Source organism: Nicotiana tomentosiformis, chromosome 12 (assembly GCF_000390325.3).
Source record: "Nicotiana tomentosiformis chromosome 12, ASM39032v3, whole genome shotgun sequence".
Lineage (NCBI taxonomy): Eukaryota > Viridiplantae > Streptophyta > Magnoliopsida > Solanales > Solanaceae > Nicotiana > Nicotiana tomentosiformis.
Genome location: NC_090823.1, coordinates 37,416,391 through 37,488,479, shown reverse-complemented (window position 1 = coordinate 37,488,479; position 72,089 = coordinate 37,416,391). Strand labels below are relative to the sequence as shown.

The window sequence follows — 72,089 nt, the reverse complement described above, 5'->3', positions numbered from 1 at the left end:
ATAACATCAAAACATCAAGTTTAGGATCACATAAGTTTTCAAGTTGATTTCCATGTTATTAGGTTGGGTGATCTTTAGTGCCGATATTCCACAATTCACAATACCACCGTATTCTTACACGGAGTCCGATCACGACCCGATTGGCTAGGTCATCTCTCTTGAGACATCAATCATAACCACAATTTCAATTATCATTTTCAGCACAGTCACCACCATGTGTGCGACATGGCGTCCGATCACGGCCCGATAAGCTAGGCCGTCTCACCCAAGAGTTTACCTTTTTCAGTCAATCATCTCACATCATACTTCATTCGTATTCATTCGATTCATTGGCATTAGTGATCACGATTACAAAGTCATTCTTGGCACTTGGGCCGTATTTCATAGTTCCAATTCCCTTTTCCACATTCAAATATCATTATCATTATCAACAACAATAGAGCTTACCATTTAAGACATTAAATTCACATATGAGCAATTTGGAAAATCTTAGGCACATAGAGGATTTTCATACAATTTGGCATAACAACCTCTATTTCGATCTTGACATGAAATCTTAACATTTCTAACACATGTTCCACATTTTGAACAAATGGCAAGATGACATGATGAAGCATTTATAATAAATATTGAACATACATCCTTCAACACAACCACATTAGGAATAGCCAAATTAATAATGATCAAGGACTTACTCCAATTACATGAACACCGTGGGATTCGATTCTAAGAAGAAGGGGGTTTAGCCAACATACCTCAATTGAGCTTCCTTAAACTCTAAAATTTTCCAGAATTCTTAGCAACTTCAATCTATTTTAGAAATATAACAAATTGAACCAAAATTAGGAAGACGATCATGATTCTAGCTCACTTGAGTATTTTATAAAACACTATGTATGTATTAAGGTTCCATGGCCCTTTTATGAAAGAATTCACCATCCCATGCCCCATTCTTTTATATCTTTAACTCACAATCTCCCCACGTACCTTAAGAATACATGCATGCAAGGTAAGCACTCCCATCCCCATGAACTACCTAACTAATTGCCCATTCTAGTTATATTTGGAAATCAAGAGCTTGGTGATAGAATCTTACCTCTTAGGATGAAGACTTAGGGTTCTTCTCTTGATAATCTTCAAAGGTTTAAGCAAGAATTGAAGAGTAACTTGATGAAGATCACATTCTCCCTCTAGGACTCTCTCTCTCTCACTCTAAAGTATCAGATTTTGCTAAAAACTGGCCCCTTACATCTATTTTAACGAAGTAGGGTCGGGTTTTAAAAACCCAAAAATGAAGCCCCGAAATGGGATATGTGGTCGCATATGCAACCTCATAATGGTTATGTAGTCCGTATATTGGCCGCATAATTTGGGTGCCAAAAATTAGAAAGGAACTGACCGGGTCTGCGGTCACATTGCGGCCCGCAGACCTGTTCTGCGATCACATAATGCATCGCAGAACCTCCTTCCGAGAAATCCCAAAGTTGGGTATGCGATAAGAGTGTGGCCCGTGAAGTGGTTATGCGGTCGCATAATGGCCGCGAAATTGACATCAAAATAACCTAGAAAGCTGGCTCACTCTTCAACAATTCTGCGGTCCACAGAGTGGTTTTGCGGTCCGCATAGTGGTTCTGCGGTGCCTACTTCTGCCCAACATTTTACTTCAATTCCCTAGAACACTATTCAATCCAAAAATTTCGAACCATGGCTCGCAAGCTCGCCGCAAAAAATTTCTACTATTATTAACCTCTACGCCTGCCCCGGCATCACAGAACCCCGGTGTTTAGGAAACGTTTCACGGGGCCTTATAGATATACGACCACAACTCCATGAATGAAGAATAATATGTATGGCCAAGGGAGCCAATGAAATAATGATGTTGTAAGTAGCTTAAAGTAATCGTGAAGTGATATATAGTGTGAAAGGTTATGATATGAATGTATTTGTACTTATGTTTGCAATATGTTATAAGCTGATACACCCTCATGTGGAGAGACTATGGTGTTCCTAAATATTTTAAATATTCTTGATATCCTATGATCACCCATGGCAAGTACAAGTAAGTGATGGTCTGAACATGAAATGTAGTCGTATGCCAAAATGAGAATTATGAGGTGTTGTATGTCCCAATGGTTTCAACTATAGTTGTATGCTTTTGAACTAATGTATGTAAATGACTTCGATTGTTATGTCCCCAAGAGTCATGAACCTAGATAATAACCTCAAGATGTCAAGGGAGTGAATAACGAGATGGAAGGGAGATTCCTATGCTAAATGATGATGAAACTTAAGAAAAGAAATTGGGCTCATGTGCCATTGAAATCGACTTATTGATTTACCATGCATGTGCTAATATAATGAGTTGTGTTTCTCTATGATGAGTATGAACATTAAGTATTCCAATGATATAGTAAATTACGACCTTAAATGTAATGACAAACCATGTCGCTTGGAGTTATCTATGAGATTGTGGTATTGTGATACACCTCCACCCGCATATATTGGGGTGAGGCGGTAGGGCCGCTTTATGTAGAGATTGTGGTATTGTGATACACCTCCACCCGCAGATATTGGAGTGAGGCGGCAGTGCCACTTTGTGTAGATATTGTGTTATTGTGATACACCTCCACCCGCATATATTGGGGTGAGGCGGTAAGGCCGCTTTGTGTAGATACTGTGGTATTGTGATACACCTCCACCCGTATATATTGGGGTGAGGCGGCAGAGCCGCTTTGTGTAGAGATTGTGGTATTGTGATACATCTCCACCCGCATATATTGGGTGAGGCAGTAGGGCCGCTTTGTGTAGAGATTATGGTATTGTGATACACTTCCACCCACATATATTGGGGTGAGGCGGCAGGGCCTCTTTGTGTAGAGATTGTGGTATCGTGATACACCTCCACCCATATATGTTTGGGTGAGATGGCAGGGCCACTTTGTGTGAAAGTGGTTATAGAGGATCCCCGACTTAACATCTATAAATTTTAATGGAAGCTCTTAATAAATTTGCTTGACGTTAACTACTACCTAAGCCCTTTTATTGTTACCGTGATTTATCATATTCATGTTGTATTTCCAAGCCCTTGAATAGGTGTATTGTGTAAGTAAACACTGTGAATGATCTATGAAATGCACAGGTGTATTGTATAGGTGATACTGTGAACGGTCTAAATGTGTATTTTATAGGTGATACTGTGAACGGTCTATGAAACACACAGGTGTATTGTATAGGTGATACGGTGAACGGTCTATGAAACACGCTGGTGTATTGTATAGGTTATAGGTGATACTGTGAACGGTCAATGAAACACACATGTGTATTGTATAGGTGATATTGTGAACGGTCTATGAGATGCATAAGTGTATAATATGATATGTGAATACTAAGGACGGTCTATGAAATGTATATGTGTAAAATAAGAGAGGAAGGTGCCACTTTCATTGGCCTTGTTTGTACATGTTGTTACAATTATATTATATTATGTATTTCATGTATAGTTCATTTGGCTCAATTGATCCTAAAAGAAGTTTAGAATGATGCAAGTATAATAAGACTTGAAATGTGATTCTATGGGATGTTTCATAGTTTCTTGATGTAATTTATTTGCCTCTTATTTGAGTTATCGTGTTTTCATATATTGTTTTGACTGCCTTAAATACGAGTACTATTCCACATGTACTCACGCCCCTTTTTTTCGGGAGCGTTTGGTGAGCCCGCTACAGTTCTAGTGGGTGTTTGAGTCTAGTTCATTTTATGTATTTAGGTATTTATTGTCATAGAAACTCCATGTACACCGTGGGTCATGTAATTAAAGATTTGAGTTTTGTCATGTATTTATGTTCACAGTATTTACATCTATTTATAAAGCTGTGTAATCATCATGATAAAGAATTTATGGGCCATTGAGATAAATGTATTCAATATGAAAGTCAAGATCTAATTATGTTATGGTAAATCATGCATGAGTAATGATGAGAGGTTAATGTAAATTAGGCTTGCTCGACTAGGTTTACTCGGTTGAGTACCTGTCGCACTCCCTGAGTATGGGGCATGATGTGCATACCCTCAGAACCAAGTTTAGAAGTGTTACTTACCTCAAACCGTGCAAATATCTACTCTAATAAGCCCTTACCTCGTGAATCGGCCTCCAAACGCCTCGAATCTAGCAACAAACAACTCGATACAATCAACACAAGCTATAGGAATCGATTCCATTTGATAAAGCTATGTTCTGTAACAAAATTCAACCCTGGGCACATCTCGAATTCCCACCAAATTAATAAAATCCGAATACCCATTCAACCACGAGTCCAACCATACCAAAATTACTCAATTCTGATCACAACTCGACCTTCAGATCCTCAAATTAAAGCCTATGAAGTTTCTACAATGTTTCCCAATTTTTCCAACCTAAAACACTAATTAAATGATAGATTCATGAATATTAACCAAATATGAGTTAGAATCACTTACCCCAATCAATTCCTTGAAAATCTCTCCAAGAATTGCCTTAATCCAAGCTCCCAAAGTCCAATTACGAAATAATACTCTAACCCTAGTTTTGAGAACTTATATTCTGCCCAAATGTTCTTCTTCGCGATCGCGAATCACAAATTCAGAACCTGCCAAATTAACCCTACGCGAACACAAAACTCCATGCACAAATGCAATTCACAGACTCCTTAAACTACGCGATCGCGGTTCCCTTCACGCGATCACGAAGGACAAATCGTGTGGACTACCAGCCTTATCCTTTCTTCTTTGCAGACACGACCTAACACACGCGTTCGCGTAGCACTGCCTCCTCAAGCTTCGCGATTGCATAACTATTCTCGCGAATGCATAGCACAAACTCCCCTATATGCCAACAACACTCTTCGCGATCGTGTCTCCCTCTCTGCGATCGCGAAAGAGGAAACCAACAATAAAAAATCAGCAGTTCCTAAAAGTTTTAAAATGTGCCGAACATGATCCGAATCACACCCGAGGCCCCCGGGACCTCAACCAATCATACCAACAAGTCCTAAAACATCATACAAACTCACTCAAAGCGTCAAATCTCATCAAACAACACTAATACCACGAATCACGCATCAATTTAAGCCTAATGAACTAATGAACTTCTTACTTTCAAAATTACTGCCGAAATATGCCAAACCAACTTTGATTGACCTAAAATTTTGCACACAAGCCATAAATTACACAACGAACCTATTCCAACTCTTGGAAATAAAATCCGAGCCCGGTAACCACAAAGTCAACTCTTGGTCAAACCTCTCAACTCTCCAAACTTCAACCTTTTTAATTTTTGCCATTTCAAGCCAAAAATCATCTACGGACATTCAAATCAATTTTCGAAAAAACTCCTAAGTCCAAAATTATCCTACTAATCTATTGGAACTATCAAAACTCAGTTCCGGAGTCAATTACATATAAGTCAACATACGGTCAACTCTTTCCACTTAGGCTTCCAACCTTGGGACTAATTGTCCCAACTCCATCCGAAACATCCCCGGAACCAAACCAACCACCCCAGCAAGTCACCTAATAACAAATGAGCATGAAGTAAGCAATAAATGGGCTAACAAGGGTATAATACTAAAAACAACCTGCCAGATCGTTACATTAACTAAGATGACGACGCCACAATACAAACATGAATTCCACCAAGTTCGGAAATATCAAACCTCGATTCTCCATCAACCAAAACCCGAACATCCATAGTCCACTAGTCTCTCCTAAGATGGAATTAAATACCAAATCTTCCAATCATGAACTGAATAATTCCCCTCCTGAATCATTCACTGCTGCAACACATGAGTAAACATCCTACTTGAGTAAACATCCTACTGTTCATACCAGTTTTGTGCAATAACAATGCGAGAAATATCACAATGCATCGGGTATAATCCCGAAACCACGGGCAACACCAACACAAGCTGAAATGATTGAATACACCTGCACGAGGAAATAATAGTAGTCTGCCCACACATACAAGGGAAAGAAATCTTGCACGACATCTGTAGCATCTCCACAACTTATCGGTGCCCAACTGATATCAAATGCTTGATATCGTGTACGAATGAGTAGGAAGGAAATGAAGACATAGCCCTTAACCGAAATGAATTTGCACAAAAATGAATCAAGAAAGGGGAGTTCTCTTAAAAGCCCTGTAGCCTTTGGAAGATAAGTACTTACATCTTCCTACTTATCCGCCAGACTCTACGAGACTAGCTCATGATTCGTGAGACCTAAGTTAACCTAGTGCTATGATACCAAGTTGTCACAACCCAAATCCCATAATAAGTCATGATGGCATCCAACAATGCTCTTAGGCAAGCCAAAGGGTGAACCTCCAACTAAATTATCCTTTTTATCTTTTAAAATCACGAATTTCATTAAATAATTAGAATTGAATCCAGAACCCATGGAAAACAAGCATATTTCTCTATCAAAATACCGAGTACGAATAATACATACAACGGAATGATAATAATAATTGGTATAACTATGAACATCCACTAGAAACCCCAAAAATCCAGTGTCACAAGTGCATGAGCATCTACAAGAAACAATACAACACTACTATAAGAACTATTTAAAAATGAAATAGACAAAACATAGTAAATTAATAGGACGAGCATTCCGTGTGCTGCAGGTCGTAATATGGAATGCAGCTCACCACAAGGTCTCCTCAGCAACTACACCTATGCACCCAAATGACCACCAAATGTATTGTCTCAGTACCAACAAAATCGGGGCAAATGTATAGTATAAGTACATAAATCAACGCATACCCAATAATTATCTAGCCTAACCCCAAAGAATTAATGACGAGGGCTCGACATCGACACTTACTAGTGGTCCAATAAATCAAGTATAATAAAAGTAAACATGTATGGGGCATAACATGTAAAAATAACGAAACAAATATATGTGCATAACACGATCCTCAATAGAAGAATAAACACGAAGTCCTCATTCTCGAATGGGATACATAATGGTCAACACCAGATAGAATGTCACACCTCAAGTCGGGAAGACTCATAAGTACACTGACTCCTTGTAAAATATTTCGAAAAGTCAAAATATACTCAAAGACTTGTAATTAAATCAATTAGAAATAATCCCCAACTCTACACGAAAAGTCAACCCCCAGGCCCACATGACCGGATTCCAAAATATTTCAAAGATAAATACCCATAGCACCACGAACTAAAATAAACAATTTATTCCAAATTCCATGTCCAATTTCGTGGTAAAAATCCAAATATACCATTTCTAGGTCTTTGTACGAAATACCACAATTTCTGCCAACTAATATGTTCAAATCCATATATAATCAATGTATATAACTCGCAATGAGTGGGAATCATTTATCTTGTGATAGATGATGAAAATGCCTCTTCAAAATCGCCTCAAAATTGGCTACAAATGAGATGAAATGAGCCAAGACCCGATTTAAAATTGTTATACACTGCCCAATCGTCCTTCTTCGCGATCGCGTTGTTCACCTCGCGATTGCGAAAGCTTAACTAGCTTTGCCTCAAACTCATTCTTTGCGAATAGGAGGTCCTCTCGCGATCGTGTTACACAGTCTTCCAAGCCTACACGAACGCGAGCCCAGCGCTGCGAACGTGAAGGCAACTCTTCAGTTTCAGCAATTTCCTATTCCGCGATCGCGGCTCCCCATACGCGATCGCGTAAAACAATTCTCCCAACCAGGCCAGCCCCATAAACACATTACGTTCGTGAATGCTACCACACGAATGCGTGGAAGAACCTGACCACCCACCGCAATCACGACCCCCTTTACACAATCACGAAGCATAAAGTCTTCACTAGCTCCAAAAACCCTTCGGGATATTTCCTACGCGAATGCGAGGCGTACGCATGACACAAGAAACCAACAATAACCAAACAAAGAGAGTTGGTCTGAAACCACCATGAATCACACCTGAGGCCCCCGAGACCCCGTCCAATCATACCAACCAGCCTTAATAGCTTATCCAAACTTCTAAGAAGGCTCGAAACACCACAAATAACATCAACATCACGAATCACCGATCAGAATCCTTCTTTTAACTTTCAACCTTCAAATTTCGTCGAACTCGTCCGAAACACACTTGGACATTCTGGATAATGACCAAACTTCACATACAAGTTTCAATCCACTAATGAACCTATCCAAGGCCCTAGAACACCACACAGAGTCCGATAACACCAAGGTCCACTCTAAGTCAAACATAGTAAATTTCAAAACTTTCAAAATGCAAACTTCCGATATGAAGTGCTGTAATGCTCCCGGACAATCTGATACTCAACCCGAACATATGCCCATGTACGAAATCACATTTCAAACCTATAGGAACCTTCAAATCCCAATTTCGAGGTCGTTTACTCAAAAGTCAAACCTTGGTCACCACTTCCAACTTAAAGCTTCCGAATTTAGAATTAACCTTCCAAATCAACTCCGAACATCCCGGAATTCAAATCCGACTATACGTGCAAGTCATAATACATAAAGGGATGATACTAAAGGTCTTAAACCATCTAACTACATGCTAGAGATCAAAATAACTGATCGGGTCGTTACAAAAGCACAACAATATGACACCTCATATCATAATAACAATATCCACCCGTATTGCCTCACACCTAACACAATAACAATACACATTCATTTAGATCCACACCTGACACAACAACAATATCAATCCATATCATTCCGACCTGACACAATAACAATATCAATCCATATCCCTCAGCACTCGATAATAACAATAATATCAATCACAATCGCACGGCAGAAACCTTGTTAACACACCCACACAGCCCACACAACATGTCCATTTGTGCCACACTTATCTCAAAACAATAATGTCAAAATATCTTCAAAGTATAAGCTCACGATTTATCAACAAGGTGCACAAGCACATGACAATACTAAAAATACGGATAGGTGTTCAACATATAAAGCACGACCATGACTAAATCAATTGTAGTGCTCAAATTCATATAGTCACAAAGTGGTTTAGCAAGTTTCATATAAAGCAGATCCGCAAATCAAGGCATATTAATAGCATAAGGTCTAATCTGGTCATAAGCCACACATAGCACCCGTGTATACGCTCGTCACCTGGTGTACATATCTCTTTTCACATAAGACGAAAAAATAATTAAGGCCAAATCTTAAGGGTTATTCCCTGACATAAGGTTAGGCAAGATACTTACCTCAAACAGGCCAAATCAATACTATAAAAAGCCTTTGCCTCTTGAATCGGCTCCGAATGGGTCAAATCCATCCAAAAGAAACTCAATAACATCAAACATGGCTGTAGAAATTTATTGCAAATAATAAAGCTCCAATCTTTATCAAATATAAAAAAGTCATCCAAAAAGTCAACCCGAGCCCGCATCCCAGAGCCCGACAAAAGTCACAAATCTTAACTACTCATTTGAATAAGAGTCCAAATATATAAGTTTCATTCAAAATCGACTCCAAATTGGGATTCAAATCTTTATTTCTCACTTTAGAAATGTTTTGCCAAAACCCTTATTTTTCTATATGAGATCCACCAATCAAAAGCCAAAAATAAAGGCGGAATCATGAATAATAATCAAATCCGAGCCTAGAACATTTACCCAATCTAAGTGGTTGAAAATCGCCTCAAACATTGCCTTAATCCGATCTCCCAAACTCAAAATATGATAAAATGAGCTCAAAATCCCGAAAATAACAACTTAATGGTCTGCCCACCGATACCCTTCGCTAACGTGGCCCAAGCCTCGCGTTCGCGAAGAACAACCCAGCACTGGCCCAAAAGTACCCTTCGCGAATGCGGTCTGGCACCCACGAACACAATACACAACTTCCACTGGCATGTGCGAACACCGTGTCCCACCCCTAAACGCGAAGGCCAAATGCCTGACGACCCCATCCGCCCTTCCCTCTACATGAATACAATGCCCAGGTAGCGAACGCGAAGGCCACTGCCTGCCAATGTTTGCACATACGACATTCCATTGTTAACGCAAAGAGAAAAAAGACACTGCTCCAAAATAGCCTTTGAAAATGCGAGACCTGCTCCGCGATCGCGAAGCACACCAGACATCAGCCAATCAATCTCAAAACATAAAATGGACCTACTCGAGGTCTCAAATCATACAAAGTAACATCAAAACTACATATCAATTCAAGCCTAATGAACTAATCAACTTCCAACTTTCAAAATTCATGCCGAACCACATCTAATCAACTCGGAATACCCCCAAATATTTCACACAAGTCCCAAATGACATAATGAATCTATTCCAACTCCCAAAAAAAAATCCAAACCTAATAGCCTCAACGTCAACTCCGATCAATCCTATGAACTTCTAAACCTTCAAATTTCTAACTTTCGTCAAAGAAAAACTTAATCAACCTAGGAACCTTCTAATCCAAATCTGGACATACGCCTATGTCCAAAATTAGCATACGAACCAATTGGAACCATCAAAATACAATTCCAAGGTCGTTTACATAAAAGTCAAACCTCAATCAACTTTTATAACTTAAACTACCAACCTTGGAACTAAGTGTTCCAATTGACTCCAAAACCTTCCCAAACCCAAAGCAACAATCCTCGCAAATCACATAACAACAAATACACCTACGGGAAGCATCAAATGGGGGAAAAAGGGTCAAATACACAAAATGATCGACCAGGTCATTACACTAACAATGAAGTCTTGAATAAGACACTACTACTCTGCTTAAAATGTACCGCAATACCAGTCTTAGAACATGCACAAAAATATGCAAAAACGTAGTATGTGTACAACACAGTCGGTACCCAGTAAGTGTCAAGTCTAACATCAGTGGCGAGGCTAGATGCATCGGAATACTTACAGTACAAAAATAATAAAAATAATGGAGTTGGAACAGTAAATATCCTCATGATCAACATGTATCATGATGTAAAACAGTCAAAAACATAAATCATGGTTCTCCAATTCAACACTTAATCATAATGCTGCTCAAATATGAAACGTAAAGCTGGAATGCTTCAATCAACGAAGTCGGGGCTCCCAACTAGAATATATATGGCATGAAACTGTTAACATTTAAATGAAAGCCTCTAAATGAATCAAGAATATGAATGCATTCTCAAACAAGTGCAAGATCTATGGACCCTGATACAAGATCCATTTACCCCGATACAAAATTCATCTACCGACCACACACATAGGGCCCAAAGTAACATGGGTTATTGCCTGACTGTGGAGGGACAATACCAAATCCAAGTGAAAAGAGGGGCATAATAGCAATCCCTCATAATTCAATATCCGATCAACATGTCCAATGTGTCGTAATTGTATCTCAACCACACACTTACCCTTCATGCCAAAATCCTCAGTCCAAATCACGTATCCATTATTAAAAATGTATGCATAAGCTCATGAATTTCAGATAAAAGGTGCACAAGGACTTATTAAAAATCATACGAATATGTGCTCATGAAATCTGTGTGTGACTACGGTCAATTTAAGCAATTCAACTTATCAAGAATAAGCTCCCATGCCTTCAATATTTATCATAAATCTATGAATGTTTTGTAACATGAATAAGGGAGCAAATGTAGTCACATAAGTCAAATAAATTATGAATAAAATGATCACATAGTCAAAGCACGACATAAAATATTTCAATTCTACCCCGATCATGATATGAACTCGGTAAGTGCATATACACTTGCCACCACGTACCTTAAAACCATAGCAGTCAAGTCAAAATCGTGGAGGCTTCCTTCTTAAGAAGGTTAGCCAAGAGACTTACCTCTTCCCGGGCTAGCTTCAATCACAAGCTACGACAAAACCTTGCTCTAGCACTCTTATTATGCAAACCCAAGACAAACATCATCTAAATAAGTCAAACAATGCTATAGGAAGTGATCCCAATCCATAAAGCTTCGACCGTTGAGGAATTCCCAAAAAGTCAACATGAGCCTGCGTGCCTGAAATCTAAAACCAATACCAAAATCTGATGACCCATAACCTGCCGAGTCAAAATATATAATTAGTTCCCAAATCTGGGTCTAAATCGATGGTAAAACCCCAAAATATAATCTCTTAAAGTGTTGGCAAACCCCCCATATGTCTCCCTTGGATCCACCAATCAAATGCCAAAATCGAAGATAGAATCAAGAATAATAATAGCCAAATTCGAGTTAAGAAAACTCACCTAATCCATATGGGTGATAATCACCTAAAACATCGTCCCAATCCGAGCATCGAATCTAAAAATATGATAAGATGATGCAAAACCTCGAATATAATATGCTACCAGGCATTCTCGCTTCTACGGACACCAGCTCGCTTTTGCGACTCCTCTTCTCACTTATGCGGGTTCCATAACACAGGCGATCATTGCATATGCATCCCTAATTGTCGCATTTGGGATACCGGAAGTTCATCTCCTCAAGCGTAGAAGAACAAATCCTCAGTCCAGCCCAATTCTATAGGTGCACACAAATATTTTCACGCGCGACTCCACACCTGTGACCTTTCTTCAACAGAAGCGGCCAACCTCAGGCCTCACCAACTTCAGATCTGTGAACACCAAATACGCAGGTGTGACTTTCCATCTGCGACCAAGTCTTTACTGATGAGGCATAGCAGAACCATCAACTCATGCAACTCGATGTCGACCAGCAACTCAAATACATCACCCAAACCTATCCAAAAGTTAACTAACATCAAAACAAAAAAACACCGATCAAGATCAATCTCTTAAGTTCATAAACTTCCAACTTCAAACCAAGCGTCCGCTTCAACCGTAACCAATCTAGAATGAACCCGAACTTTGCACATAATGAAACAGGCCTAATCCAATTCTCAGAATAACAACCCGACCCCAATAGCAACAAAGTCAACTCCCGATCTAACTTATGAACACTCCAATTCTTTAAATTGCCAAGTTCGGACAAATAGAGCCAAAACCTTCAAGGAAAATTTTAATTCAAATCCGAACATATGCCCAAGTCCAAAATCACCATACAAACCTATTAAAACTATCAAATCCGGACTCTAAGATCATTTATTCAAAAGTAAAACCTTGGTTAACTCTTTCAACTAATGCTTCCAACTTGAGGATCATTTTATCAAATCAATCCCGAACTCTGCGAACATCAAAACCAACCGTATGCACATGTCATAATACATCACATGAAGATGGTCAAAGTCTAAAACTCTCGAACACCGTACCAAGGATCAAAATAATAAATTAGGTCATTACAATTGATCATTAAGAACTATAGAAATACTATAATTTGAACAAACATAGCTTATATTAATTTTGGGTCTATAATAATTTTGTAAAATAAATAATGGGGAAAATAGTGAAATGGGCTTGGGGGTTTTATTTACATGCATTATTGGATAGAAAACATGCTCGTAGTCTTAATTTCTTATATGCTACTTGTTATAACAAATCATTCCTATATGAACCGAAGTTCATATTATATGCTAGGTTTGTTCCTCAATTTCAATGCATACACGCATAGAGACCTTGTCTATAGGATTTAATTTGTGTTGATTACACTTGCCACTTAGACATCCTGTTCATAAAACTCAATAACCTTACTCAATCATATAGAAATAATGTATATAGGAGCAATGTCGCATTCTAAGCATTTGTTTGATTGTCATTGTGAATATAACCGTCGTAAGAAGCATGCCATAGAACTTATATGTGCTAAACTAAGCTATCCATGTCAATTTCATCTCTCAAATCTAGTACTATGATATCAACTTGTCACGACCCAAAATCACACCGAAGATTGTGATGGCACCTAGACCGCTCGCTAGGCAAACTGATAACACAGCTAAACTATCTGAGACAGGGTCTATATGACCACAACTGTCTATACAGCCCAAAACCTCGAAGTCACAACCAACACAAGCATCTAACAAGATTGAGTAGGGTCAACATAATTACACTGTCTATCCGATGGAAATAGATAGACATAATAGAGAACTTGGGAGGGGGACTCGATGTGCTACGAATTGGTCAAGTAGAGAAGATCACCACAAAGTCTCCACAAATTCTCATACTGTATTGAGTGAATCCCATAACACTAGCCTCAGAACTAGCACAAATATGTGCAGAACTATAATATTAGTACAAAACACGATTCTCAGTAAGTACTAAGTCTAGCCTCAAAAAAGTATTTGCGAAGGATCGACATCGACTCTAATGGTACATTAATCAGATGAAAATGTATATAAACTATTACATAAGGCATGGTATAATCAAATGAGTATAAAAGCCCAAACGTAATCCGTACCGAATTTAGATATGCTTTTACAATATCAACAACTCAATCCTTGAATAAGACATGATAGAACAAATGCATTGCATGAGCCAAATAGTAATATATATGCATGGTCAGGATCCCTTTCTCAATAAATCACAGTACAATCTCTGTGCCTGACACATGCCACGTGTCTAACAAGTACCAAAAGAATCACGAGTGCCTATGCTCATAGGACCAAAGGTTACATGGGTAATCACATGACTTTGGTGGGATGGATCCATATCCAAGTGCTGACTATTTCATAATAATGATCAATAACCAATAATCAATATCTACTCAATTGCCCGTAGTGCCAAAATCATCAATTTTCCTAAATAACAACTCTCCACGCATACATATGTGTATGAAACGATATAATAAAAGGGCACCAGACAATAATAAGATTGTGGATAAAAGCTCATACAGCTACAGGATGGCAATGGTTAACCATGTAATTCAATTTATCACAATGACTCACTAGCTATTTAAGTATGAGTAAGTTGAATCTTATATTAAACATATGTCATTTAAGCCAAAGAACCCATCAAATCAATGAGAAAATAAGAAGTTTATGACTACAGATTTATAATAAATCTCAACATAGCTAAAATAATCATTTAGGCCAAACCAACAAGTCATAACCCTAGGCATGCTCCTAAATCATGAATATAAATTATCATGTAGTCATGAAATCAAGTTGAACATGGATACTAGCCTCATATAAAACAACAAAGCATAATTCAAGTCAACAATACTAGGAATGGTCAAACCTAGCTACGCATATACGCTCGTCACCTTGCATATTCGTGGCTCCTAAATCATGAATCAAGTAGCAATTAAGTTACCTATGGGGAGAATTTCCTCTTACAAGGATAGACAACAGACTTAATTCCGCCTGGTAACCTCAAATAAAACAAAAATTGCCGAATCATCCAAATTTACTCCAAATGACTCGAATCTAGTAAAAAATAACTCAATAATATCGAATGGAGCCATAGGAAATAATCTCAAACAATAAAGTTTCAATTTTTAATTAAATCTCCAAGAGTCAAAAAAGTCAACTCATGCCCACACTATCAAAACCTGAGTCAAGGGGTAGATCCCGACTACACATAATCCCACGAGTCCAAATATGTGATTAGATTTTATAACTAATCCCAAATCGACCTTCAAATCTTAAAAATACACCCTCTTAAATTGTAGACAAAAATCCCATATTTTCCCTGAAAAGTCCAAGTTTTAGGTGTAGAAATCCCTGGGATTCAAGATATAGAGCCAAATCCAAGTAAAAATTACTTACCTCCAATGTAATAGTGAATTTCTCTTCAAAATCTCCCCCTCTCGAAGTCTAGGATTCAAAATATAAAAGAATAGATAAAATCATGAAATATAACACTTAAGTGTTCTTCCTCGTGATACCCTTCGCGAACGCGGCACCACCATAGCGATCGCTAAGGCCAAAATCACGCCCAACTGCTGCTCCACTTTGCGAATGCGAAGTCACACCCGCTAACACGACACCCAGCCTGCCAAGCCAACATGAACACGAGCCCTGCTCCACAAATGTGAATGCAATCTTCTGCCCGGTAGCATACCAATGCGAGCCTGGCTTTTGCACGCAAACGAGATGCTCGTGCTCCCATCCCTCTGCGAATGCGACACCAGCCACGAGAACGCGAAAAGAAAAATCTTGTCTGCTAGCTCCCCCTTATTTGTGATTGCTACACAACATCCGCAAGCGCAAAGCACTGCCTAGCACCAGAAAAGCAGCAACTAAAAAGCAAAGAGTAATGGTCAGAAACCACCTAGAATCACACCTGAGCAACTAGGACCCCTCTCAATAATGCCAACAAGTCCCAATACCTTATCCAAACTTGTCCAAATGCTCAAAACTCAATAACTAACATTATCACCAAGAGTCGACGATCAAAATCCATCTCTTAACTTTCAATTTTTGTAATTTCGCCAAACTCGTCCGAATCATGCCTAAATATTTCGGATTTTAACCAAACTTTGCACACAAGTTCAAATGACAAAATGAACCTATAAAATGTCTAAGAACACCAACTGGATCCTGATAACATAATAGTCAACTCCTTGTCAACCCTCTGAACTCTCCAAACCATCAAATTGCTAACTTTTGGCAAAGAGAGATAAAATCTCTTAGGAACCTCCAAATCAAAATCTGAACATAACCACAAGTCAAAAATCACAATACAAACCTATTTGAACTATCAAATCGTCATTTTGAGGTCATATATTCAAAAATCAAACATTGGTCGACTCTTACAACTTTAGCTTCCAACATTGGAAGTAAGTGTTCCAATTGACTACCAAATCATCCCGAAACCAAACCAACCATCCTTGCGAGTCACAAAACAATAAACAAGCATATGATAATTATCAAATAGGGAAATAGGGCTCAAACACACATAACGATCGGCCGGGTCATTACAACAACCAAATAAGATAAAACGCATATATGTAACAATAGCAAATAAGGAAAAGGCAAAGGTGTAACAAGAATAAAGCATAGTAGAAGGCATATATTATGTATGTGAGGAAAGGATGAACGTAATATAATGCATGTTTCTCGTCCTTGCCTACACGGAACCACCATTATTTTCATGATCTCTTATCCTTACTTGCAAGAAAATATCCTTCGTGCCATTATCATATCACTCATCTTCACTAAGCACGGAATCACCATTCGTCCAATAATAATAATGTCAAGAATCACGGAAAAACCCTTCGTCCATAAATCACTCTTCCTTACTAGCATGAAAACACCCTCATGCAATTCACTCTTCCTCACCAAGCATATACATAAAACTGTACCAAGCAAGGTATGAAGCATAAAGAACATAAAAAGAAGAGTGATATAACATAATACTCCACCTGAGATATAATTTTAACTCTTGAACCAATAGGCGAGTCAACATTTCAAGAACCATAATGTTCAAATATCTCAACAAAAATTAAACATGATCTTTAGCATGAATATGGATATACAAATATCACAAGAATAACAGATATAAATAGTTATTCATGATATAAAGTATGTCTTCAAGGAGTATATAAAGAATCTTAAGAATAGTCTATCACGTTCAATTAGGATATCATAACTAAAACACGACCTCTAACATAGATAATTATACTCATATATTCATAAAAGAAAATGAAACATAACCCAAGAAGTTCACAAAGTTCAACAAGGCATATAGAAGCATATAATCAACCCTGAGCATTGATAAATCCAGTACATGTATATACGCATGTCACCTCGTATATGCATCACCCCGCATGAAAAACAATATTATTTATAAGGAAATATCCACTCAAACCAAAGCTAGATAAGACACTTACCTAATTCGGCTAGTCTTCAACCTCAAATCACTACAAAACTTCGTTCTAACCCTCCAATCATGCAAATCCAAGACAAACATAATCAAAGGGACTAAATCAATGTTATAGGAAGCGATCCCAATCCATAAAACTTCGATCGTTGATAAATTCCCAAAAAATCAACAAAAGTAAACCCAGGTCCACGTGTCAGAAATCATAAACCAATACCAAATCCCGATGACCCATAACCTACTGAGTCTATATATATATATATAATTAATTTCTAAAACTTTATCCAAATTAGTACTCAAATCTCCAAAATATGATGTCTTAAGTTATAGACAAAAACCCCAAATTTCATCTCAAAATTTCATATTATGTGTAGAAATCCATGGGGAATCAAGCTATATAACCAAATCTAAGTGAAAATTACTTACGTCCAATATTATAGTGAAATCCCTCTTCAAAATATTCTCCTCTCAATGTCTAGGGCTAACAATATGGATGAATGGGAAAAATCCCGAAAATAAACACTTAATTACACTGCCCTGCGATACTCATTGCGTTCGCGATAGGACACTCGTCATCGTGAAGGCCAAATGCGACCCCCAACTCTAGCTACTCTTCGCGAACGTGATGCCCGCCACATGAACGTGAAGACCAACACTACCTAACCTGTGAGAATCCCTCCATGAATGCGAAGGCAAACATTATCCCTTCGCCAAACCTACAGGAACTCTCCAATTCTTCAAAATTTCAACCTTCGAAAAATAGAGCCAAAATCTTCTTGGAATATCCAAAACCAAAACCGAACTGTAACGACCCAAATCTCAATATGTCGTGATGGCGCCTAGCATAGTACTAGAAAAATCGACAATCATAAAATAACTACACATTATAAATTAGAAGCATGATGAAATAAGTTTACCAGTGAAAAATATCATAAATACCGATATGCACAACTATGACTTAACTACAAAATCTCCGTAAATTCCGGGTGTCACCAAAGTGTCAACACAGTCAAAACTTCCAATACAACTGTCTGGAAAGATAGAACAATGCTGAATAAACTTAAAAGAAGGAGAGTCGAGGTCTGCGGTCAGCATAGCAGCTACCTCAATAGTCTCCAAGCAGGTACTACTCCAAGTCTAGCAACCATCGGGTCCAGATGTACCTAGATATGCACACGAAGTGCAGAGTGTAGTACGAGCACAACCGACCCAATATACTCAATAAATAACAAGACTAACCTTGGGCTAAAAGTAGTAACGAACTCATAAAAGTACAGTCTAAATCCAGATAATAACAGTACAAGTATAACAGGGAAATAACAATAATAACTTAGAGAAGTGTCATAAATAGTTTGTACACAGTATAGAAATGTAGACATGCTTTCAGGTTCAACAGCTTGAGCTCAATACTGATAAAATGTGCCAAGTATAGCTAATATTAGGAATATTACATCTCTATATCTACATGTCAAATATGCATGTCACCTGTTGGAGTATTCAACCTCACTCAGCACGCTCAATCGCTCAGCACTCTTAATCACTCAGCACTGTCAATAACTCAACACTCAACGGTACCTGCGCTCACTGCTGGTATGTCAGACTCCGAAGGGGTGGATCATGCCCAAGCACTAATATAAGCTAACATGGCATGGTGCAGCATGCAACCTGATCCCAAAAATATCACTCACAATTAGGCCCTCTCCCTCAACTCAGTCATCAATATCTCCAGTCTCTCAGGCTCACAAATCTCATGCCAATCAGCCTGAACAAAGATACATGATGTAACAATAAATGATAACAAAGTATGAGATATGATATGCAATTGATGAATGTGACTGAGTACATAATTGCAACTTAAGCAAATAACTCAACAGCAGAAATGACCTCGGTGGGTCCCAACAGTACAAGCACATAGCCTAAACATGGTTTCTAACATGGATCACAACTCAATTACTCTAGCACATGGGGATTACATGTATAACAAAGAGATTTGATAACTATACGATACGACAGAATCAACCAAGTCACAATTACCACGGTGCATGCCCACACGCCCATCACCTAGTATGTGCATCACCTCAATACGAACCACATAACACGTATTTTAGAGATTCACACCGTCAGTACCAAGTTTAGAAGTGTTACTTACCTCTAACCGCGCAAATCACAACTCCAACAAGACCTTGCCTCGTGAATCGGCCTCCGAACGACTCAAATATAGCCACAAACAACTTAATACAATCAATACAAGCTATAGGAATCGATTCCATATGATTCTTTAACCAAAATAAAAAAGTCTACCCCAGTCCCATGACTTGGAATCTGTCAAAATTTACAAAATTCCGAACACCTATTTAACAACGAGTCCAACCATACTAAAATCAACCAATTCCGACCTTCAATCGCCTTTCAAATCCTCAAAACACAGCTTATGAAGTTTTGACAATTTCCCCAATTTCTCCAACCCAAAACTCTAATTAAATGGTAAAAACAATAATAGATTCATGTATATTAACCAAATCCGAGTTAGAATCACTTACCCCAATCAACTGCTGCTCAGATGCCCTTCTTCGCAAATGCAGAAAGTTCCTCGCATTCGTGAAGCACAAAACCTCAACTGCCAAAAGTTCCTCTTATGCGAACGCGAGACCTCCCTCACGATCACGATGACCAATGAACACATGCCTACTCGAATGCGAACTAACTCCCACAAACGTGAACCAACTCCCGCGAACGCGAAGGCTTACAGGCTCGGTGCCCCACCTACCTCATCCTTCTACGCGAGCGCGAGTCCCCACTCATGATCGCAATGCATAAACCCCATATAGCTTCGCGAACGCGTGGACTTATCCGCGAATGCGAATAACAAACTTCACCAGTCACCCAGAAACATTTTGCGAACGTGAGACCTGTCTCGCGAACGCGAATCGGGAAACAAGACACCAAAAGTTCTGCAGTTCAACAAGGCCAAACTCAATCCGAATCTTACCCGAGGTCCTCGGGACCCCATTCAAACACACCAACACATCCTAAAACATCATACTAACTTAGTCGAGGCCTCACATCACATCAAACAATATCAAAAATATGAATCGCACCCCAATTCAAGCCTAGTAAAACTAAGGCATTTTAAACTTCTACAATCAATGTCGAAACCTATCAAACCAACTCTGATTGACCTCAAATTTTGCACACAATTCATAAATGATACAATGCACCTATTCCAACTTCAAGAACAAAAATTTAAGCCTAGAAACCACAAAGTCAACTGTTAGTCAAACATCCAAACTCTCCAAACTTTAACTTTTTCAACGTTTGCCAATTCAAGCCAAAATCACCTACGAACCTCCAAATCAATATCCAGACACACTCCTAAGTCCAAAATCACAATACGAAGCTATCAGAACCATCAAAATTCCATTCCGTAGACATTTATACATAAGTCAACATTTGGTCAACTCTTTCAACTTATGCTTCCAACCTTGGGACTAAGTGTCCCAATTCATTCTGAAATAACCCCGAAACCAAACCAACCAACCCGGCGAGTCACATAACAACAAACAAATATAAAATAAACAATAAATGGAGGAAAAGGGCTAGAATACTCAAAATGATCGGCCGAATCATTACATTCTCCCCCTAATAACTAGATTTATATTTCGATAACACATGATGAATAATATATACCTACAATATTAGCAACAAACTACCGACAGTATAAAATTACTAACAAATCTAGTAAAAACTAATATAGAAGAATATCAAAAAACCCAAGATATAGAATATATAGAATATATATTAGAAAGCTTAAAAGAAATAATTAGACTAACTCCACTACAAAAAGAATATTATGAAAAAGCTTTTACATCTGACTGAATTATAAATAAAATTAAATAGAAATAGAAAGGACCGTAAAAATGGTATCAGAGCTATAGATTAAAAATAAACAAAGAAGAATTTGCCATAGACGAAAGAACATATGAAAATCAAGATGGATTGAAAATAAAAATAATATTTTCAAATTTAGGCAGAAGATATAAAAAAATAGGAGACCAATTATACCTAATGATAGAAAAGGAAACAGCAAGATTAGAAGATAGCTTGACAGCTATGACAAGAATAAGTAAAGAAAATGAAGAAATTGATAAGAAAAAAGAAATTGAAATTATCAAAAATCAAGCAAACAGGGAAATACAACAATTAGAAAAAACTAAAAACACAAAAATTATAGCATTAGAAAAAGAATTAAACATGTTAAAAGCACTATATGAAAACAAACAAAGAGAGAAAAATAAAGAAATAAAATTAACAGATGAGATAAATAAATTTAAACAAATAATAAAACTAGAAGAAATTCCCAGAATTGATGAAATAGATAGAATTGAAGAAATAGATAACAATATAGATGACCAAAAGTCAGAATCAAGTGAAATAAGTGAAACATATACAGAACTTTTAGAAAATATAGAAAAAATAAAAAATGTAGAAATAAATACAGGAGATGTAAAAATAGAAGAAAAACCTAGTACATCAGGTGTAAAAAATCCAAAAGGATTATACCCAAATTATTATACAGCTAACTATGAACAACATGATAGAAATAATACACTATGGGATAGTAGACTAAACAGGAAATGGACACCAAAACCAATATCTGAACAATATAACTTTTTAGATTTAGATTGCGTAGCAGATATAAATAAAACAATCCAACTATGGATAGGATATTTATCTAAACAATTGGTAGATAATAAAATAGGAATGGCAGAAACACCAGGATATATAGAAAGAACACTCATAGGAACAGTAAAATTATGGTTACACAATTTAACAAAGGAGAGTATAGATACCTTAAGAAGTAATAAAAAATTTAATGGTGAAATAGCAACAACAAATATAGAAATATTATACAAATATGAAATAGCCATAAGAAACGAATTTAGTAGTATGACTACAGAAATTGAAGAACAAAATAAGGAAAAACAAACAAATAGAAATCTAATAACAAAATTAGCAATATGTAATATGTGCTATATAGACGAATATACTTGTGCATTTAGAGAATATTATTATAAAGGAACATATAATACAGAAGAAGGCAAAGAAATAAGGAAATTATATTTCACAAAATTACCAGAACCTTTTAATTCTAAAATAATAAAAGATTGGAATGAAGCAGGATTAACAGATACTTTAGGAGCTAGGATAAAATTTCTACAACAATGGTTTGCACAATTATGTGAAAAATATAAAGAAGAAACAAAAATAGAAAAAATATTAATAAAAAACTTAAGATGTTGTAAAAATAAAACAGCACCACAATTTGGATGTACAGATACATATAATAAAAAATGGAAAACAAAGAAATATAATAAATATAGAACAAAATATAAAAGTAAAAAACCAAGAAAAAGATATTATGTAAAAAATTATCAGACTAAAAGATCATTTAGACCAAAAAAGCCATTTTTACTTTCCTTTCTATTTTTTCCGTAAAACATGCTTTTATTAGTATTTCAGTTCCTCCTAAGTGTACATATTTAATTGGGTTTTTTTGCCTTTATATCTTGTATTTCTTTATTTATTATTCTTTTATTTATTATTGGTATTTTGGCTTTTCCTTTTGTATATTTACAGTCAATTATATGTTCTTTTTGGCTAACCATGTAATATTCTTCTTTTTGTCTTTTGAACCAATTTTTTATTGTAGGTACTTCAAATATTTTTTCTACACTGAGGTCTAATTCTTTTTCTTTTATTTGTTCAAATATATTATTATCAAATATAATTTTTTGTTCTGAGGATTCTTCATCTTTATATTCTTCTCGTGTTATTACTTCTATTTCTTTTTCAGTCATTATGTTTCATCATCTTCTTTAGTTATTTCATCTTCTATTTCATCTTCTATATCTGATATTTCATATACACTATCTTCACTATCTAGTTCATAATCTATATATTCCATCTGCATATATTCTTCATCATTAATTATGATTTCGGTTATTTGCTTTTTCTTTAGGTTCCTAGGTGCTTTACAGTCTTTAGCTATATGTCCTAATTTTCCACAGTTATAGCAAGTACATTCTGTTAGTTTCTTTTTTGGTCTAAATGGTCTTTTAGCCTGATAATTTTTTACATAATATCTTTTTCTTGGTTTTTTATTTTTATATTTTGACTTATATTTATTATATTTCTTTATTTTCCATTTTTTATTATATTTATCTGTATCTGTACATCCAAATTGTGGTGCTGTTTTATTTTTACAACATCTTAAATTTTTTATTAATATTCTTTCTATTTTTGTTTCTTCTTTATATTTTTCACATAACTGTACAAACCATTGTTGTAGAAATTTTATCCTAGCTCCTAAAGTATCTGTTACTCCTGCTTTATTCCAATCAATAGCCTTTCTACCTGCACAAGGTTGGGTAAGGTCTGCGCATATACTACCCTCCCCGTACTCCATTTGTAAGAATGCAAAGGGTATGTTGCTGTTGTAGATTTATATGCTAGTATGGTGCATATAAACAAATAGTATATGACTGTATAGTTCTACCATATAAGGCAGCTACATGAAATTTATAATATTAAACCATCATGTGAAGGATGTCTATAATATTTTTTTAGTATAGACGAGATGCTTAGGTAGTCATACAAAAGATGAAATAAATAACAAGTGGAGGTACGTAATCAAACAAGCCATAAAAATCTTAAGAAACTGCTCTGTGCATTAATAAATCGTGGTACCCGCATTTTCCCTCATCACCTTGCATATATGTTACCTCCAAACACGTAGCACATAGCACGTAAGTTCATTTCAAGAAAATTTTGTCAAGTCGAGGTTAGCCAAGATACTTGGCTTATCCGAGGTAGGCTTCAACCCTCCAAGATATATTTTGTTTCCTCTTTTCTCGGCCTCCAAACGCCTAAAATATAGTAAAACATTACTAGACAAGTTCAAATAAAGCTATAGGAGTCAACTCTAAATTAAAATTCTTGTATCTTTATTAAAATTTTAAAAGTCAACAAAAAGTTGACTCTAAGCCTGCATGGTAAAGATCTGAGACCAAAGTCAGATCCCATTGACCCATAACTTCACGATTCTAAATATGTGATTAGTTTTTAAATATGAGTTCAAATCGGTTATAAAAAATCCGAATTATACTTTCTTAACTTTCCAGTCCAAAACTTTTTATCATTTTTTAGATTCCTTGATTTAGAGTCAAAATCAATGATAGATCTGTGTTATAATCATAGATATAGTTTATTGTCATGATCCCAATTTTCCTCCGCAGGATGTCATGATGGAACCTAATCTCTACGACTAGGTAACCCTAATAGATAATAATAACTTGGCAGAAACAATTATCAAAATACTAAAACAAAGCTGAATAACGGATATAGCCTTCTGATACAAAACATAATCTTAACAATACACTCCCCAAAATCGGTGGAACTAAGTCATAAGCTCTATCGAATAAAACTAGAATATTTAATACACCACTGTCTGAAAGAAATACAACAAGAAGTAAAATAGGGAAGGGGACTCCGAGGCCTTCGGACGTCGAGCGGGGCATACGTTGAAGTCTCCAAAAGGCAGCTACAAATGATCTTTAATGACCAGCATGAGCAGACGTACACGGATCTGCACAAAAAATATGCAAACGCGTAGTATGAGTATATCACAATGGTACCTAGTAAGTATCAAGCCTAATCTCAGTAGAGTAGTGATGAGGCCAGGTCAAGATACCTAGTAGGATATAAATAAGCAGTATGGAAATGTATTATGGATATAAAATTAAAAGTGGAGATATAACCGATACGAATCAAGATAGTAACATGAACTAATACCGGAAATTAAACATGGAAACGCATAAAAGAAGCATCTAAAGAGAACTACAATGATCATATATGGAAACAACAAGAAATGTTCCCACCAAAACTCTTTGCAACATAAAATAAACAACAAGAATCACAACGAGGTACCACCTCATGTATAATGAAATCACAACCGAGGTACCACCTCGTATTCACATTTCGCAATTTCAATCACAATCTTTCCTTTTGCCGCCGCATCCTTACATCTGAAATAGGTTTAGAAACTGTTTTTCCAAAATAGCTAAACACACTTTAGTCCACCTTATGATATCACGTGGCTTCACTTCACATAGTTCCCATACAAGCAATACGCACATAAGTCCCACCTTATACCGCCGCATGCATATCAACCCCAAGCCTTATAATGCCGCATGCACGTCAATATCACATTACAATAACAACTCACATCACAAGTGCCCATATATAACAATTTGCAAATAATTCAAAAAATATTAATGTTTCCACAATAATAGCACACGACTCCACAACAACGGATACAAAAATATCAACAACAACAATGAATGTAAAAGGCTCAAAAGGAATATGTTTCAACAATAATAATTTCGCCTCAACGTGATAACGACTTTCACAACTTCAACACCAATAACTCAATAATGAGGTACAATGTATAACCACGATGTTAAATAAGAATAACTCACAATGGAAGAGATAACGTGTAACAATGACTTCAAATAAAAGAAATCAACAATGAAAGAGGTAACATTAACAATAACTTCAAATAATGGTAATCAACAATGAAAGAGGTGACATGAACAATAACTTCAATTAATGATAATCAACAATGAAAGAGATAACATGAACAATAACTTCAATTAATGATAATCAACAATGAAGAGATAGCATGTAACATTAAGAGAGGCAACAAGTTCAACTAAAACGTGAGAGCCATTTATCAATTAGGAGGTAAAACAAGTGTTAACGAAATCATTAAGGCATATAATGATAGACTAACACAAGTAAAAATAGATTGACTAGGAGAATTTAGAACATGATATGGCATTTCAATAAAAGCGTGGAAATAGTCTATGTATCCTAAACCAGTCAAATACCACATATAACCCGTGTACCCACTCGTCACCTTGCGTACACAGATTTCACTTAGCACAATTGAATCAAACAATACCAATCCTAAGGGGTAGTTCCCCCACACGAAGTTAGTTAAGACACCTACCTCAACTAGGCCAAATGAACACTTGGAAATAGCTTTTCCCTTAAAATCCGCCTCCACACGGCCGCAATCTAACTAAAGTCAACTCGGGGCTCGTCCGGTCAAAACCAGGGTCCAATGGTAGATTCCGTCTACCCATGACCCTACAAGTTCATATATATGATTAGTTTCAAAATTCGAGTCCAAATTGATGATAAAATCTAAGATATGTTGATGGAATGTGATTAGAAATAGATTATAATCACTTGCCTGATGTTTGTAGGTGAAAATCCCCTTTCCAAATCGACTCATGTCGAGTCTAGGGTTAAAAAATGCGAGAATGAGTTCAAACATCTCGTCGCCCAGCCCTTTAACCAGCTGTAGATGTCGCACAAGGTTTGCATTTGTGAACCCTCGTAATTGCGAACCAGGGTTCACATTTTCGCTTACCGACTGCCTCATAAAACCTCGCCATTGCGAGAAAAGGCTTCGCAGTTGCGAACTGGCCTTCCTCGCAAAAGCGAACAATTGTTCGCAATTGCGAACCAGACAAAAATCCTATTATCTTCGCAAATGTGAAGAGGAAGTCGCATTTGCAACAATTGCCCCTCTTCTGTTACCTTCGCAAATGCGACCCTGGTGTTCGCATTTGCGACACCAGACACCAGATTTTGCAGATTTCCAGTCCAAATCACTCCGGAACATGTCCAAAACTCATCCGAGTCCTCGGGGTTCCAAACCAATCATCCACACAAGTCTAAAAATTTCATACGAACTCGCTCGCACAATCAAAACATAGAAATAACATCTAAACCTATGAATCGAACACTAAAATGCATGATTTCCAAAGTAATGTTCAAGAATTTCTAAAATTACAACTAAACGTCTGAATCCTATCAAATCAACTCCAAACGACACCAAATTTTGCAGACATGTTCTAAATATCATAACAGACTTATTCCAAGTCCCAAAATAAATTTCTGAGCTCGATAGATAAAAGTCAATTTACGGTTAAACTTTTCATCTTCAAACTGCCAAAGTTTGGCAAACCAATATAAATCAACCTACAGACTTTCAAAATCAAATCCGTCATATGCCCAAGTCCGAAATCACAATACGAAGCTATCAGAGTAATAAAAACACAGTTTCGGGGTCATATTTACAAAAGTCAAAGGTTGGTCAATATTTTATAATTTAAACTTCTCAGTCAAGAGTCAAAGGTCTAAATCTACCCGAAAGCTTCTCGGAACGAAACTAACTGACTCCGCAAGTCATAAAATCATAAATACACATGTGTGAAGCATAAACAGTGGTAACGGGGGGGGAGGGGGGCAATCACACAAAATGACCGATCGGGTCATTACATTCTCTCCCTCTTAAAACAATTGTTCGTCCTCAAAGGTGCATAAGGACATACCTGAAGTGGTGAATAGATAAGGATAACGACTCCACATGCCGTGCTCGGTATCCCAAATCACCTCCTCAACCGAACGACCCCTCCATTGAACCTTCACTGAAGCAATGATCTTTGATCTCAACTTCCAGACTCGCCTGTCCAAGATAGCCACAGGCTCCACAATATAAGTCAAATCCTCGTCCAATTGGAATGTGCTGAAGTCTAGAACATGGGATGGATCACCATAATACTTCTGGAGCATAGAGACATGGAACACCAGATGAACCGCAGATAAACTAGGTGGAAAAGCAAGCTTTTAGGTCACCTCTCCATCATCTCAATGATCTCAAAAGGTCTAATATACCAGGGATCAACTTGCCCTTCTTCCCGAACCTCATCACACCTTTCATTGGTGAAGCCCGGAGCAAGACTCGCTCACCAACCATGAATGCAACATCGCGAACCTTACGACCTGCATAACTCTTCTGTCAAAATTGGTTTGTACAAAGCCGATCCTGGATCATCTTGAACTTCTCCAAGGAATCTCAAACCAAATCTGTGTCGAATAACTTAGCCTTTCCCAGCTCAAACCACCCAATTGGAGAACGACGTTGTCTCCCATATAGGGCCTTATAGGGAGCCATCTGAATACTCGACTGGTAGATGTTGTTGTAGGCATACTACGCAAGTGTTAAGAACTGATCCCAAGCACCCCCAAAATCTATAACACAAGCGTGAAGTATATCCTCCAATATTTGAATAGTGCGCTCGAACTATCCGTCTGTCTGAGGGTGAAATGTTGTACTTAACTCAACCCGTGTGCCTAACTCACGCTTTACAACTCTCCAGAAATGCGATGTGAACTGCGTACCCCTGTCAGAGATGATGGATACCTGTACGCCATGAAGTCGGACAATATCGCGGATATAGATATGAGTCAGTTGTTCTGAAGAATCAGTAGTCACTACTGGAATGAAATGAGATTTGGTAAACCTTTCCATAATCACCCATACCGCGTCAAATATCTTCTGAGTCTGTGGGAGCCTAACAATGAAATCCATGGTGACACGCTCCCATTTCCACTCTGGAATCTCAAGTTGCTGAAGCAAACCACCCGGCTGCTGATGCTCATACTTCACCTGCTGACAATTTAGGCACTGCTTCAATCTTCTTCGGATCTACCTTGATCCCCTCACTCGACACCACATGACCCAAAAACGCCACCGAATCAAGCTAGAATTCACACTTTGAGAACTTTGCATATAGCTTCTTCTCTCTCAAGGTCTGAAGCAAGGTCTGAAGCATGATTCTCAAGTACTGCTGATGATCTTCCCTACTACGGGAGTACACCAAGATGTTGTCAATAAACACAATGATGAATGAATCAAGATAAGGCCGGGATACACTATTCATCAGGTGCATAAATGCTGATAGGGAGTTAGTCAGCCTAATTGACATCACGAGGAAATCGTAGTGACCATACCGAGTCCTAAAGGCACTCTTCAGAATATCCGGATCCTGAATCTTCAGCTGATGATAACCCGACTGCAAATCAATCTTTGAGAATACTCTGGCACCCTATAACTAATCAAAGAAGTCATCAATGAGTGGCAATGGATACATGTTCTGCACTGTAACCTTGTTCAACTACCGATAATCAATACACATGCGCATATAATCATCCTTCTTTTTCACAAACAAAACCGGTGCATCCTACGGCAACACAATAGGCTGAATGAAGCCCATATCAAGCAACTCTTGCAACTGTTCCTTTAACTCTGTTAGCTCTTCTAGGGCCATGTGATATGGTGGAATAGAGATGGGCTGAGTGCCCGAAAATAAGTCAATACCAAAATCAATATCCCTATCGGGCGGCATGCCCGGAAGATCCGTTGGAAATACATTTGGAAAGTCTCTCACTACCAAAACTGACTTAACTATAGGAGTATCAGCATTGATATCCCTCACAAAGTCTAGATAAGCATGACACCCCTTCCCAACCATCTGATGAGCCTTTAGAAATGATACAACACTGCTAGGAATATAATCAAATGTGCTCCTCCTCTCTAACCATGACAAACCTGTCATGGCCAACTTCACAATCTTGGCGTAATAATCTCGAATAACATGATAAGGCAACAACTAATACATGCCTAAGATAACATCTAAATCAATTTTGGTCTCAAAACCATCAATAACAACTAAACAAGACCGATACACATGGTCCACAACATTAGAATCTCCCATAGGCGTGGACACAAAAATAAGATAACTCAAAGAATCATGAGATATATCCAAATACGAAGCAAAGTAAGATGATACATATGAATAAGTGGACCTCGGATCAAATAAGACTGATGCATCTCTATTGCAAATCGGAACCATACCTGTAATGACCAAGTTTGAAACAACTGCCTCCGTCCTACCAGGAAAAGCATAGAATCTGGCCTAGCCTCCCCCTCTAGGGCTACCTCTACCCACCCGTCCCCTACCCCTTGCTGGCTGTGTGGGTGGAGCGGCAACTGGGGTAGCAACCATGGCTTGGTTCGTCTATGTACCTGACTGAATCCGTAGAGCCTGAGTAGCATATGGACGTGCACCCCTTTTATATCTGGGGCAGTCTATAACCATGTGGCAGGTGTCACCACACTCAAAGCAAGCTCTCAGTGGGCGTGGAGGCTGAGACTAACTCGGGCCTGGTCGGCTGGACTAACCGCTGAAGGCACCCTGTGCAGGAGGTGTACTAGAAAGTGGCTGAGCAAAGTGTGCAACCTAAGACCTCGGAACAATCGGAGCACCTCTAGAAGTTGGAAGTGCTGAATGAACTGGACGACTCATATAGCCTCTACTATGATAGGATGTAGCTGGAGCACGGCCACCACCAAATCCTCCTGTACCACGAGGCCTCATGGCCTCCCTATCATCTCTCTCATGTCCTCGCATACCCTCCAACTCTCGTGAAATCTCAACTGCCTGCTGATATGGAGTATATGTCTCTAACTCTCCATCCATACTGAATCTAATACCATAGTTGAGCCCCTCGATAAATCGACAGACTCGCTCTCTAACTATAGAAACCAAGGCAGATGCATGTTAGCACAAATCACTAAATCGGACAGCATACTCCGAGTAGTACCATGGCACATCTGTTCAAACTCCGTGCGCCATGCATCCGGAAAGGTCTGAGGGACAAACTGTCTCAAGAATAACTTTGAAAATCGAATCCATGTAAGTGAAGTTGCCTTGGCTGGGCCACCCTTCCCGTACACTCTCTACCACTGGTATGCCAGTCCGAACAACTGGAAAGTAGTGAAAGCAACCCCGCTCGACTCCACGATACACATAATGTGGAGAATACGGTGGCACTCCTCAAGAAAACTGTGTGTATCCTCTAAAGCCAAACCATTGAAAGTAGTAGGGTGGTACTTCTTGAACCTCTCGAGCCTAAGCTGCTCCTTCTCAAATGCTGCTGCCCTAACCACGGGCTGAGCCGGAGAAACAGGCTACACCGGTAAAACCTCTAGTACCTAATCAACCTGGACCCGCTACTCTGGGGTACAGGCCGCGAGAGTCTGTACTCCTCTGTTATGCCCAAACCTCGGGGAGCATGACCGGCGCTCAACCGAGTGAACCCGGTCGAGCAAGCCTATTAAACCTTTCCTACCCGACTCATTCATAACCCAAAAGGGACCGCATCACTATTTGTAAAACCAGGGAGAGATCGGTTATATAAATATATAAACGTTTCTAGTTCATTTTCCTTATATACATTATGCCATAGTTGAGTTTCCAAAATACAACTCGATCCAACGACCACCCCAACATACATACATGACCCACAAATAAAGTCTACGGAGCCTCTAAGGATACAAAAGAGCAATATGACATTGCCGGCAACAAGGCCCCGGCTATACCTCAAAATATGAAAACTTATACAAAAGAAGGACTACATGACCCCTGGGAGAAATAGGGCTCACCAAGACTGTTGTGAGGAGAGAAAAAGAACACCACTATCTGCGATCGGCACTATCTACGATGGAACCACTTACATCCATTCAAAGATGTAGCGCCCTCGGAAAAAGGGACGTTAGTACTGTCGAATAATACTAGTATGTAATTCAAACACCAATCTTAGTAGAATGAACAGTGAAACAAAGAGAAGGTAGTCATAATAATCAATAAGTACTTCATAGGAATACAAAGAAAACACCATGTAAGGATCACATAGTTTCCAATTCAATCTTTCTAACTTTTTAGATTAATAATCTTTAGTGCCAAAGCCACAACTCACAATGCCACCGTGTTTTTACATGGAGTCCGGTCTCGTCCCGACCGGCTAAGCCATCTCAAGTGAGACATATCCATATCCACAATGTAATTCAATAATTCTAGTACAAATGCCACCATGTGTACAGCATGGCGTCCGATCTAGGCCCGATCGGCTAAGCCATCTCACTTGAGACATAACCTCTTTCAACTGTCCACTCAATTCACATTTCTTTTCCATCTTCATTACCTGGCACAAAGAACCCCATTTATTAAGTAGTTCTTGGCACTTGGGCACATTTTACAATTCAAGTCTTTCCCTTTTTATTTGTTCAAATAACATCATCAGTCTTGTCGATAAGTACCATCACATAAGGCATTTCACGCATAAGGGAAGGAGCTTGGAAAATCATAATTACGTTCTCAAATAACATGATGACATGGTAACCATCTAAAACAATTAGGGAACATGAATCTTTCAATCAAACACACTAAGGCAAACAATTCTAGTATAATCAAGTTGGAACTTACACCAATTATTCGGACACCAGGAGTTCGATTCTAAGAAAAAGAGAGTTAGCCATACATACCTCAATTGCGCTTCTTTAGACTCTACAATTATCTGGAACCCTTAGCAACCTCTATCTATTTTTGCAATATACAAATTGAACCCAAAATTAGGGAAAAGTTCATGGTTATAGTTCACTTTTTATTTTTCCCACACTCTTTATCACATGCATGCAAGATGAACAACCCTCATACCCATGGACCATCTTATTAATACCCCATTATAACTATGTTTGAAATTAAGAGCTGGGGTGATGAAGTCTTACCTTTTTGGATGACGAATTTGGTACTCTACTTGAATATTTCCAAGCTTTGAGTGATGGTTGAAGATTAATTGATGGGAATTAGGCCCTCCCTCTAGAACCCTCTCTCTCTCACACTAGAAATATAAAAAATGAGCTTCAAAATAGGCTAAATGGGTGTTTTAACGGAATGGGGGTCGGGTTTTAAATTAAGAAAAATGGTGCCCCAACACAGGTCTGCGGTCGCATATGCGACCGCATAATGGTTTTGCGGTCCGCAATGTGATCGCAGAAATGGCCCTCAGGGGCCTAAGTTTTTTGCTCAGGTATGCGACCAATATGCGATTTGCATACTTGTTCTGCGGTCACATAATGTACCGCAGAACTCCCTCCGCAAAAACACAAAAAGAAATTATGCGACTGTTATGCGGTCCGCATATCGATTATGCGGTCGCATAATCGACCGCAAAACTGACTTCAAGTTGGCCAAACTTACTGCTTCACTCTGCAGCCATTATGTATGCGGCCGCATAATGGGCCGCAAAAACGTGTTTTTCTGCGAAACCTTTTCCTTTAAGTCCGTAGGGTACTGTTCAATCTAAAAAGTCCGAAGCATTTCGACTATAACAACGCAGGAATCTAACTTGGCACCACGAAACCCCGAGTTTTTGGTTAAAATTTTTACGGGTCCTTACACCTCCCCCCGCCTAAGATGTGGCTAGTGCAAGTGGAATTAACCCCACCTGAGCTAGGGTACCAAATATGCTCAAGGATATGGGAGGGTCTCCTGAAGTGTTGGAGTGGCAACAGGTGCCTCGGGTGTTTGTCCCTCGACTGAAGCTACTAGTGGCTCCTCTGTCGCAGCTCGAGAAGGTGCTTTGGCTACACCACGTGCCCCTTCTTGACCTTTGCCCCGACCCCGGCCACTCGTGGCTCTAGCATGGGGCACGACTGTCTGATCATCCGATCTAGTCGTGCATGTCCTCACTATCTGTGAGAGAATATAAAATCAAAGATTTAGTTTTCGAAGTCAACCAATTTGCACGATATGGAATCAAATAAGTGAAGTTTTTTTCTAACAGCTCTGTAGCCTCTCAAAGATAAGTACAGACATCTTTGTACCAATCCGCAAAACTCTACTAAACATACTTATGACTCATAACACCTATGAACCTAGAGCTCTGATACCAACTTGTCACGAATTCAACTTTTCTCTGTAGGATGTCGTGATGGCACCTAGTCTCTTCGACTAGGTAAGCCTAACAGATAGTAATAACTTGGCAGAAACAATTATCAAAATACTAAAACAAATATGAATAACTAATATAGCCTTTCGATATAAAACCTAATCTCAACAATACGCTCCTCAAAACTGGTGGAACTGAGTCATAAGCTCTATAGAATAAAACTAGAATATCTAATACATCACTTTCTGAAAGAAATACAACATGAAGTAAAATAGGGAAGGGGACTCCAAGGCCTACGGACGCCGAGCAGGAATACCTTGAAGTCTCCATAAGGCAGCTACAAATAATCTCTAACGACTGGCACGAGCAGACGTACCCGGATCTGCACAAAAAATATGCAGAAGCATAGTATGAGTATACCACTACTATAATAACGCAGGAATCCAACTTGGCACCACGAAACCCCGAGTTTTTGGTTAAAATTTTTACGGGTCCTTACATCCTCCCCCACTTAAGATCATTCGTCCTCGAATGAGGATCAAGGTTCACTTAACGCAGTTTCAGTCATGCCACATACCATCAACCCAAATTTGCCTAACTTCCTACCTTTCTGAAAATTTTGCAAGAGTTTCCTTTGTAATTAGGCCTATCCACCTGCCAGAGAGCCCCCGAAACATACCTTAGCAACATATATAGAATTAAATAACACAACATAATGCAAAATAACACCAACCGAAGACTCATGGGGGACATATAACTAGAAAGGAGTGTCTTTATATTAGCCGAACAAGCGATACAAACTTTAGGGGAAACAACTTCATAAAACTATTACATGGCTATTCAAACAAATGAGGGTACTTTTATTTCATTTCATTCTCGGCTTCCCAAGTAGCTTCTTCGACTTGTTGGTTTCGCCAGAACACCTTCACGGATGCAATTTCTTTGTTTCTCAACTTCCGGACCTGCCTATCAAGAATAGCAACCAGAATTTCTTCATATGACAATTCTTCACTAACCTCGATGGTCTTAACCGGCACAATAGCGGACGGATCTCTAACTACATTCTTCAACATGGACACATGGAATACCGGGTATACTACTGACATCTCAGGTGGTAGTTCAAGCTTGTACGCCACCTGACCTATCCTTTGAATGATTTTATATGGCCCGACATACCTCGGACTAAATTTCACTTTCTTTCAAAACTGCATGATCCCCTTCATGGGAGATATCTTTAAGAACACCTAATCATCTTCTTTGAACTCTAAGTATCTGCGATGAACATCCAAGTAGGATTTTTGATGACTCTGAGCAGTTTTCAACCGCTCTTTTGTGATCTTAACCTTTTCCATAGCCTGATGCACAAGGTCTGGTCCTATTAGTTCATCTTCTCCAACCCCGAACCACCCAATCAGCGATCTATATCTTCTACCATACAAGGCCTCAAACGGCACCATCTGAATACTGTCATGGAAACTGTTGTTATAAGCAAATTCTATGAGCGGAAAATTATCTTCCCAGCTACCCTTTAAGTCAAGCACACACGCACGCAACATGTCCTCAAGCGTCTGAATAGTCCGCTCTGCTTGACCGTCAGTATGTGGATGGAAAGCTATGCAAAGATTTACCTGCGTACCCAAACCTTACTGAAACCTCTTCCAGAAATTAGCTGTGAATTTTGCCCCTCGATTGGAAATTATGGAAACTGGAGTACCATGAAGCCTGACTATTTCCTTGATATACAACTGAGCATATTGTTCCGCAGTGTCGGTGGATTTAACTGGTAAAAAGTATGCTGATTTCGTGAGTCGGTCCACGATCACCCAAATTGAGTCAAACTTACGCGGAGTGCATGGTAACTCTATCACAAAACCCATTGGAATTTCCATTTCCACATTGGAATTTCTATACTCCGAGCTAACCCACCAGGCCTTTGATGCTCAGCCTTCACTTGTTGACAGTTTGAACATTTTGCCACAAAGTCCGCCACACCCCTCTTTATGTTATTCCACCAGTAAACTTCCTTGAGGTCATGATACATTTTTGTAGAACCTGGGTGCACAGAATATCTAGAAGTATGAGCTTCTGCCATGATTCTTTCCCGAAGAACATCTACATTTGGAACAGATAGTCGTCCTTGGTACCGTAATGTACCGTCATCCATGCCAAGAGAAAAAGCAGTAGTCTTATGTTTATGAATCCCTTCCTTCAGCTGCACCAACACTGGATCATTGTATTGCTTCTCCTTGACCTCCGTCGCAAGCGATGATTCCGCCCTATTTCGCATAATCACTCCCCCTTCATTAGAGTCCGCAAGACGATCTCCCAAACTGCCCAACTGGTGAACCTCCTGGGCCAAGGGCCTTTGACATGCCTCCAAGTGAGCCAAACTACCCATAGATTTCCGACTAAGAGCATCCGCCACCACATTAGCCTTCCCCGAATGATACAAAATGTCGATGTCATAATCTTTGAGCAACTCAAGCCACCTTCTCTGCCTTAAGTTCAATTCCTTCTTTTTTGAAAATGTATTGAAGACTCTTGTGGTTCGTGAATACATCTAAATGGACTCCATACAAATAATGACGCAAAATTTAAATGCAAAAACCACCGCCGCGAGCCTAAATCATGAGTTGGATAGTTATTTTCATGATTCTTAAGTTTCCTTGAAGCATATGCTATAACTTTACCATGTTGCATTAATACACACCCAAGACCGATCCTTGAAGCATCACAATACACCACAAACCCCTTGGTACCCTCTGGCAGGGTCAATACCGGCGCCAAAGTCAATCTTGATTTCAATTCCTGGAAGCTCCTTTCACAAGCATCGGACCACTGGAACTTAACCGCTTTCTGCATCAATTTAGTCAATGGAGAGGAAAGAGTGGAGAACCCCTCCACAAACCTACTATAATACCCGGCCAAACCCATAAAACTGTGAATCTCTATTGGAGTAGTGGGTCTAGGCCAATCCTTCACCGCTGCAATATTTTGAGGATCAACCTTAATTCCTTCTCCGGAGACGAGATGACACAGGAATGTAACAGATTCAGGCCAAAATTCACATTTCAAAAACTATGCATACAAGTGGTGGTGATGAAGAGTCTACAAAATTGCCCTGAGGTGGTCGGCGTGATCCTCTCGACTTCGTGAATATACAAGGATGTCGTCAATGAATACTATCACAAAAGAGTCAAGAAACGGTCTGAAGACTCGATTCATAAGATCCATGAAAGCTGCCGGGGCATTTGTTAGCCCGAAAGACATTACCAAAAATTCAAAGTGCCCATATCCGGTTCTGAAAGCTATTTTCGGAATATCTTGCTCCCTTACCTTCAATTGATGGTACCCGGACCGCAAATCAATTTTGGAGAACTTAGCACCTTGTAATTGATCAAACAAATCATCTATTCTAGGCAATGGGTATTTGTTTTTGATTGTGACTTTGTTGAGTTGCCGGTAATCAATACACATCCGCAGTGATCCATCTTTCTTCCTTACAAAGAGAACCGATGTGCCCCAAGGCGATACACTCGGTCGGACGAAACCTTTCTCTAGCAAATCCCTTAGTTGTTCCTTTAGATCTTTTAATTCTGTCGGCGCCATGCTATAAGGTGGAATGGATATAGGCTACGTGCCCGGCATCACATCAATCCCAAAATCAATCTCCCTATCTGGAGGAATTCCAGGGAGCTCATCCGGAAATACATCGGGGAATTCATTCATATAATTGGTACAGATTCAAGGGTAGGCACCTCAGCTGCGGTGTCCGTAACTCGGACAAAATGGTAAATATACCCCTTCATGATCATCTTTGTGGCCTAAAGGTAAGAAATAAACATACCTTTTGGCATAACAGTATTCCCCTCCCACTCAACAGCTGGCTCGTTAGGAAACTCAAGCCTCATGTTTCTGGCTCAACAATCGAGTTTCGCAAAACATGAATAAAGCCATTCCATTCCCATTATTACATTAAAATCAATCATCCATAGTTCAATCAGATCGGCCATGGTATCCCGACCACGCACCGTGACAACACAATCCCTATAAACCCGTGCGGCCATAATAGACTCACCAATTGGAGTAGATACAGAGAACGACTCATGAATCTGTTCCGGTTCTATCCCGAAGCTCGTAGCAACATAAGGAGTAACATAGGACAAAGAAGATCCGGGATCAATAAAGGCATACACATCATGAGATTGAACAATCAATATACCTGTGATGACATCCGGGGAAGCCTCCGCACTCTGTCGACCACTCATAGCATAGAATCGGCTGGGTCCTCCCGAACTGTGTGCACCACCCCAAGTTGTACCACGCCCTCCGGGTGCTGAAGAGCCTCAAGCTGGAGGGTGTGCTGATGATGTGGCAGCTGTTGGACTGGATGACTGAGTTGTGCCCCTGCCTGCACCCTGACGGGATGCACGACACTTCCTCTAAAGGGGGAGAAAGTAGCAGTTCTTTTATATTTTCTTGTGGTTGTCTTGTGTCTCCAGAAAACTTGCAGGTAAATTACACTGAAAATTGAGGGGGAGTTGACTACAACAACTTACATACATGATGTCAAACTAAGGAGGAGTCGACTAAAACATCTGACATGAAACACAAATTAAGGGGGAGTCAAGTACAACTAATACAGAGTCGACTGATATACAGGAAAGTAAACTGATGTTATCACATTATTATTTTGTCATCATAAAAAAAAGGGTAGATTGTTAGATCTACATTTATTTTAATGATGCAAAATAACACATCTTTTATGTGTAGGAACACTCCTAAAGCAATAGAAAGAAAGAGTATCTAAGATTAGAGACGAAAAAGGAAAGAGTAGCGGAAATCCGAAGGGAAAATCAATCAAGGATTTGGCAGCATATTAATGGAGAATATTATAGGAAGGACCTAAATTAAAGGAATCAAGATGGTGAAACTATGCACTAAAGATTCCTCCATCAAAGGAAGACAGTTAAAAGCTAGAATCAAGGGATCTGATTTGATTTATCAAATAACAGAAAGATCTGCTTAGCAAATGAAAAGTCCAATCAAGACCACAAGTCAAGGCAAATCAACAAAAGTAACATGTTATTCTTGGAAAGAATCATTCTATGTTTCCTTTCAAGGATCAACTCCCTTGGGTTTGCAATTTCTCAAGATTCACGTCAATCAAGAGACAAAAAGACCTCACAGAGTATATATACATCCGTACCAGTCTTGAAGCCATATACTTTGATCACACCAACTTCGTACTCATTGTTCTACTATATATAAACAAACATTGTAATCTTAGTAAAGTTTACTGTGTAATCAGTAGAGAGAAAAATATTGGTGAGGTATTGTATCGAAAATATCACGAACGTACTTAGATTCAAAAGTGAGTTGGTATTTGAAGATAATATCAACACAATTGTACGAAATTATTCAAGGAGCTTTGAAGAGAGAACACACTTGCAACCCAAGGGGACTGGAGTAGGATTCACATTGAATCCGAACCAGTATAAAAATCTGGGTGTCTTTAATTCATGCACTTTGCTTCTGCTTTCAGTTATATTCTGTTTTTACTTTCAGTTAACTAATTGGTAAACTAGTCAATTACTTAGGATACAAAAAGAAAAATCGACAATTCACCCTCCCCTATTGTACTTTCAATCTTTGTGCTTGTATTGTTGATCGAATGACCATGGGTTTTTAAATTTCTTTTGCTATTATGCTCTAAAGATCTTTGCATGTGCAAATTTTTAGTGATGCCAAAAGGGGGAATAAGTGTTGGGTGGTGCTTGTACACCGAAAGAAACTGGTTATCTGATATAGTGCCTACTAATTTCTGAATAAGTTGAATTCCAGTTGTGTATGTCTTTTGCATGTCTGGCCATGAACAGGTTTGAATTCATGATATAATTAAAAACGAGCACATTTGTTTGTCATCATTAAAAAGGAAGAATTTGTTAAGTATTAATGTATTTTGATGATTAACAAATTAAATATGGCCTTGTATGTGTTTCGTACAGGTTCACATATGCTTCAGTGTTTTTCAGAACAAATAGGCTGCAATTGTTAAGGACCAGGTACTTGGTCAGTCCTAATAGGAGTAGGACTACATTAGTAAGGATTATAGGGCACGTTTGAGGATCTTTGTGTATCAGCTATTTTAATGCATGCAATACGCGATAATACACAAAAGATTTTGCTAACACATTGAGTTGTAAATGGAGTCTTTTTATGGTCTGCAATTTATTATCTTTGGAAAGTATTTAGGGCGGCTTAGGAGTCCTTACTTGAAAAGGACTTGGAATTAGTTAGTCCGTACCTGCATAGATTTATTTTGCAGGTTCTCACCTACACACATTGAGAGATCATGCAAAGAAGTTGAGAGCTTTCAATCAATTCATTGCTTTGAGAGTTCGAAGACTGGTCATCTGAGAGTGTGTAAAGAATCACTGGAGTTGTTTGTCCTTTATTTCATTGTTTGATTCTTTTTTTATAGGCTATCGATTTGTAACTTTTAGCGCATTTAGAAGTACTCGTAGGTCGTTTTTGTTTTGAAAAAAAGGGAGTTCAACAGTTGCGAATCTATGCGAAGGGCTTAGGGAGAAGTCCCAGGTTGCAAGCGTTGTAATTTGAATCTTAAGCTCGTTTATTTGGTGGGTTTTAGAGAAAAATCCTATAGAGTTAGATCGTGGTTTTTTTTACCCCTTTTAGCCGGGTAATTTTTCACGTAAAAATCCTATATTCTTTATTATTTCGCACTTTATAGATTTAGTTGTCTAAACTAAAAGAAGTTAAAGAACCAGGTTCGTAGGTAAATTTAAGTAAGTGCAACAATTCGTTACGATCCAAATTCACTTCCCTCTTTTGTCAAATTAGGTGCACCCAAACTAACAATACTTATATACTCTCTCCGTTTCAATTTATGTGAACTCATTTGTCTGGGCACGGAGTTTAAGAAAAGAGTGAAGACTTTTGAACTTGTGGTGTAAAATGAGGCACATATAAATTATTACATAAAGGTAAATTATTTCCAAATAAGGAAATTGGTCATTCTTTTTGGCACGGACTAAAAAGAAAATAGGTTCACAGTTGAGGGAATATATAATACCTGCAGTGATCAAAATACTTGGATGAACCTAATTTTCCATTTTGCAGTTTATTATGAGAAATAGGTAGTATGATTGTGCTTTTGTCGCCAACTATTATTACAAGATGCAGGGGGGGGGGGAGGGAGTGAACCACTACATATAGTTGTACTACGTTTCTTTTTGCATCCTCATCCAAAAAAGTACCCTACGTTAATCAATTTCAATCATTAATTTCTGCAGTTTTGCTATTAATATCTGTTATACTCTCATCAAAACCAGCACTGATAGGCATTCTTCTACGTGCTTCATTCTGCAAGAGAGTGAGTGGGGCTTGTGGAATGGTCAGAGATGTTGTGTGGATTTGCCCATTAGCTCCTTTGATCACTGTAATGGGGAGCTCACAGGTAGTTGGGGCCACAAAGTGTATTTCCTTTTTGTGATACGTTCTTTCCAACATGACCCTCTTATATATTATTAGGTCACGCACATTCTGGTAATCATATAAGACTCGAAACTATAACTTTTATTTGCTCGAATGTAATAAAAAGTCTATATTCTTTGATAATATATGAACAAGTACATGAAATATATATATATAAATATATAAGATGTATCTTTTTCACAAGGATTAAGCTGCCCTTACATTAAAGATACAGTACAAAATATTCATAATGTTATCAAAAGCAATAAGTCTCGTCAAATACATATTGCTGATTCGCATGTTTATCAAAGCAACTCGTCAAACGCATTTTGTAGATTCGTCCTTGCATATTTCGTTGTTTTCGGGATCTTCTAATGAATTGACATTAAAATTAAGTAAATTTTTGCAGAATCATCTTAGTTCTCCAATTGTGAATATGCACTAACAAATTCCACTTCTACATATTACAAGCGAAGTTTCAAATGGATAGTGATGACAATTACAAAATATAAAAAAGAGAGAAAGTACCATGTGATATTACAAACACAATCACTAGATACCTAAGAACGTTACTAAACTTGTTGAAACAACACCTTGGATATATGAATGTCGATTATTTCCTCTGTAATATGTGCAGTGTAGTAAAAAGTCTTCGCAACTGCAAAAAAAGTTTGCTTAATGTCTTGATTGATGTTGCTTGAGTAGTTACCGAAAACTAGCTTCACAAGAGCTTGCATGTCTAATTCAATATCAGTGGTCTTTGAGCTGCCAGTAGTCCTACTACACCATTGGTCAGCAGATATCTAACAATGTTTTTGATTCAAACAGGGAAAAAATAGAATTAGAAAGCTATAAACAAAAAGGAAATTAAAAGATGATTATGCATAGAGTATAATTTCAATAGACTAGAAATGTAAATAATTAAAATTTAAACTATTAGATCACCTAAAAAATACTGTATCTATAAGTAGCCATTCATAAAAAGTTGAATTAGTAATATGAAAAGTAAGGTTGATTCGCTAAAATACACGATAGTGTAAAACGTTAAGTAACCTGCTATTAGAGGATAACATTTAATGGTAATACATCTTTATACAATCATGTTTTAATAGGTAAATGGTAAATCTCTTAAAAATATTAATTAATATGTGGTAATTAACCTGCTTTCACAGGTTATAATTTAAAATTTTTTTACGTTGTCCTTATATATAACTTAAAACCAATCTTTATACATAAATATAACTTAAAACAAATCTTTATATATATAGTGATTTCTAACCTGGTCGTTTTGGAGCTCATTAAGCATGCGACATATTTTATTGGTCAGGATGGATAGGTTATTGTACTCTGCATCAAATAGTATTTCATCATGTTTCATATGGCCAGCTGAAAGATAAATTGTCTGCACTAGCAACTCTGCGTCTTCTTGGCAGGCATTCTTCTCTTCCCTCAAGGAGATCAACCATGTTTCCCACTACATCCAAAAGAAAATAAATAAGATCACATATCATATGATGAATTTGAATTTTGGGCATCATTGGTTAGTTTCAGAGGTTCTCGTCCTGTTTGCAAAGGCGAACCTAATATATAAAATCGATGAGTAGAGAAAAAATATGTTATCTTATTATGTGTATATAGAGAAGAGTGGGTTGCTCTAGTGGTAAGTACCCTCCACTTCCAACCAAGAGGTTGTGAGTTCGAGTCACCCCAAGAGCAAGGTGTGCAGTTCTTGGAGGGGGGAGCCGAGAGTCTATCGGAAACAGTTTATCTACCCAGGGTAGGAGTAAGCTCTGCGTACACACTAACCTCCTCATACCCCACTAGTGGGATTATACTGGGTTGTTGTTGTTGTATTATGTGTATATATTTTAAATTTTTATAAATATTTACATGGTTAGAGCTAAAATAATGGATTCACTTGAACTTACGAGACTCATCTAAAATCTGCTTCTCTTTGTTTAATTTATTTCTTCCATAGTTAAACGGATAAAGTGAATGATGAATCTAATCACTAGTAAGACTGCTGCCTTTTATTCGTAAGTGTAAGGTTCGATTTTCATCAAGACCTTTTCTTTTTCCTTACCCTCTTCCAGGCCTCTTGTTGTGAAAAATTGTATGTTAACTAGTACAGAATACACACAGAGCAAACTGACAAGAAATAATTACACAAGGAATCAACGAGTTTTGGCCTAGCCTAACCTTCGGGGCAGAAATAGAGAGAATTTTTCATTATGAATAAGAAAATTAAATAGTACAATACACTATAAAGAATCTCCATATATAACCTCTATATATATATCTCAAGTAGTCTGAAAGCTATAACATAATGATTTTCTCAATCCTATAAGGACAATTCATTTTTTCTTTCTCAATTTTTTTAGAACAATGAGTTTCCTGAAAATACAAGAAAAAAAAGTTCAAGATCCAAATAACAAATCTTCCTCGTGACTTGAATTTTCTTTATTAATAGGAATGCCTCTCTCTCTCGCCCAGCCCTCACAAAGGGCTTTATCCATTATTGTACATTAACTAAGTTTAGGCTTGATCATTCAAAGTCAAAAAAAAAAAATTATATTCCTCTTCATCCGAGGAACAGCCAATATTTAATGATTATGATAATTCTATCGAACATTCTTAATCTAATATTACCAATCCCTTCTACCGATAATAGATTATTATTTTCTAAGTAAACAGTCTTACTCGTCTGCTTAAACGTTGCAAATCAATTCTTGTGTGGACACATGTGAGAAGTTATTCTAGAATCAAGAACCTAAAGATTCTGCCCATGATTAGAACTCAAGCCACAGACTTTCCCTACGTAGTCATTGTCATTAGAATTGTTGCCAGTGTAAATAATATTTGTAGAATTATCTACTTTCTATTTTTTTTTCTACTTCAGCTTAGGACAATATCTCCTATAGTAACTCTGTTCCCGCACTTACAGCAATTCTGCTCCTTGCTCTAGATTTCGATCTAGCTTTAGATTTTTTCCTATTAAAGTCTTTCTATTGTGTTCTTCCTTTATTTACAAGATCCTCGCCCTCAGTTCCGCTCTCCGGAAAGCATTTTTCAATTCTTTAGATTTTAGTACATTACAAACATTATCTAATGAAATACTGTCCTTTTCAAATAGCAATTTATCAGCAAGGCTGGATCTTCACTCTCAATTTTATTATATCTACATTCATCATGTCCATTATAATTGAATTAGCTCATCAAGGTGAGTTTTAACAAGTGTATTTTCATTCATATGGAGATTATACAATCTCATTTTCAAGTAGAGGCGATTTGTCAGCGATTTCTTAGAATACAGATCTTCCAGCTTTTTTATGTCGGTGTTGCATGCAAAGGTTTCTCAATTTCCCGAAGAACGCATTTTGTAACTCTTGTGAATATCAAGATTCAAAGCCCTCTCCTTCAGGTCTGTCTTCTCTGACTATTTCATCTTTTCAAAAAAAATCTCATCAATTACTTTCTATAACACCCTTATAAAATCAAGGATGATCTAATCCTAATCTTGCATATATACACATAAACTAGATCCCACATCGGATTTCTTTACTTCATACTTTTTTAAAGATGGTGAAGATATCTTAACCCTAGAATATTTGTAGAAACCCTAGCCTGGCTGAGATACTAATTGTTGCGGAAGATCGTGAGTTAACTAGCACACAATCACACACAAAGAATATCCACTTACAACCTCTATATATTGATCCCAAGTAGTCCTAAACATATAAGAGAATGATTTTCCCAATCCTACAAGGACAATAATGTTTTTTTCGTAAATCTATTAGAACAATGGGGTTTCAAACAAGGAAAAAATCCAAGACACAAAAAATACATCTCCTATTACCCCAAGAAAAGTACTGTAATTGGTAAAGTTACTATTTGTGCTTTATCATGTTGCTTGTGTATCTTTTGTGATATAATAAGGTACAGTAAAAGGCCTTGTATATACTCACTGCATTGTGTAGTTGGTGATGGATCTCTTTGCCGAGGTCTTCATATGTTGCTTTGGAGAGTTGGTGCAAAAACCGACGAAGATTGTTGAGAACCATCTCTTTTGTTTTATTACTGCAACGAAAAAGAAAATTGTCAAAATAACTTGTCATAGCTAGGTTAAATATCTAATCAGCTCAGCAATCAGCTAGGTAACTTTTTGCGTCCTATGTGATAAGAAATCAGAGAAATTAGAATTGCCTATGTAGGGACGTAGTTGGAAGATGGTATTAAAGTAACTCTAGTTTGACAGGAATGTTGGTGGTTAGGATAGAAGATGTAGTGATCTTTGGTATTAGATACATGTTTGGGGACGGAACCTATGATCTAAGGGGATTCAAAAAAAAATTTAGGATGTTGCACTTGAAAATTAAACCTATGACCTAAAGTAACTTTTGAACCCTCTTCGCTATAATACTTGAATTTTTCTTTATATCAAGGAGATTCAATGGGTCACATATATATATATATATGATATAACCAACAAAATAATTTTTATCGTATTTGCATAGTATAATTCTATAACGAAGTTGAACCCCCTTCGTACTACATAGTTCCGCCTCTACGGCTAGCACCTTGGGGTAGAATCCTGAATTTGGAAGACTTGAAGTAAAAATATAAGCCTAATGAATCTTTTTTGGGTTATTGAACAAGTATTGATGTAAATTGAATATCTTGGTGTAGACATTGAGTTGTTAGCAACGTTAGAAAATCGAGGGTGAAAAGCAAGTTAAGGTTTATTTAGACTTAGTACCTCTTGGAGCATTTCTTCTGCAAATTCATATGTTTGAAATGGTTTAGAAACTTGATACTAATAGAGAATCCTAACTTGTGGGACGAGCGGATTAGAGTTGCACTGTTGTTTTACATCATGAATTGCTTAAGTGTTATTTGATTTTATATTTCATGAAACATGACGAATTTATGTTTTTGAAAGCATAAATGTTTTGCAATATGTTTATTTCTCATTTGGTAAATGATTTGACATATTTTACATTTATATATGTATTCAGATGTATTGGATTGGTCATGAGTGCCAAGATGTGATAAGAATATATTACTCTGAGGTTATTAATGTCATGTGGTTTATTGTAAATACCAAATATTTTATGATTTACTTGTGAGAGCCGAGATTGATATGCATATGAATCTGATTTGTTTCGAGAAACTGAACATGCCGGTGTATGGGACGTAGGCTAAACACAATGGTTTAAGCCTACATGTTAAAGTCCTCCATGTGTCGGCACTTTTAGGGGCGGAGGCACGTTCTTCGTCGAAATTTTTTAATTATATATATATATATATATATATATATATTGTAAAAAACGAATAAATAAAAAAAATGGCACCACTTGACACATATTGTGTTCTAATATGTTGGTTATATGTCTGATTTTGCTCTAAGAGGTCAGCGGTACAAATCTCAACTAGTATGTATGTTTGACAAATATTTGATTGGGCCTCTGGTTAAATATTATGATTAAATATAATTTGAACTCAAAACCTTTTTTAACTGAAAACTCAACAAAACTAATAGACTAAGACTATTTTTTAACTAAAAATATGATAATTAAAATAATTTATTCTCGTTCTTCTATAAATTCGACGTACAAAAATTACCGTGGCCTACACTTTGGCTATTAATGCATGTTTTGTCTGTTTGTACGATATTATATTTGGATTGCACCAGACAATTGGGAGGATATTTCCCCGCTGTATTGATGTAATCAGTGTCGATATAGTACTTACTCTTTTTTGTAATTAAAATCATTCATTAATCACCAGTAGAAACGTTACAAACCCATAGCTTAGCATAAGCACAGCTAGCATCTAATAATAAGACACCAACAGCCACAACGATACAGATATAGTACTTTGAAATGTTTGTTTTAGTACTCCCGGTTAAACTATAAATATGTGACTTTATGATTTGAAACTTTTGATCTAATGTTGAGTTTGAATTGTGTTTTACTTGATTATTTATTTCAAATATCAGATTTATAAATTAAAATAAATGTTTTACTCTTTATATCAACGTCTATTGCATTATTCATGCTTTATTTAAATACTTATCAAGCTTCTTGGTGAAATGATCTATGATACAAATTAGGTATACGGAGCTTAGGCCTTTTGGTTGCCATCCCATTTCAATTTTAGGGACTTGTGTAGACGAGCAGCTTAGTTAGGACTACTCCAACTTGAATTCGTGGAGGTATAGTGATGAGTATTTGTTTGAGTCACCGAGACTTAATCTCAGTTGACTAGTTCATTTCTTGTCATACAGGTTTCATATATTATTATATTCTTTTAGTTTTATGCAAGGCTATTCATATGGCATGCATATTATTTTCTTTATGTATTTTTTTTATATATGAATGGTTGTTATATAAATAGGTTATTGCTTCATGCATGATTTGTTAAGTGAAATTTATTTTGTTTATGTATTTAAATGCATATGGTTGGGTCATTTTATAAGGGATTGGTTAGCTTGGTGCGGGTAGATTACTGAGTGTCGGCTACATAATTTTGGAGTGTGACAACTCTGATACCGTTGTTAAGAAATCAGAGAAAGTAGAGAGAGCTGAAGAGAGAACGATTGATAGCTCATTGCATTAAAAACATAGGAGTTTATAACTATCTATATATAATTAAAGATAATAAAATAAAGAGAATATTGTGTCTTTCTTATAGATCCTAAATTAAAAGGAAGTAAATATTCTACAATTATTATATAAAATTTCCAAACTAAAAGGAAAACATATATTCAATAATTAATGTAGATCCTAAAGTAGAAGGAAAGTAATTATTGTAGAATATTTCTAAATATATTTTAACACTATGTAACATTAACATTCTCTAAGTATTTTTTTCAATCTGTAGTTCTCATTTACGACAAAATTTTATAGTCTTAGAATCAAGTGACTCATTAATCCATATTTTATGTCGTACTCCCTCAATTCCTTTTATATGTTACTTTAGTCAAAAAGAATTGATCCAAAATATTGATCACTTTAGAAATCAAGAAGGCATAATTTTTTTTTTAATTTCATCATTACTATTTCAATACGGCATATAGTCACTAGTAGTTTATTTAAGGAAGAAGTCAAATATTTCTTATGACTAAGTAGTAAGTACTATCAGAAGATTTTTTTAATGGACGGAAAAGAGTGAATCAATATTGCTTCTTAAAGTAATTGTTGTGAGACGATAGGCAGATTTTATGCATAAACTAATAATTTAAAGTACTGGGATGGATAGTATACCCATTTTTGCTCATGTCATGAAAACCCTTGAGTTCCATCAACAGTGAATTCCTAGTGGTCCAAGTGGTGGCTTCTTCATTGAAGTAAGATGTAATCATCTTACATATTATACGAGATTTAGCCCATGCAAGTCGTTCCCTTGACTTTTCTACCTCATATGTACTTGCAGCAGCTAAGAAATAAGAAACTAGGAGGTATTTTTTGCTTATTCCAAAATGTTGGAAATTGCACTTCTCGTACCACCTGTTCATGTGATATATATATATATGGAGCAAAATTATTAAGAAGATTGAAAGGCTAGCATTTAATAGTTTATGAACATATATAAGAAGTTTCAAGTGCTTACTCTTGCATAATCAGCCACTCAAATCGATGTTGACTTTGGCATCTGTTGTAATCTAATTTTGCAGCTTGTAAATATACGTTGTTGCTTACATCGGGCATTCTACATGGGCAAACAAGTAAATAAAATTATCGTGAGAGAATTGACACAAATTTTATATGTCTTCACACAATGAGATGCAAATGCAATCTTGTTTACTGATTTAGTTGAACTTTGTTGGCCTGAGTAAATTTGCTTTGATGACTAACAAAGGAACGCATGGATGAACCAGGTCCATACACAGTGTACACAGGGCATGGGCAGATTCAAGCACAAGGCATGCACGTGAATGAGATAAGCATAAGTAGTTATATCTGATATCTCTTGAACAGAAATATTGTATAATTGATAAGGAGCACGACTCCTTAATTGACGAGAAATCTATCCTAGATAAGGGAGGAGTTAGGAGTTGAAAATAACTAAAACTCTTCCACCATGGAAGAGTATAGCATTAGAACTCTAGTTACTTCTTTTTCTACTAACTCTATAAATATCAGTGGTGTTTTCTTTCATAAGTGACGCACAAACACTGAAATTAAGCAAGAATTGAGAACAAAATAGCAAGGCATTTTGCAAGCAATTTCTGTGTGTTTCAAGTGTGTGAACCTGAAGCTACATGAACCAAATAGAAGAACCAGTTCCAAATGTCTGTCTTTTATTCTAGTTCAATTGTAATAGGGCTTTTGAGTTGTCCTTTCAGCTTTCTCTAGAAGCATTTGTACTAGGTACTTTGAGTTGTATTCTTCAAGTTAGAGTTGACTTGAAGTTGTCGCAACAGCTTGAGGTTGGTTGCCACAAAGGGCTAGAGGTAATCCTTAGGTTTACAAGAATTTTGTAAACGCTAGTTTTTGGCTCGGTGATTTAATAAAGTATTGGAAAGAATCCTACTGGGAAGTAGGTCGTGGTTCTTTCACCTTTTGAGCCGGGTTTTTTTCACGTAAAATACTTTTGTTCTTTACTTTCTGTATTTATTACTCCACAACTTTAGTGTAAGGAGCTCATAGAAGAATTAGGTCCTTCTATAATTTGCACACGCAAAATATTAGACACCACACAAATCACTCCCTCCCCCCTCTTGTGTGGTATTGAAGTATAAAATATCAATTGGTATCAGAGCAGGTTATCCTTGAAGACGCTAATACCTTAGGAGAAGATCAAGATGAGTGCACCACCTGAATATTGGAAAGGGAAATCTACTGCGAGACCACCACTCTTTAATGGCCAGTACTAATCTTAATGGAAGTCAAGGATGAGAGATCACATACAGGAAGAGGACTATGAGCTATGGGACATTGTCACTAATGGTCCACTCACTACTTTGAAGAAAAAAATGCTGAAGGGATAGATATGCCAAAGACAAGAGCTGATTGCAATGCTGAGGATTTGAAGAAGTGGGAAAAGAATGCCAAAGCCAAGAAATGGCTTGTTTGTGGACTTGGTTCAGATGAGTACAGCATAATCCAAGGTTGTTCTACTGCCAAACAAATTTGGGACAAACTGCAAGCGGCCCATGAAAGAACAACTCAGGTGAAGAGATCAAGAGTAACTATGTTGTACTCTCAGTATGAAAACTTTGATATGAAGGATGAAGAAACCATTCAGAAGATATACACAAGATTCACTGCATTGACAAATGACCTAAAATCTCTTGGCAGGATTATCCCTGAAGAAGAAAGGGTTGAGAAGATATTTACTAAGGTCTTGCCAATTACTTGGGAAAGCAAGATCATTGCTATTGAGGAATCAAAGAATATTGATGCACTCCCTTTTGATGAATTGATTGGAAATCTCACTATTTATGAACTTAGGAGACAAACCATAAAAATAGATGTACCAAATAAGAAAAGGAGTTTAGCATTCAGAATACTGAAGGTTGTGACCTGGAAGATGATGAAATGGCAATGATCACCAAAGACTTCAAGAAGTACCTAAGGAGAGGAAATGGTTCTTCAAGAAGTAGAAACTATAGCAAGGCAAGAGCTCCAGAGAAGCAAACCAATGATGATTGCTACAAGTGTGGAAAGACTGATCACACGATCAAGATCTGTCCTTTGTGGGAGATTGAGTGGAAGAAGGAAAGAGTTGAAGGAAGCAACAGGAAGAAGAAACAGGTTCATCTCAAGAAAGGCAACAACAAAGGATCAACCAAGGCTATGGTTGCTGCTTGGAGAGAAAGCTCAGATGAAAGCTCCGATGATGATGATAATGATGATGAACGAGCAGTAATGGCAATTGGAGAATCTAATGAAGAAGCCGAGGTAAGTGTTTTTTATCTCAAAGACAAGATTAAATTTTTATTTAAAGAAAGATTATCTGAATTACTACTAGAGTTGATTGATGAATCTGAGGATGTTTATAATAAAAAGCAACAGCTGTCAAAAGAATAATTCATTTTGAAGACTAAGTGCAAAAACCTGGAATTTAGGGCTTGTGAAACTGAAAGTAAAAGCACCATGTTAAAGAACCAGGTTCATGCCCTTGATACAACTATTCTATAACTTAGATTTAAAAATCTAAAATTAAAATTAGGAATAGGTAAAACGATAGCCGGCAGCATATAACTCACTCTAGAAGAGAATGTAGGTAAAATGAAATATGAGTTGTATAAAAGGGATGAACAGGTAAGAGTCTTAAAGGAGGACCTGAACAAGGTCAGGCATGAGCTAGACAGAACTTGTAAATGGAAAATATGAGTTGTATAAAAGGGATGAACAGGTAAGAGTCTTAAAGGAGGACCTGAACAAGGTCAGGCATGAGCTAGACAGAACTTGTAAATGGAACAGGTCCTCTAATGTACTTTCATGGCTACAAGAATATCATAGTAGCAACAAAAGATGACTTGGCTTTGGGAACTCTGCACCTAAGTGGGATCCCAAAAGTAAGTACCTCACACTTCCTGAGAATAAAATTTGCACACACTGTGATAACACTAGTCACTATAAGAGTGATTGCACTGCAAAATAAAGGACATATCAAAACAATAAAAATTTTATTTTAGGGAAAAATAGGCTGCCAAGTTGGGCTAAAAAGATTTGATTTATCCTTTTGCCTATAAAAAGGGACCCAAACTAGTTTGGGTTCCTAAGACTAACCCCTGATTCCCTTTTGCAGGTCCAAGTAAAGGGGAGCAGCCAAATATGGTACATGGATAGTGGTTGCTCAAAGCACATGACAAGAAGTAAGAACTAGTTTCTTTCACTTGAGGACCTTAAAGAAGGTAATGTCTCCTTTGAAAATGGAAAGAAAGGTTAGATCATTGGGGTTAGAAAGGTAGGTGAGTCTGATTCTCATTCTATTGAGAATGTCTACTTGATAGATGGACTGAAGTATAGTTTAATAAGTGTATCACAATTGTATGATAGAGGTTGCATGGTAGCCTTCACCTCTACAAAATGCTTGGTGATAAATCTTACTACTGACAAGATAGTTTTGCAGGAAAAAAGAGTGAATAACATATATGTGGTGGATCTGTTCACACTTTCAGATAATGAACTCACTTGCTTAAGTGTGTTGGACAATAATCCCCTCCTTTGGCACAAGAGACTTGGACATACAAGTCTAAGCCAACTCAACAAACCAGTCTCCAAGTACTTGGTGATAGGACTGCCTAACATTAAGTTCAAAGAAGATAATGTTTATGATGATTGTGCAAGGGGGAAGTAGGTAAGATCCTCTTTTAAAAGCAAAAAACAATGGTAAGTACTACCAGGACGATGGAACTGGTCCATATGGATCTGTGTGGACCAATGAGAAGAATGAGCAGAGGTGGTAAGAGATATGTTATGGTGCTTGTTGATGATTACTCTAGGTTTACTTGGACACTATTTTTAACATCTAAAGATGAAGCATTTGACATGTTCACCTAAAAGGCACCACTGATCTCTGCCTATGGTATCCAAAAGATAGTAATTTCAACTTAGTGGGATATGTTGATGTTGATTATGTAGGTTTTCTTGTGGATAGAAAGAGTACTTCATGTATGGCATACTTTCTTGGCTCATGTCTTGTGTCTTGTGCTACTAAAAAGCAAAATTATGTGGCCTTGTCTACTGTTGAAGCTGAGTATATGGTTGCTGCCTCATATTGTGCTCAATTGTTATGGATCAAACAAAAATTAATGGATTTTACAATTGATGTCGGTTGTATCCCCATCTTTTGTGACAACACTAGCACAATTAGTATGACCAAGAACCCGGTTCATTACAAAAGCACTAAGCACATAAATATTAGGCTTCACTTTTTTAGCGACAACATTGAGAAAGGTTTGATCATTGTAGAATTTTGTGCTACTGACAAGTAAATAGCTGATATCTTCACAAAAGCTCTAAGTAGAGATCACTTTTAAAGGAATATATTAGAATTAGTGATGATTAAGATCACCTAAAAGGAACCAGTCTAACGCAATAATTAGTTAGATAATTTGTGAATTTGATAAATAATTATATTAGATATTGCTCAATCTCATACTTTCATTAGTATACTATTGTGCCATGTGCTAAAATCTCCACTGATCTTTAATGATATTACCCTTATTTTCTTGAAAAATTCAGTCTTACACAAGAGAACTCTCAATGAAGAACCCAGTTTATCAAAATTATAAGGTATGTATTCTCCACTCCGCATATTTTGGAATAATTGTATTTGAATCATGATATGAAAGAGTCCTACTTAATCCTAACTTCCTTTTTGAACCAATCTGTTGCTAACGAACCAGTTTCACCAAGGAGTCACACGCACCATAATTACCTACAATCTAGGGAAGAGTCTAACGTCTATTCAAACTGACATTCCCAGGATGATTAGACTTCTAATCTCCAAAAGGCAGTTGTTACACACTCCAACTCTTCCCTCTTTAAATTGATTAGACTCTAACCATTTCTCACCTCTGATCTTTAATGAATATTCAAGACGCCAAAATTCTCTCAACCTTCTCTCATCTCTTTTACACTTATCTAATGGCAAACCCATCTAAAAACCCCAAAATGACTGAGAACCTTTCTTCACCACCCAGAACCATCACCCACACCTTCAACCACCCCTACTCCCAAGAAAGGACATGTTAAGATGATTGTTCATAAAGTAATCGCTGGTAGTGAACAAATCAATAAAATGAATGAGAAATTGAAAGCAAGTCAGGCAGAGGAACCCCAAAAATCAGATGAATCCTTCAAGTCTGCAACTGAGGGGGAAGAACATGTTTCATCTAAAACAGAATAGGTAACTTCTACGCTAAAAATCTCATCTGATGTTGTCTCTTATATGGCTGAAAATCTGGAGAGAAGGTTTGTTCATGTTGGTACTATAGCTGGTGTAGAGTCTGAGTATACTAAAATAGGTGGTAAAAATAAAAAAGGGAAAAGAAAAAGTGAGTGGGGTTGAAACAGGAGATGTGAGGGGAAAGGGAGAAGAAGGAGTGGCTAAATCTTCACCCATTCATGTTGGTTTGATTGAAGAAACAGGGGCTATGATGATATAGAGTGAGGAGATTGTTGAGGAGGAAGAATGAGGCAGTGGGTCTGGAGATGCAAGTGCAGTGGAGGGGCTAGTTAAGCTAAGGAAAAGGTTCCAAGAACTTGTTCCATCTGAGAAGGAACCCCTCCATGACCTTTTGAAAATGGTGTCTGATAGCTATAATCCAAAGAAGAAGAAGATTCCAGGAGTTAAAATCCCTGGTACTGCTATGGAAGCAAGAAGAGAAAGTCTGCCTCTTTTATCCCTATAGATACTCCTCCTACAAGAGGAAGAGCTACAAGGAGTCACAGGAATCAGAATAAGGCTGACCTAGAAAGGACCTTAGGTAAGAGTAAAACGAAAGTTACTGCTAAAGGAAAGAAAAAGGTGGGTGAACCAAGTGATACAATTGAGATTGAGGAGATGGACCTGGTTCTCCATGATGAGGATGAGGCAGAGGAAGTGGAGGCTATGACTCCAAGTGCTAAGAAAAGAAAGACTTCCAAGAAGAAGTCCCCCACAAAGTCTGTAGATACAGAAAGCTCTGCCTTGGCAAAAAGAACCAAGTCTGCCAAAAAATCAAGAAAAGTGCAAATAGTGGAAGAAGAGAGTGAGGAAGAAGAGGAGACTGATGAAAACAAGACAAAATGGGTAAGTTTAGAAAAAGAACAATTTTGAAGGATAGACTCCATAGAGATTTAGAGGAGGAATGAATGATGTTGTTGTTGGAGAAATTAAAAATTCAAGGCTGGAAGGACATGATCCTTCAGTTGGAAGGGAAACTAGTCTGAGCTGAAATTGTGGAGTTCTTTGCAAACTATGAAATCAAGAATGGAAGGGTAACTAGTGTAGTGAAAGGGGTGAATGTGAGCTTTGATGACAAGGAACTAGGAGAGATTCTAGGGGTACATGCTGAATGGTACAATGACTACAAAAAGTTGAAATGGCCCAGACTAAAAAACCTACCTACCTCACTTTCCATCACCAAGAAATTTGCTGACAGAGACTTAGAGCTACAACCCAGGGTTGTTTATAAGAGTGAAATAAAACCTGCCAACAAAGTGCTCTTTGAATTTGTCAACAAATTGGTTCTGCCCAGGCAGGAAAGGAGGCACATTGCTCTCTTTATGGACATAGTCCTTATGAAGCGTTTGGATAGTGGGAGGCAGATTAATTGGTCGAGGTTTACAATCCAGCTCCTTGATAGGGTACTTTTTGGCACTAAAACTCATGCCATACCCTATGGGTTCATACTCACTGTTGTGCTTGCTCACTTTAAGGTTCTCCTCAAGAAATGGGATGTTAGCACAAGTAAAGATCACTTTGGGGCCAACACTTTGACTACATGTGACTATGAAGTCCTTGTTGCTCCCAAAGCACCTGGTTCATCCAAGAGGGTGCCTGTGAACAGCAAAGTGAGAGCTTTGGGACAGGAGAGTGAGGCTAAGGATGCTGAGATTGAGAGGCTGAAGAAGAGGCTGGCTGAAGTAGAAACTGAGAGGGGTACTCTCAGGTCTAAGCTTGCAAAGGAGAAAGAGAAGAATACTGGCATTCTTCAAGACATGTTGAAGCTGCTTCAGGCCAGAAACCAAGAACCTGGTCCTTCATAGCCTAGTTTGTAACCAGTGACTCGAGTGGGACGTTTCTTTTTGTCTTTTTTTGCTCATGGTTCAATAACTTTATTTTTTTTTATGCTTTGTAGATGAATCTTATCAATGATAATCACTGTCTTTGCTCTAATAATTTGTTGATATTTCTTAGATGGCTAATATTCTTAGATTGATAAGAGAAGCTTAAATCCATGATTGCATTTGAAGTAGCCTCAGTAGCCATGAGTAAGATCTTCTACAATTTGATTATATAACTTAATTATGCAACTTTTCGATGATACCAAAAGGGGAAGATAGGTTGTGCTTTTACTTTGAATTGTGATATTTATAACCTGATGAACTCGAACTTTATGATATGTGACTTTAAAATAGAGAGTGTTCTAACATTGTGTTGATGTTGAGTTGAGTTGAAATAGATTTCATGCTTATGAAAAGCACAGAGTTTGTCATCATCAAAAAGAGAGAATTTGTTGGCATGAGTAAGTTTGTTTTGATGATTGACAAAGAAATACATGCATGAACCAGGTGCATACAAAGTGTACACAGGGCACAGACATATTCAACCACAAGGCATACACGTGAAGGGGATAAACATAAGTGGTTATATATGATATCTCTTGAACCAAAAGGTTGCATAATTGATAAGGAGCAGGACTCCTTACTTAAAGAGAACTCTATCTTAGATAAGGGAGGAGTTAGAAGTTGAAGATAACTAGAACTCTTCCACCATGGAAGAGTATAGCATTAGAGCTCTAGTTATTTCTTATTCTACTAACTCTATAAATATCAGTGGTGTTCTCTTTTACAGGTGACCCATAAACACTGAAGTTAAGCAAGAATTAAGAACAAAATAGCAAGGCATTTTTGCAAGCAATGCATGTGTGTTTCAAGTGTACGAACCTGAAGCTACATGAACCAGATAGAAGAACCAGTTCTAAGTGTCTGTCTTTTATTATAGTTCAATTGTAGTAGGGCTTTTGAATTGTACCTTTCAACTTTCTCTAGAAGCATTTGTACCAGGTACTTTGAGATGTATTGTTCAATTTAGAGTTAATATGAAGTTGTCGCAATAGCTTGAGGCTCGTTTTCACAAAGGGTTAGAGGTAATCCTTAGGTTTACAAGAGTTTTGTAAACATTGTTGTTTGACTCAGTGATTTAGTGAAGTGTTGAAAAAAATCCTATTGGGAAGTAGGTCGTAATTTTTTCATCTTTCGAGCCGAGTGTTTTTCACGTAAAATACTTGTGTTCTTTACTTTGTGCATTTATTATTCCGCAACTATAGTGTAAGGAACTTGCAGAAGAACGAGGTCCTTCTATAATCTGTGCACATGAAAAATTGGACACCACACAGATCACTCCCTTGTGTGGTATTGAATTATAAAACATCAAATTCTATAATTTCGACAAAGAGCTTACGTAAATACATGTGAAAATTTAGTAAAGTTTAAATAAATATTATATTCTAAACCCATATTTTTGAAAATGCAATTAATTAAATGGTAATAACTTAAAGATTAAAATTATCAAATCTAAATTTTGGATCCGCACTTATCTATTAGGCAATTGGCAAAACTATTATGTGTTGGAAATACCTTACCGTTGGCAGGACTAGAATGTTGCAGTTTTACTAAGTGAAAAGCTCTCTAGTTCTTATCTTTGAATAGCTACATTATGTGCAGTAATAAAACCTAATGCGGAGTAACATGAGAACAGTTTGATTGTGTGGAGAACTGAAAACATTATTAAAACAGGAGAAAATAAAGTTTCACAATACATTTAAAGAGGTACCTGTATAACGTCTTGCCAATCCAAATATCATCTGCTCCACCATACTGTTCTATGTATAGCCTAGATTCTACCCGAGGTAAGCTAGCATACCATGGAAATTCTAGTGCACATTGCATCTATGAACAAATGTATGCACAGCATATTTAGTAAATTAGTCAGTGTAAAACAAGAGAGTATCAGATGTTGCAGACAGCGTAAAGAATTATTACATTATTTACACTATCGGTGTATTTAAATCTATTGTAGAGGGGGGAGGGGGTTGACACCTCTTCTTGGTTAAAATTCAATAAATATATCTATAAATGCACAAACAGTATAAAGAAACTTGTATACTACTATGTAACTCAAAAGATATCTACGTGTAGCCCTCCATAAAGTAAGTGAGATTTATAATCTTGAAATAAGACAAGTTACTTGCTACAAGTAACGGTTCCTGTTAGTGCAAAATTCTTTACAACTTTAGTCAATATTAGTTAAACTCTTTCAAGGTTACTAATCTCAACTTTGTATGGGTAGTTACGTATATTTAGCTTATAGTTAACATGCTAGGGTAAAAACTAACTTTACATTGTTAATGTATAGAAGTTAAACTTTTTTTATTATTTACCTCCCCGGGGATGTCCTTAGCTATAACCCATTTGTCTAAGGAATGGTGGTTCGCAAGACATTGCTGCAAGAAATTGTACGTAAAATCCTTTGCCTCTTCAAGAATCTTTTCCCCTGGGAATAAAGCTTGGGAACATCTATAGAGATTATACATAGCTGTTGGTGACTTGTTTAATTCACCTCTTAGACAAAAGAATTGATCACCATCTTTGAACTTGTTTAGCACATCTGTGACAGATAAGAAATTGTATTAAGCCATCGAATGCTATAATTATGTGATATTACTAAGGTACTTAGAACTATGGAGCATCAAACATGGTTCAAATGCGATATAGAGAATTAGAAAGAAATGAGACTGTCTACTTTCTCACAAGCTTATCAAAGAGGACATAGGATAGCACCCTCTTACATGAGTTGCTTGAAAGGCAACTTATGTAGCGCACATTTAGAGGGCGAGGCCGTCAAATGTACAGATTCTCTAGCAAACGAATGTCACAGATTTGACAAATATGCCGTAGATGTGTTAATCTGAAAAAATGCGCTCAAGGAAGTAGAGTTTTTTCTCCTAGTATACTTAAAACATGCAGTTTAAAAAAAAATTAAAAAATGATTTAGTCTTTTCCCATGTACCAAAAAAAAAAGGACTAATTAAGATAATCATTTTCCATTGACTTGCCTGGACTAACATCAAATCCGTGTAGCCTTAGCAACCTAATAGCCATGCATGTATCGTCGATATCACAAAAGTTTGAATTTCTTCCTCCAAAAATTCCAATCTCCTCGTTCCAATATCTGTAGTTCAAGAAATAAAATAAACTTGTCGCATAAATTGCTCAAAATTGATGATTCGTGCACTTGATTATGTGAATTAAGCAAATGAAAAAGAATTATATTGCTCCTTTTGTTTACCTGATCACATGGTCAAAAAGTTCTTTGAATTCTTTCGCAAAATAATAAGAAATTCCAAGGCGTTGTAATCGATCAATTGCCCAAAGTCGTGCTTGCATGTCAACTGGGTAACTATGTGGCACTAGACATAATAAAATTGGAAGTAAATATACACACGTTACAGTGAATTCAAGAATAAAATTATTCTCTTTGTTTCATTTTATAGGAGACACTCTTTTATGTTTGTTTATTCAAAAAGAATGATACCTTTTTACACTTACTAACATTTTAACTTTACATTGCCTTATAGATGCCATGACATATTTTAAACTACAAGTTCCAAAAGTATTTATTTCCTTCTTAAATGAATGCCTAGTTAAACATTGTCATATAAAATGAAACGGGGAGTATGTATTTGTATGTTTTCTATTATTAGACTTAAACTTTTATAGACTTAATTATTCAACCTGTTTGAAACTGTAAAAAAGAAGTATTCTACGTACCTCCTCCATTACACTTTTCAACAACGTTTTGAAGAAATCCCAAACACTTTTCATCATTTGTTTCCATGAATGCAATGGCAGTAGATGCAGGGGATGTTAAGAATGAGCCATCCTGCATTTGAAGCTTCAAAAGCCTCTGCCAGTCCAAGTCCCTTAATCCTTCTAATGAAAACAATACTGTTGTCGGAATGGTATGGATAATATCTTTAGGGATTCTGCAATAGAGATGTATGAGTATATGACACATATATTAGTCAGCCAATGTAGGGAAAATGCAAAGATATTAAGACATAAAATAATTACGTAATTAAATTAAAAGCGAGTTCTATCTAAAGGATGAGATAGCCAATTTGACATAATAGAATTAGTAAACAAGTGATCATGTGTTCAATCTCATTGTCACCCAAAAAATAAACAATACTTCCACATGTTTAGCCTATGAAAAGAAAATCAGACTCACATGTGAGGAGCGTGTCGGGACATAATATGTAAAATTCATAAAGAAATATTTTCTCTAACAGTTTAAGTTTCTCGATGAGATAATCACAACATTAATTTTTTTATTTTTATTTTTAACCAAGAACCATTATGATGGTGGGGTTGGGTTTGAAGCTTAACTTTCAAATTAATGATCACGCTATTTAATATGTTACCAAAGTTTACAAGTAGAGGGCTGCGAATGCACTTTTGGATTCAACCAAAATCTGTTGTATATAGGGTGACCACTACTAATAGATAACTATTTCTAAAGACATATACATATACATAGAATTTTGCCGAACTTTATAGGTGTTGTGACCCCTCTCTGTATAACATAGGTCTGTATACAAGAGAGGCTATGTTTTAAATTTCACCCTGACCCAATAAATAAAATACTTCATGTGTTGGATTCATGAGAAAAGAATCAGGCTCACGAATTAGGGGGCGTGGGTGAGATACATAATTAAAAAATTTATTTTATGTAACCGTTTAAATCATTAGATAAGATGGTCACACAATCAAACAAAGTTTGAACAAAAAGTAGTCAAATTACCTTGTAAACTTTGCCTCTCTCCTTGCATAAATTTCCTTTAGGACTGGCACATCGTACGGAATGTCAATGTCTAATTTTTGAGCTTTCTCAAGGAGAGCAGGAAACACAAATTCAAATCCACAAGTCATGTTTTCAACTTCCCCGGTCTCTAGCTTGCTTAAGTTTTCTTTGATAAACATCACTCCTATTAAAGAAGAGTAACCCAATTCAATATTCCAACCTTTTTCTTATATATAAATCTTGTCTCATATAATGCATTATAGGAACCACTATTTTTCTACTTTTCAGGAAAGATTAGAGACGCTGATAGTAGCTCAGCTCTCTCAGCCCAGATGTAACTTGTTTTTGGAGTAGAATAAAATAAAATGTTGGTTATCTAAACAAAAAGTCCTTTACCGTTTAAATTAAAAGAAGAAATTGAATTCCGGCGTATGAACTAGGAAATAACATTACTATTGAGGCTTGGAATCGAACTCCTGACGTCAAGTTATAAAACGATCCTTTACCAATAAACTATTCCTGTGAAAACCTGAATTTTCTAAAACGCCTCATATAGTATTTCAAACATCAATATGACATATTAACTTCAATTTTTATGGGGAAGGCCCGCCTAGGTAGCTTGCTAAGCGTCGCACTATACGCTAGGCTTGGCGCACCCACCTTAAAAAAAAAAAAGAATAAGTATATCTTTTGGAAATATTTATAGTATTTCTGTGATCCATTTAATATACAAAAGTTAATTTTTTTCATAAATTTATCAATTAATATTTATCATAAGAATTTACCTATATTTACTTGTACGTTAAGGTGACAAAATAAACTTGTTTTTTTTTTTAATTAACCGCCAAGCTTATATATGTGGGGTTATCACCCCGCTTATTGACTTGACTCAAGAAGTTGAACCTGAAATAATCCATCAAGCTATTCGGTCAAAGAAAGTAAATTGCCATATAGGTTAAGATGCAACTGAAGCCCAGACATACAAAATTAAATTTGGAGACTGAAAATACTATATATGCAAATTTTGAAGAATTTAAGCTAATAATATAGAAAAATACGGTAAGTTTCAATTTTTATTTCAGAATGTAAAGTATAAAAAGAAGTTTGGGTAATGTTGGGGGTCGGTTTTGCCGGTTATTGGACCCGTGTTGATCTAAGCAAACTTTGGATTGGTTGGTTGATGACGTATTTTGAGTTTTGACCTCTAACCCGCTAATTTGCCACCTTTCTTATTAGTTAGCGATAATATATAATTTAACCTGGAAGAAAAATAGCAAGGAATCATATTAAACAATAATATTAACTTCAAACTAAAGTTCACCTTTGTTTCTTTTAGGAAGGGATGTGTTCCATAAGGTCAATGCAACAAGGCATGCTAGTGTGTTCAAGAGTCGATCATATATGCAGAATACAAGCTCCTCGCCCCATGAACCATCAGGAAGTTGATTGTCTACGATCCACTTAAGACAAGATGGAAAAAGGGGTCTTTCGCTGCTTCCATTATTAGTATCATCACGAATAAAGGAAACCCAAGCTGTGTCATAGGGTGACACACTTGACCTTCCATCTCCCATCGAACTCAACATATGTTTGATCTCCTCTGTCAAATTCTTGATCGTTATTGATGTGGTTACCTATTGAGAAAACCAGTTTTTAAGTATATATAACATGTGTATAATTTTGCAAAAGTTGAACTTCTATATTTGAAGCACTAGCTAGTGAAACATTGAAAACTTATTCTAGGAGGGTTTCAACTAAATAATCTATTTTACTTACAAAACTTCAACTTTTTTTTCTAAATAAAATAAATCTGCAACACAATGACCTAGTATGTTTTCCTAAAGATGTGAAAAGAAAGAAAGAAAGAAAGATGATAAATTTTTTAAATTTCACGGTGACCATCAAAGAGCGGATATATATTTGGTGAGTTATGTGAGTTTAATTGAACCCGTTGCTTTTCCGTTTTGAACTATGTGTATAAATATAAAAACATCAAAAATTATACATTTAATATATAAGATCATACAATGATAACATACCCAATATATTCTCACGGTGTAGGATATTTAATAAGATCATAATCATTTTAAATCTACGGATTCTATATCATGGATTTGCCTCTACTGACGATAAATTAAACTTCTAATGAGCATCTTACGTTTTAATATACGCAAATTTCACCATTTTTAGAAACAATTTTATCACAAATTTGAAGAATGTAAAGCTAGTAAATAATCTTCTTATCACCTGAATGTCTTCCGCTTCGTAGTTATCTGGGTAATCAGATTGTAGCTCATCCACATTACCTGAACAAAATGTAGATCATTTAGAAAAACTTGCTTTCTGGTTTTAATTAATTTGTAAACAAATTAATCTTTAGGCAATAGATGCTCATACCAAAATAACTTGCAGCATTAGGGGGACAATTGAAACGAACTGGTCTATGAACAAGTGATGAGCCTTTAGTTTGGAACAACCAATTTCCTGAAAATATACCAAATAGAAAGACAATGACTTATTAATTATAATTAGGTATACTACTACTAAGGTAACAAAGACTTAAGTAATTGCCAGTGATATGCCGTCCTAATTGTTAAAATTTTAAATGTGCTAATGAGAGTGTACGTGAGGACGAACAGAGAACTTCGTCACTAATTGACTAAATACAATACCCAAGCCAACTTATAAAGGTGGGCTTCGCCTCCCCAGCTAATTATTAATATAGTAATAGACTTATGGAATATGTTACGAGTCTATGGTTATAATATATATCACATGTTATTACATAGGGGATTTACCCAATGCTCACCACAAAGTGCTCGCCCGCGAATTTCCCCTCTTACCAAAAAAAAAAAAAAAAACACCCGGCATCCCCACCTTAATTCTTGTACGAGTGGTGAACATTTATTAAACTAAAACTTTTAGGCTGAAATATAAGCGGACAGATGCTACTCTCGGTAAATGGTCAAGCAATAATTTAATTGAAAAACATAGATCAACGCAAGAAATATCCATCTCTCTTACTATTACTCACTATGTTTAATTTATGCAATACTATTTATATGAGTATGAAATTTAAAAAAGAAAAAAAACTTTATTTAAAATATGATTTAGACATTTATATAATTATAATACATCTCATTAAGGGTGTAATATAAAATTTAGTGTTATATTATTTCAAATTTAGTGTTTATATATATATATAACAGGAATAACAGAAGGAAATAGGAATAACACAGTTGTTTTTGAAACATGACATTTTCATCGTCCTAGTTTGTACCTGCTTTATTAATTCAAAACTGGAAAGAGAAAAAACGGACAATTCAACTCAGACGTAGCTCTTTTTTTCCTTTTTACTTTTCGGGTACGAAGCAGTGTCAAACCAAAATATTACTTCCAAGTTTGGATTAAACTTTTTCTCTATTTAAAAATAAAATAAAAAAAGAACCCTTCCTCCTTGAGATTGGGTGGGAGCAGTGGCGGAGCCACGTGCACTCAAGAGGGGTCAGCACTCAAGAGGGGTCAACCGACACCCTTTAATCGAAAATTACATTGTGTAGTTAGGTAATTCTTTTTAAAATATATATATATATATATATATATTATGTATTGATACCTTTTGACTTCTTGTTGAGTTTATTTTTTTATATTTTGACCCCCTAAAATCCTGATTACTCCGTTGAGTGGGAGGATGAGCTTCTCCTCGGTAGTAGGTCGAATGAAAGACAAAAGTGCAGGACAGGAAAAATAAAAAAGAACCAATTTGACTCAACATTTTCTGACATAGTTGATAGTTCTGAAATTCTATTACAAAAATGTCAAGATTCCATATATAGTGTGGAAAAGTTGTCAACAATATCCAAATATCAAAGCACCTAACTTTCTCTATCTTATGAAATTTTGTTCTAATTTTCTTGCAAGAGATGTCAAAGGAAATGTCGGATTTCATATTATTAGAAGCAAAAGGAAATGTCGGATTTCATATTATTAGAAGCAAAGGAAATGTCGGATTTCATATTATTAGAAGCAAAAGGAAATGTCGGATTTCATATTATTGGAAGCAAAAGGAAATGTCGGATTTCATATTATTAGAAGCAAAAGGAAATGGGAAGTTATCATGAGAATAAAAAATTGGGGAATTCTACGCGTCATGTCGCCAATACACATACCTTTAATTTTTATACATTAACACTGTAAATTTTACATTATCAGAGATACGTACATATACTACTCATAATAAGTGGAATGAGAGACCTGAAAAATAAAATCAATTACTTAAAAATTAATTTACACTCATTTATAGTGTAAATGTTTTACCGTGCTAGTGTATATATGACAAATCCCTTAGGAGTCATTTCGTTGCCATGATAACGTATAATAATTTGGGGATAAAATGTAAGATTATTTAATCATATGTTTGGTTAAATTATTTATTTTAGTATAAGCAATTCCAAATTATTTATACCACAATTGTGATATTATTTTTATAACACACTCAAACATTTGTTTAATTACCCTTCTTCAAAGCTCTTTTTCCGAAATCCTTTAAGAAAGCAAGCTTAAATTGGAACTAAAAGTTTAATATTAGAAAACCAAACATTTGTTTTATATTATACCATATACTAGTGGGAGCTCCAAAATTCTGATTTCATGGGTTTAATATTTAAGTTATTACCGTTGCATATATTTTATTTTTGAAATTATGGGTTGAGAATGTAACAATTGTTGAAATTTTACTAAATTTGTACAAATAATTATGCTTCGTATTGAGATTATCAGGTTCAGTTGAACTCAACAAATAAGATTCCATCCGCCTCTGCATGTATATCACATTTTTACTCCAACGAACCAATATTATTTTTTTTTAAAAAATATCTTCTCAATGAAAGTATATACTAAATAATCTTGTCATTATATAAGCTCTATATTGTAATCCTCACATTATAATTTCAATATAAGTTAGGTCAGAAAACTAAATATCCTCTTGCAGTAACATGAATAAAGTAACTTACTGGGGCGGCCGTGTTTAATAATAAACTCAGCTTGCTGCGTAGACAACAAAGTAGGATTGTTGAATTGATGAATTGTGCAGCAAACTCCATAACTGGATATAACCTGCATTTTCTGGTTGTTTTTAATATTATTCTTTCTCCAGAATATATACTGGGGGAGAGAGAGAATCAAGTTTTGAGAGAGAAAGACACTCTAAGTTGTGAAGCAATGGAAATGGTTTGAGCTGTTGTGATACTGCTCGCCTATTTATAAATTGACTCTTTGCCTCTTCAGCCAATTTCGATGTGCTCATTGTTTTGGAATCTTTTCCTCTTTAGCCTAATTCTTTTTCATTGTTTTGGAATCTGTACATGAGTAAAGCGTCAAACGCCCTGTAAATATATATTTCTATAACGTTTCCTATTAAAATATATTTTTGTTATCATACTTTTGATCTGTTTTCTATCTTAAAATTAATTAATGGAAGACTACGGTGTCATGATCCAAAAACTCCACCAAGTTGTGATGACACCTAAGTCAACCCGTTAGATAAGTCAAGCAATATGAGTTACTACTAACTGTACCCGGCCTCAACATGACTCAGCACAGTCGGTCTCGAGAGGACTCGGTAGCCTCATGTTGCTCCCAATCGCACATGCAAGTATACGTGGTCGTGCAAGTAATATATGATTGTAAGTCCAGATATAGTACCTACATGGATTTGTGATTAACTAATTACTAAATTAAACTACGACAATTAATCTATTCAAACGATTTTCTAAAGTATGAATATTTAATTAAAACTAATCTAAAGTAGCAAACTAAGAGATTAAAGAAAACAAGTCGGCAATCTTAGAGAAGAGTTCAATGGGAGAGAATATTTCAGAGTTATATGGGTTAGCTAACAATTCCGTTGAGTTTTTCACTTAAACTGTCTAATTAATTTATCTGATTTATTGATTGGCACGGTTAATATTACTCGTAGTATCCTCCCGAAGTACTACTCGCATATTCAAGCTAACCTAACACTTATATTTCTATGAAATTAGGATTAACAAGAACACATTAATAATTCCCGTATAGTAACTGTTTACCCTAAAAATTGAGTAACAATTAAACTTATATTGTGGTTTTAAGGATATGTTATTTAAACCAGTACCAATTGATAAACAGCGAATTAAATAGATAAATTGGATAGTAAAATAGATCAAACCGGTCTGCAAACAATTCCTCGACCTTGACTCAAGATAGTCTCGAGGTTAGTTAATAATAACAACATAGGATGGAACAAGTAGTGATGAACAGTAAGTAAGACAAAGAATCTCGCCATTTCGTTATTATGCTGCCCTCGAAGTCGGTCATACTTGGTCTCGATTGTTGCTGGCCTCGGTCTCAACGTACACTTCGATCTCTAGGCTTGATGTCTCATCTTCGAACTCGGGTTTAATTTATTACGAGGCTACCCCCGATGCAATTCCCTTGTCTCAATCAAATAAAAAAATCGGGTAGGCCCAATTTTGACAGTATACAGATAGTCCCCTCGTTTCTTGGAATGTAATGAGAAGAAACAAAATGAGCCTTCGATTTAGTACCTCGACCAATTATGACGTCAACATCGTGACATAAGCGACAGAAGCGATTGAAGCATCGCGTCTGCACAGTTCCCAAGGTCATTAATTAACGCCAATTGATGGTCCGCCACTTGTGCTTTCAAACCGTCAAAGTGGCTATTATAAATAGACTACCTCCATAATCCTCTTAAACTTTACTTTCAAATTTCTTCTAATCCTGAAAAAACTCTTGTATTCTCTTCAAGTTCATCAACTTTGCCGGTTTCCTTTTTCCAATCTCTAAAGAACAAATTCAGCGTTCTTCTTCCTTAAACCTCATATAGCAATGGAAAAAATATCAAAATCCGTTCCTCAAGAAGAAAAAGCCTCCTCGTCCCGGCCGGCCGATGGCAAAACACCGGTGGAGCCACGTATTGAAGAGTGCATCCCCGAGCCATGTGAACTTACTTCCGACTTTAAAGTCAAAAAACCTTCTTCGGTTCCTGGCCGATGCGAGCCCATGTCTAGATATATTTATCCGATATCCGAAGGCGATCTCGAGCAGGTGAAAACAGATTGCTGCTGGGAGAATAAAGAGGTGGTGATTCCTACCCCCGAAGAGGACATCACCACTCATGTGAAAAGTTTTTTTAAGTGTGTATACTTACCCTTTCACACTGGGTTCCGTCGATCTCATCATAATCGACTTCTGCCGCTAATACCGGGTAACCCTAGGCCAGATCTACCCCTCTTTTTGGCATATTTCCATTTTGCTCAGATTTTTCTCGAGCAAGATCGAGGGGATGTCTTTCACCCTCGATCATCTCATTAGGCTATACAACCCCTATCTTTATCTGGACGGACTGATAAGGCTTTAGCGTCGAGCCACGAAGGTACTATTCTCGAGCATAGACGAGAGCAAGGACCGAGGATGGATGTGCCGTTTTGTCCGAGTCAGGACCTCCAATTTAATCCCCGCCGAGAAGATGTCATTCCCCGAAGAATGTAATATGAAGCGTAAGTAGAACTTCACCGAAAACGTTTGATTAACTGTTACGTTTCCTTTATCTCTTCTCATCTATATTCTTCTTTCTGGTGCAGCTTCCCCCTGGTTTTCTGGTGCAGTCCTGGGCCTTGCAGGTTGGGTTCGACAACTAGTTTCAACCTCCTCGTATGCTGAGCACTCGTGGCGCGATTTAGCCAAGGGTCGATGGGAGGCCAAAAATCATGGTAAGTTCCCCTATACGTGTTTGATGATTTCCTATGAAATATTTCTTTTTAACTTGATTTCTTCTTATACAGGTCTTGGAGATAATGTCGTCATGAGGTCGCCTCCCCTCGGGGAAGAGGAGGCCCCGAAGCCAACCAAAGACAAGAAAAGGAGAAGGGCCTCGACTCCAGATACCCCAAACCCAAGAAAAGTAGGGCTCGAAAGTCGAAGATTGATCCCTCCGTTCTGTCTGTCGATGTAGCCCAAACGCTACGAGATGAGGACAAGGAGGGAGAATGTGCCGACTGCCTGTTGGTGGCTCGGAAGAGGAAAAGCGTCGAAGCTTCGATAACTGCTGAACCGGTGGCGGTCAAGGAGGTTCAGCCGCAGATCGAGGTGATCTTGGGGGAAGGTCCGAACAAAGTCCCTGAGGCATCGGCAATTGATGACGCCTCCTGCCGTGATGAGCAACCGGCGGGTGTGCCCGAAGGATCTAGTTCTGAGGCCCTTCAAAGAGAAGAGAATGCCCCGAGTGACTCACTCGGGGCAATTAATATCGATGATTAGCCACTTGATCCCACGTTCTTCAAGGGGAAATTTCGGGATGCCCGGTCCATGGGAACCCCCGAAGTGGGGACGGCCCCCAATGGGGACGATATATTTCGTGGTTGCTTCATAGGGGTCGATGATATTTCTGACCTTGACGCATCACTCATTTTTTATGAGGCTCAGCGGCTTCTGAACCATGTGAGTTTTAGCACATGCTACCATGCTTGCGTTTGTTCTTATTTCTCTAAGTCTGATTTCCTTTCTTTCTATATAGTCTACAATGCTCCATCGAGAAGCGTCATACTTGGTCTCAATTGTTGCTGACCTCGGTCTCAACGTACACTTCGATCTCTAGGCTTGATGTCTCATCTTCGAGCTCGGGTCTTATTTATTATGAGGCTACCCCCGATGCAACTCCCTTGTCTTGATCAAACAGCAAAATCGGGTAGGCCCGATTTTGACCATATACAGTAACTAAGTAAGGCGATTAGGAATATCCCTATCCTAACCGCAAATCTGTTCCCGATGCTCAGGTTCAAGATCATGCTCTACTCAATCTCATTTGCAATCTAAAATTCTCTCTCCTGAGTTCAATCCTAGATTTGTAGATAGTATTCAATTGGTGATCAAACAATCAAATAATTAAGTACAAGATTGAATAAATAAATCAATATTGATAAAATAATAAGAACAATTCAAGTTTCAAACTACAATGTTCATGTTGCACCCACAACCCTAGAACTAATACACTATAGAATTAGAAAGAGAGAAGAAAAACTCGTTGTTGAAGTCTCCCAAGCACTACAACTGCATTTCTTATGTTCCTATCGTGGAAAAAAAAATCCATGTCCCTTGTTGCTTTTCCTTTATATAGAGCTGGGAATTGAACGAGTTGTCCCTATCCAATTTCACTTAGGACTTGTGTTATATTTTTGTTACCAAGCTGAACCTTGATAATTTTCACTCTAAATTCTAGTTGCTTTGAACGTTGCCAGCAATACCTAACTTCCTAACCATTTCTTGTTTGGGTTTGACATCAAATTTCTCCAATTGCAACTCCACCGCAAGTTGTGATTCCAGGCAGCTTCAGTTTCCAACTTTTCTTCCTTCAGTCTCAAATTAACTTCAATTTTTCCTAACCATTATATTAACACCCAAAATCAGTCCAAAATCATTAATTAAGCTAAGTTGAGCATATTCGACATACAATTCAAGAAAAAATTGGCAAAATGCGAGTAAAATAACGTTAAAACATATACAAATATACCCAACATAACAACCCCACACTTAAACCTTTGCTCGTCCTCGAGCAACCGAAACTTTACAGCTTCAACCACACAATTCAAGAGACCACATCATGAGGGAACATATAACAACTAAGCACACTACACCTATGACTATGGTTGATAACAATAATTAAGCTCTAGTAAATGTACTTTCCATAGACTTCCCACTTTTTCATGCCAAACTTATTCAATATGCTCATGATAATCCTAGTCTCAAAAATCGACTCAATATCAGAAAACACCCATGGCTTGAACACTCACCCTAACTGAGAAGTCTAATAACATTACCAATCCATTGCGAAATCATGTGCCCTCACAAAAAATAAAGAGAGTAGATAGTCTGCATATTCAAATCAGTTATCCAAATGTACTTAAGGACTCACACATAAGAAAAAAATCACTTACTCTCACAAAGAAGTCACATGCATGCAAGAAGATACCATATGCTTACCCATTATGTAAATCTCTACTAATGTAGGCTCACTAGGTCTAAAATCAATTAGGACTTTATCATGGTTATAACGTAAGCTAAGGGTTAGATAGGATATATATATATATATATATATATATATATATATATATATATAGGAAATAGTGTTTAACCCTCCTAAGCACTTTAACACGTCAATTAATCACTTTAAGCGCAACTTTCTTCAACCCATCTTCAAATATCACAAACAACATCACCCTCAAAATATTCCCTTTTTCTTTAAGCACTACTTTGACTCACACTTACTAGCGAGGACAAGATGTATTATGGCTTTTGCTAATATTTTTTCTCTTCTCTCATATTTTTTCTTTCTTTTTTTTTTTCCTACGATTTCTGCTAGTGGTGTATTTCTTACAAAACAAGTGCACATTTCTTCCTTTCATTGGTTCCACTAGAAAGCCACCCAAGTTTTCTCCTTACTTCTTCTGGCGCTTATTTTACAAGTTAAGCACTTTAAGAGGCAAAATGATCAAAATAATATCGATTAATAATAATAAAAAAAAGGTATGGGCTTGTAATGTGAGTGCCAAATAAAAGGTTTACAGGCTCAACATGGCTAACTAGGGATGATTTTATTTGTGGTAGC

At 36.9% G+C, this 72,089-nt stretch overlaps 1 protein-coding gene across 2 annotated transcripts; it reads right to left on the bottom strand.

Annotated features, from left to right (window-relative positions):
* Window positions 1-42,290: 42,290 nt before the first annotated feature.
* Window positions 42,291-66,656, bottom strand: LOC104106527 (copal-8-ol diphosphate hydratase, chloroplastic-like). Of its 2 annotated transcripts, XM_009615094.4 has the most exons (15): window positions 66,439-66,655; window positions 63,824-63,910; window positions 63,674-63,732; window positions 62,748-63,060; window positions 61,427-61,610; window positions 60,394-60,608; window positions 59,912-60,032; window positions 59,679-59,794; window positions 59,004-59,230; window positions 58,397-58,512; window positions 49,511-49,609; window positions 49,165-49,407; window positions 45,865-45,976; window positions 43,179-43,373; window positions 42,291-42,702 (listed from the first exon to the last, which is right to left on the bottom strand). In XM_009615094.4, exons 1-15 carry the CDS (start codon window positions 66,545-66,547, stop codon window positions 42,472-42,474), a joined length of 2,427 nt encoding a protein of 808 aa, XP_009613389.1. In that variant the 5' UTR covers window positions 66,548-66,655; the 3' UTR covers window positions 42,291-42,471. The 2 variants fall into 2 exon arrangements, with proteins under 2 accessions (XP_009613389.1, XP_070048281.1); XM_070192180.1 differs by lacking the exon at window positions 49,511-49,609 and having other exon boundaries at window positions 66,439-66,656.
* Between the last annotated feature and the right edge of the window lie 5,433 nt (window positions 66,657-72,089).

Excerpts from the sequence above, each read along its gene's own strand:
- LOC104106527 (XM_009615094.4), bottom strand. The coding sequence starts at position 66,547 with ATGCAGGTTATATCCAGTTATGGAGTTTGCTGCACAATTCATCAATTC. Across the intron at positions 58,513-59,003 it reads CTAAGGACATCCCCGGGGAG|ATGCAATGTGCACTAGAATT; the intron begins GTAAATAATAAA and ends ATTTGTTCATAG. Across the intron at positions 49,408-49,510 it reads GAGTGGCTGATTATGCAAGA|GTGGTACGAGAAGTGCAATT; the intron begins GTAAGCACTTGA and ends TCACATGAACAG.